At 34.9% G+C, this 72,089-nt stretch overlaps 1 long non-coding RNA gene across 1 annotated transcript; it reads right to left on the bottom strand.

Annotated features, from left to right (window-relative positions):
- Window positions 1–18,204: 18,204 nt before the first annotated feature.
- Window positions 18,205–42,932, bottom strand: LOC110211814 (uncharacterized). Its single transcript, XR_002325503.1, has 3 exons — window positions 42,885–42,932; window positions 31,554–31,625; window positions 18,205–21,050 (listed from the first exon to the last, which is right to left on the bottom strand). It is a non-coding gene; the product is annotated as an uncharacterized LOC110211814 (long non-coding RNA).
- Between the last annotated feature and the right edge of the window lie 29,157 nt (window positions 42,933–72,089).

The following is a 72,089-nucleotide window of genomic DNA, read 5'->3' as shown; positions in this document are numbered from 1 at the left end:
GCACATCTTTGTGGAAGCCCTGCAGAATGACCAGAGATTAGATTTGCATCTCTTAGACTCCCTGTGTGGTCTTTGTGAGAAGCTTGTAACTGTTAAAAATGACTTGTTAGGAAGCGTGTGGGCTCTCATCGTTCTCCTTTTGACAGAATGATTGTGAAATTCAGATTGGCCCTGTAGGATTTAGCCCGCAGATTCCACCTGAACCCTAAGCAATTACACCCTAATCTCACCGCAATCATATTTCGGTTAGGATTTGTTACACTGTGTTTACTTCAATTAAAAGTAGAGAAATATAGACGCCCTCCCTAAAAAGAAAAATTAGAAGCTTTAAAGTCAGACCTACAGGAATGAAACTTCAGAGTTTTGGTGGTGGTGGTATTTTAAAATATATTTGCTTCTTGTGTGGTTCTTTCCCCCCTCGAGACCCCTTTAAATAACTCTTTCCTTATCGGCCGTTTCTACTGGAACGGCGGGGAATTTAATTCGGGTCACTGGGAAAAAACTACATCATAGTGGTCCCAAACAGGTTTGGAGCCGGGGTTGGGAGTGGGGCATGCTTTTACAGCTTTTCCTCAATCTCACTTCTTTTCTTTCTGGGCCACTTCTCTCTATACCTACCCCCTTCCCATGCCATTCCTTCGAGAAGCGCAAGGCACCAGTCAGTTCTACAACCCAAGTATATGTTTTTCAATGTTTTTTTTCTCTTCTTTTTCCCAAACCATTGGCACATTCTTTAAACAGATGCATAGATCTGTGTGTGGGTTTTCCTCTCCGCTGACTTTAGGTTACTCAATGCTAATTCCAATCTACGAAGTGCACTTTTTGTTTTGTTTATAAAGGTGGCATTTAAAGCCGGGTTGACTCTAAGTTCTCGCATCCCTTCCCTTTGAACCAGAAGCCTAGGCGTCAGCCTTCCTCTCTCCTGATCGCAGCACGCCTGCTTTTCCAGCGCTAGTCCTAAGCTTCTTCTGCCCGAGAGCTCCCAGTGCTATCAGAAAAGGAAGCCGCCGCCTGCTCTTCTTGATACTTTCGATTACATTTTTTTTAAGCTGGGGTAGAGGGAGGCAGGAGTAAAAATGTGTATATTTGCGAGGGGGTGGGGGGAGAAGAGAAGAGGATCTTGAGAGATTGGGGAAGAAGAATTTCACATCAGAAGTTATTTGCATACTTACCTTAACTAATCTAATCTCCCATTTAGGGATTTTAAATAGCTAATTTTTAACATAAAGAATATGAGTTATAGAGATGGTAGCCACGTCTGTCTATCCACACCTCAAAATTCCGGGCCAGACCAGAAGCAGGTACTTGCAAAATTTAGTTTTCCACACTCTTGGGTATAAATCGCCACAAAGGTGGGGCAAGGAAGAAATGACTGGCGCACTCGGCTGTTTATTTTTGGGAAGTTTCTCATTTTACTTCTAACAGTGATGTTGTTTGAGCACCAGACCTTTTTAGGCCTTCGGAATTCGCAGAGCTGGCCAGAGAAAGGCAGTGCCCCTGTCCAAACTGCATTTCGTACCGGCGTTCATTGGGGGCCCCCTCAGTCTCTATATTCAGCTGCCTTCAAGACCCCTTCATGCTACTGCCCAGATTTTTGTAATGCTTAGCTGCATCCTGTCTTCCTACTTGTTCCTACTCCTCACTCACCTCGCCTGCAAGGGGTTGCAGCTCCAAGGGCCCTCCCTTACTCTCACATGCTCCGACCAGCCCCATATCCCTGTTTCAGTGCTCTGTGTTTCTCCTCCATTCACTCTTTTACCTTTCAGGTGACTACAGGACCCAGGTCAGTGTTTTGTTTGAATATGAGATACTGCCCACTGGTCCACAGAATGCTAAGTCCTGACAATAGTCCAGAAAGTGCTCTCTTCCAGACTTCTGGAGGTGGGCAAGGTGGGGAGTGAAAGGAGGGGGGACTACTCAGCCATTTTTAAAGTTTTCAAAGGTTTGAAGTCAGTCTCCTGGTTTTTTTTTTTTCAGGCTTCAAAGTCTGGATGATTGCCAAAAAGTCAGATTGTTTAATAGACTTTTCCTTAAACATACTTCTTTGTAGCTTGCTTAATTCATTAATTTTATCTCTTCAGAACCTCCCTTTTATCAGGGAGGAAAGGAAAGAATCTAGTTTCCTTCTTTCCATTGATAAACATTTTTGTTCCCAATTAGTTTTTCCCCCATCTTTGAACTACTTTAGTTACTTTTCTCAGTTAATAATATAGCAAATAATATAAATAAAAACAATACTTTGTTATTAAAAGCTCCAAAATCTATTTGGGTTGGATTTTGTGATGTTTTGTTTTGTTTTTTGGGGGGAAGAGTGGTTGTGTGCTATTGCTTTACATTTTTTGGTTTGTTTGACCTAGATTTGTGATTTCATTGCTTTAGGGAGCACATAGTGAGGAAATTCATTCTACCAATTCAAATGGACAACAGTTATTCAATTTATAGGCTCAGAATTGCATGGCAGGGAAAGTTTAACTTGCCTGCATTCATACATTCAGCATATGCCAAAAGAGGAAAGTGAGCAGAGGTCTTTCCTACTGCAGGCTGGTTTTCTGTACACTATATCATATACTAATTCATTGTTTATTTTTAAGTAAGACTTCCCCTTTTCAACTTGTCTAGTATAGTAGACTTTTCATTATTATTATATTATAGTTTGAAACCATTGTAATGAAAATTGAATCTGCCTTAACTTACAAACAATAATTATTATTAAATAATGAGAAAGAACTTGGCAAATATTAAGTCCTACACAAATCCAGAGCAGAAGTAACTCACTGAAGAGATCATGATGTTTCAATGATACTTCTAAATTAGTGGCTATACTAAGTACTACTTTTTAAATATATATATATATATATATATATATATATATATATATATATATATATATATATATATATACACACACATATATGTGTGTGTGTGTGTGTGTGTATGTGTGTGTGTGTGTATGTATGAATGTGTGTGTTTATGTGTGTATTTGGGGGAAGGGTGATAAAGTGAGCGGGAGAGGGAGCACTGTTACAGAGTTCACTCCCTTCCAAACCAGGAATCTAGGGAAAATTTGGAAAGAAGGTATGGGATGATGGAGAAGAGTCCTATTTTAGTAACATTGTAGTCCCCTATCTAGATATATTGTAGATTCCATAAGGACAGAAACTATATCTTATCTAAACATAGTATCTTTCTGAACACCTGACATTTACTTAACAAGTGTTTGTCCATCTAATGAATGAATAACAAATGACCTGTTTTTGAAATCTCTCAGTAGATCAGGATCTCCTGGCTGAGAATCACTAGTCTAAATGAATCCTAAATTTGTTAGAGTGCTTCATTTGAGTAGGAATTGTGACAAAGTCTCAATGTAACAGAGAGAACAGCAAATTTTATTTCCTAATAAGACATTTCTGGTAGTAGAAACCTTTAAAAACCACATGATTTATTCATAGCTATTGAGTAACATGAAATATTCACTTTAATATTGACAATTTATTGGTCAGATTTTACAAGTAATGGATTATAATCCTTTTAGAGTTGTCAATCATTTCAGAAATTGTAGGGACTACACTAGCTTAAAATGTGTAGAATATTTTTGTTCTTTTAATAAGTCTTTCAGTAGCATGAGCATCACTGCTTCTGTTATTGAAGAGCTGGCAGCTCTAACCTATGGCAAACAATTTAGTCATTCCTTTGGCTACTTTTCAGAGCACATGTTTTGTTGGCAGGAGCCATAGGCAGTATTGGAGAATTAATGAAAATTGAAATTAAGAAAAAGAGCTTCTAGAAATAAGAATGTGATAATACTAGTGTATTCTGCCCTGGTCAGATCACATCTGGAGAATTGTGCCCACTTCTAAATGTCATGTTTTAAGGAAGGAGATAAGCTGAAAAATGTCCAGAGGAAGGTTGCTGAGGTGAAGGGACTTGATTACACACCATATATGGATCATTCAAAGGAACTAACCATATTTAGCTTGGAGAAGGGAGAAGGTTATGAAAGCAGTGCTCTAGCAATTTTAAGGGCTACCATGTAAAAGAAGAATTAATCTTGTTCTATATGACCCCAAGAGAGTAGAAATAGGAGAAATGGGTGGAAGTTGCGACAAAGTCTTATTAGGCTTGTCACATGTTAGGAAAACTTTCCTAACAATCAGATCTATCCAAAAGTGAAATGAGCTACTTTTGGCAGAAATGGGATCCTTTAAGCAGAGGACAGGTGAACATTCACTAGGCAGATGAATTTTCAGTTACAGATTAAACTAGATGGCTACTGAGGTATCTTCCAAATACAAAATTCTATGAATGGCATGTTTAAAAATATATAGGAAGATGATTGGGAAAAAAAATAACAGCAGCACACTCTATCACACTCACTGAGCAATTTCCAGTCCTTTAGCTGCTCCACATAAAATTGAACTAGAGGGTTTGTTCTTGGTGATTTAGAGGCAGGCAAAGAATTGATAAGAAATTATTGAGGTGAAGGAAATTTCAAGTGGTTTCTTTCTTTCTTTCTTTCATTCTTTCTTTCTTTCTTTCTTTCTTTCTCTCTCTCTCTCTCTCTCTCTCTCTCTCTCTCTCTCTCTCTCTCTCTCTCTTTTTCTCTCTCTCTCTCTCTCTCTCTTTCTAGGCAATAGGGTTAAGTAACTTGCCCAGGGTCACACAGCTAATAAATGTTATGTGTCTGAGGCCAGATTTGAACTCAGGTCTGCCTGAATCCAGGGCTGGTGCTCTATTCACTGCACCACCTAGCTGCGCCCCAAGTGGTTTCTTTTCAGAATTAACTATTGGACATATCTTGTTCTTAAAATGGACATTGAGGAAATAAGATCATGCTACTAATAGGAGAAAAGTCCAAGGAAGAATAAATAGTAATGGATTCCCAAAATGAATAATAGAAAATGCAAGAAGTTTAAAGGCAACTTTGGAGCATATCCATATTAGTGAATTGAATATAATAGAGATTTAAAAGGCTTAATGCTTTTTATTTATAAGGTAATTAAGCATCTACTTCTCTGAAAATCAATAGGACTTGGGCCCTATTGACCATATGACTTTCATATACATAAGAAAAGAAGATATCACAATGTAAATGTTTCCTATCCTACCCCCACCACAAGGGGAAAAAAAGATCTTGACATACATGAACATTGGAGGTGTTGAAGTCCAAACATTACATTAATGATAAGTTACTAGTATAGTGATAGTGATGTCAAAGAATACTTGAGTTATGATTAGTTACAAATGATTACTTCTTCAGTCTCCTTTCATCAATAGAATGTAAGCCCAGAAACAGATTTTTTAGTTCATTCTGTGTTCAGAGATTGTCTCTTTATCATGTAGTCATTCATACGGTGGTTTTTAAATCTATAATTAAATATCATCAATTAAATGAAATCCATAAATTTTTCTTGTAGATATTATTAAAAGTAGACCAACTATTGATAAAGACATCTGCATTGGTTTCTTTTCATATGAGAAGGGTTTTTTTTAGCAGTTTGTGAACAGAAGGGGAAAAAATCACAATTTACAATTGTGAATAGTACATAGCAACATGGATTTTAGAAGAATGATATACTTTCTTTTTATTCTTCCAGAATGTGTCTAGACATGAGGTGGTTTAAAAGAACCCTAATTTTAAAAATTTTGGAATGATGCTATCATTACATTACCATACTTATAAAAAATGTAGATAGACATTGGTCACCTAAAGTATTAAAGGAAGAAAATATTTAAAAATTAGATGATAAATTTGTCCCTTATAGTTTAAACAATGTTGAATGGTGAATAATCTTCCAAATTCATTTAAGTAGTAAGGGAAGAGGATCTCTATAACACAGAATAGAAAAGATCTTATTTTATAAATATGCAAAAAAAAAAAAAACCCACTCCATTTTATTACCCTATATAACCCAAATCATTACTTGGCATTTTTACCAAGAGTCAGCACAGTGAACTCAGCATGAGTAGTTTGCTTTAATCCCTTGAGAAAATCAAAACCTGGGTCTTTATGATAAGTGAACAAAGAAGCAGCAAAAATCCATATATCACTTAGTAGAATTTCTAATTTTGCATTTACTTATGAAATCTCAAAGTTGTAGTGTTTGTCAATTAAAGACAGATTAAGATTGTCAGTACCTTTTCCCTCATGGTTTTGTTGGGGGGAGAGGGAAAAGAGATAAAATTCCAAAATTCTAGGTAGGTTGGAGTGATGATAGTCCCGGCTTAGATGATAAGAAAGTGGTTGATGGTAGGAATATAATTTCTATCCTTTCTCTCTATGCCTTCCTACAAAAGGATGCAAATAAAAGAGTGAGATGATGCCATAATGCCTGCATATATAGATGAATGTATGTATGCACATGCATATATTAGAGCTTAATTTCCACACAAAATATGCTCAAGGATTTACTATTTTGTAAAATACTTTGAGATTTTTCTATTACATTTTAGACTTAAAATTCCTACAAAAGTTATTTTAGCAACCATTGTACTATGGGGAAAGAAGTCTGAAATGGGGAGAAAATTACAAATCTTATCCACTGGAAATCAATTAACAAGACTTCTCCTGGGGATTTGGCAGTTTGTAATACCTCCACTTACCCAGATTCACATGTCTTCTTTCTATTAAATCTTATCTTTGGCTCTTTCCCCATTGTAAATGGGGATGCCTATTTCTTTTGGTGAATATGTCCAAGCTTCATTCTTCCTAAAAAGTCATTCAAATTGTGACATACCAGTATTAGGAAAAACCATGCCATTTTTGAGACTAAAACCCACTGTGATCTCAGTCACAGGTTTTGTAACAACCTGTACATTCCCAAGTGAGTACCCAAAAGAAACTTTGTTTCTTTTTCCAAATGACAGTTCTGAATTTACTTAAGCAAACCAGTATCCTCACTTTTTGCAGAAGAAATGGAGAACGTATTTCAGTTCTGTTGCTGATAAATCACATAATTTAGTCCATTGATCTTTCAAAGATTATGCTTGTCTTATACAAAGAGATTCAATCACTAAATAGGATATCAGGTGGTTTACTTTTGTTGTTCAGTCATATCTGACTCTTTATGACTCTATGTGGAGTTTTCTTGGCAAAGATGGAATAGTTTGCCATTTTCTTTTCAAGGCCATTTTACTGATGAGGAAACTGAGACAAACAGGGTGAAGTGACTTGCCCTGGGTCACACAGCTATAAAGTGTCTGAGGCCAGATTTGAACTCATGAAGATGAGTCTTCCTGAATCCACAAAGTGTGTCAGCCCAGATTTGGACTCAGGTCTTTCTAACTCCAGGACCAGCCCTCTATCCACTGAGCCACTTAGCTGACCTTCATTCTCTACCTGTCACCAAACCCTCACCTCCATGAAAGACTTTTCCCCTCAGACCTGAATCAGGGTTTCAGAATGGTGGGGTTTGTTTATTGTATAAGTGAAGAAGTTTGATTATTGGGCCGGATGGAGCAGTAAGTGTATATCAGGGAGGCTGGCTGGACCTGATTTATGGGATGGTATATATCATGCACAGAACAACTATTTCACAATACCCTCCCTAGTTATGTCACTGTATTTAATGTCTGTCCTCACATTTAAGTTTCATAACTCAGCATCTTTATATAACAGGACAAAAGATCTTGGAAGCCCCCGACAAATTCTCGATTTCACTCGAAGTTAAATATTTTACTTTACAGGGTCTTAAGGTAGATTTTCTTTCAAATGGAAAATGTGAGCTTGACTAACAAAGCCACTACTAGCTACAACTGCTTATGAAATACTGGAGTTACTATATCCAAAACAGTATGTGCCATAATTCTGGCAATATACATACATATATATACTTGCTCTTTGCTTTAGGCAATTGGGGTTAAATGACTTGTACGGGGTCACACAGTTAGTAAGTGTCAAATGTCTGAAGTCAGATTTGAACTCAGGTCCTCCTGACTCCAAGGCCAGTGCTCTATCCACTGCACCACCTAACCGCCCCAAAACCCTAAAAATGTTAGACAATATTATATGTAGATTACATTTCTTTTAAACTAAAAATGTGTAGCTTTAAAAATACACTAAGTACTTGAAAAGGAAAAAATAATATTGACATGAGTTTTTGTTCACCTCCAAATATAGATTTTATGTCTTTGGTGTGCTGGATAGCTTCCTTCATTTTAGTCTCTGCAAGTAGTAGGATCCTACAGAAAGGTGAGGGAGACCTCTTCACTAACATCTGAAATTGTTGTCATCCATCATTGATCTGAGGACCACTTTATTAAAATCTAATTGTGATTTTGCTACCTCTTTTCTAGATCAACTTATATGTAATTAGAAAGAGTTTCAGAAGTTAGACTCACAAAAAAAGAGTTTTAGAAATAATGATAATAAGTCTATTCAAATTACTTACTCTCCATGAGCATACAATAAAAATTGATTTTGTAGACAGAATAGAGGCACAGTCCTAAAGTTATTTAAAAATAAAGTACCAGGATGGTTCTTTAAATAAACATACAAATCCTAATTATCTTTGTTTTTCAGTAGGATCATTTCTTCACCAGAAGTTATAGCTAGGTAAAACTATACTAAGACGCAAAATACGATGGCCAAAGTTAGTCCTATACTGTCAAAGTCAAAGAACACTTTTCCCCTCCCACTTCTTTTGTTAGCAATTGGTAAAATATTTTTTTGAGAGGGAAAATTTATTTTTTAGGAAATCTGCTTTGTTTAGGTTGTTGTTTGAAACTACAGTAATAACTGACATTAAAATAGTGCTTTAAGTTTATAAAGTATTTTAGCTGCTGTTATTCAGTTGTATCTGACCCTTCACGATCACATTTGGGGTTTTCTTGGAAAAGATACTGGAGTGGCTTGCCATTTTCTTCTCCAGGTCATTTTATAGATGAGGAAACTGAGACAAATGAGGTTAAGTGACTTGCTCAGAGTCACATAGCTAGTAAGTGTCTGAGGCTGGATTTGAACTCAGCTCTTCCTGACTCCAGGCCCAGTGCTCTATTCATTGTGCCACCTAGCTGCCCTATATTACCTATATTATCTAATTTAAACCTCTCAACAACTTGCAAGGTAGGTACTACAAGCATTATTACTTGTAATATTACTTTTTTACAGATGAAGAAACTGAGGCTCAGAAGGGCTAAGTGTGTTGCCCATGATTACAGTTAGTAAGTGTCAGCAAAATTCAAACCTAGGGCTTTCTTATAGTAAATCTAGCATTGCATTTATTATACTACACTGTCTGTTGGGTCAAAATAAAATATTTTTAAAAAAGAATTATGCCAAGATAATCTATGAGAATACTTTCAGGAGTAGTTATAGATCCTGGCATGCGTGAGGTCTTAAGATGACTTACCATTGACCTAGGGAGATTGATTAGTCATGCTGGGTAAAGGTTGCTGATTTCATTTCTTTCACACTTCTCTCCCCCACCCTCTTGTACATAGTTCCCATAGAAAGGGGACACTGCACATTGTTTACTTATTTTTATGCTGTCTTCCTGAAGCCTGCCTGAGATAGTATAGAACAGAAGATGTTAGAAGCTTGGTACCTAGTTCTGGCACTTCAGACATCTAGCTCTTTACTCTTGGATAATGTCCTCATCAGTAAAATGAGGGGGTGGGCTAACTGATCTTTAAGGTTCTTTCCGCTCTGAAGTTGGAGGATGTGAATTCACTTGTTCTTCCCCCTTGTTTCTGAATATTATTATAGTATATACATTATACATTCTCATACTGGAATGCCTACATAAAAGGAGATTATTAGAAAAATGAAAAACACATAGTAAAGTGATATCTTAATTTATTATTTAGATTTAAATTTAGTTCTTAAATAATTTAAGTATGAAAATATTGACAGGAAAAATTTTGCAATCACGATATCTTCTATGATGTTGGCTTTTTTTTTTTTGGCCTCCAAGGAAGAGAGATTGAAAAGACCAAAATTAATCAGTTTGGCATGATGGTTTGGAGAAATTTATTTGCCTTTCATTTTAACAACTTTAGGTGTGTTTTCAATTATTCAGTTTTGGGGAGTACAATTGGAAGTTCAAAAATCATGCTCTCAGAAGGCAGGCTGGGTAAAAAATGTAGCCCTTGAAGTTATAGCAGCTTTACTAGGAATAACAATCTTTTTTTCTGTTTAAAAATTTGCATTAACTTTAGAAAATCACATTATTTAATGCCCCTATTTTTTTCATCACTTAAGGACCTTGTTTACATTAATTAAAAATGTGTGTGTGTGTGTGTGTGTGTGTGTGTGTGTGTGTGTGTGTGTATTTTTCAGGATTCTGTGAGTTTAGTTCACACTCACATAACATCACAATCCTGGCACACAGTGGTCCCTGTACAAATATATACATGTATGTATGTATGTATATATATATATATATATATATATACACATATATATATACACATATACACACATATATATATGTGTGTACATATGTATATGTATGTATGTATATATGTGTATGTATACATATTAAAATACATAATATGTGTGGTTGATGAAAATTTATAATTTCTCTCTGTCAATACTTCTTGAGTTTAAGCCACTAGAAAAAGGTGAGTGCATTGAATTTTATTTAATACTCTTAATTCTGGAATACTTCCAGTTCTCTCATTTTGAGTCCCACATCTCAGCCCAGAGAGCAAGAATGTACATTTTTGTCTCACATTCTTCTTGTAAAGAAGAGAGGAATTAAAAATTAACTGCATGCTCTCAATTGCTTTTCAGAATTCCCTACTTAAATCTCCTCTCTGATGTATAACTTTTAAAGAGCGATTTAAATATGGTTTGAAAATGTAATCATGAACTATAGAACATGAAAAATACATGTGAAAGGCCAGAAGAGTGCTGTTGATTTAACTGATTGCACTTTATGCTTTAAAGATATTTTCAAATTTATCTTTTAAAAAAAAGGCAAAGAAAATATTGCAGAATTTTTTTTAAATCCAAAATTATGTAGATATTGAGATCAGCTGTTCCTAAGTAAAAATCTTTTCAAACCAAAATAAAAGCCATTGTGTAGTGTGTGCCTGCTAAAACTGAGAACACAAGAGCATTGCAGTTAATTAGTATCAATCAACACAGGATGCTTTGCCACATTTCTAACATCAATGCACCATCTGATCTTCATAATACACATTTCCCACAGTCTTGATGCAGAAATAACTGAAAATAAATCTTTGAGTCATTGAAAATGTGACATTTTAATTCCTCTTCCAATAACTATTTTTGATTAATTGATATGAAAATAAGATTTTAAAAATGCCTGAATATTGTTGTTTGATTTTTATAGGATGATCTCATTGCCATTGTATGTTTACTTTGATATTTTATATGCATTTTTTACAAGAAAATAAAACAATTTTATTGATTTTTAGAAATTGATTTGAGATTTAATTTAGTTAATTATAATATTTATGTACATTATTGTATAGTACGGAAGATAACTGTCTGTTTGGACTGCCAAACCATTATATTATAAAATGCTCAATTTAATGCATTATAAATAATGAAGTGCTGCATTATAATAATTATTTTCATATTAACAGAATCCTGAACTGAGTTCACCACTTTTAGCATCCATGCCATGATAAATGCCTTTAAAGAATAAGTAGTATTTATTTTTTTTAAATTTCTATAGTTCTACTAACACCTTTGTTTAGAGGAAATATCCTTGCATTTGATTTAGTTTTATTTATTCTACAGGTAAAAAAATGTTATGCATGTGTAAGTTGTATTTCTGTGAAGATTATAGAGTTTGTTATGTATAAGCCTATTTGATTGATCTCTTCCTATATTAGTATTCTTTTTTGGAGCACATTCTTTGTTACATTGTTTCTTACATTTAACTTCACTCATCATTTCAACTTAATGTGGGGCACCAGAGGTGCTTTAAAAAGCTTCATGAGAGTATTGATCACTTAGAAATATATTTGACTTGAAGTGGGAAAAATATTTGAAAGTGTCCAGATTTTTTTTTTAAACAAACAGGAGTATTTGTAAAACTTTAGTGCAATGATTTATCTGTTTAATGTTAGAACTCCCTTCAAATCATGTGGGTATAACAGGTTTATTTATAAAATATTAGAACTTGCTCGTTCATGGGAGATAACTTACCCAACAGTGCTGTTGGGGGTGGGGGTGAAAGAAACACACTTCAGAGTAAATACAAGGTGAGTTCTGAGTTCCCTTTTTAAAAAAAAAACCCTTTAACACATAGGGAACTATTTTCTTAGAAGGGTGATTGCCAATTAATTCCTTACTTAAACATGCAATCCTTATTTCTAAGCAATATACTAAATGATTTTAAGGATACATGTGTTCTGAGGTTTATTTTTTCCCCTTTTTCTTAGAAAGATTTGCTAAGTTAGCTAAACATTCTTTTAGAAATAAAGTATTTCCACAGTTTTTCACTAAGCAAACTATAAAGCTCAATTCTTCAAAACATTTGTCTTAAGACTGGATTTTGTAGCTGCATAAAATGTTTAGGCTAAAGATATAAATTATTTTTCCTTAGGAGAATGATATCAAGGTGACATTTGCATCTCAATTTAAAATGAATTTTGAAATTGGTACCTTTGCTTGTCAGGATGGAGATATTAGTTATAAATGCTCAGTTCTCTTGTAAAATACATTTTAAATTAATAGTTGCTATTATTTTGTTTGCATCTAGTTTATTTTTAGGATATGAAATAGCAACAGTGTGACAAATGCCTATTACAATTACTATGCACATTTTTCATTGGAATAACTCTTTCTTAAAGCAAATAACTCAGAGAGAAAAGTAATGTGATAAAAAGTAATTGGTTTGTGTGAAATAGGACTCACATTCTTCTCTCAGATAATTATTCAGTTGTAGCTCTAAGTTCAGTGGCACTCCATCAGATGTAATTCTCATTCATCTTAAACTCTGAAGAAGAAAAAACCACACATACATTAAGGAAACCCTCAACATCACCACAATGATTTCAGGGAAATAAACTGGCATAGAAGACAAATATAAAACATTATCAAAATTTAAATGTTATTTTTCACTTGTTATTTTTTTTTGGCCTTAGGAGAATGTTTGGTTTCAGAACAAAGGCACCTTTTAAAATAAAGAACTTTTAAAAAAAACTGTTAAAAAAAGTTTGTTCAATACAAACATTAGTAAAGTGTAATTTAAACTGTAAAAATATCTGGATATTTGAAAAGTAAAAAATTAGAAAATTAATAAAATTATTTAAAATTTCAGAACTAGCATGATGATTATATTCAGTGAAAAAAATGTAATGAAAAAACCTGAAATCATAAGTATTTTAAAAATTCATTTCAATTCACATGTGTATTCACAGATTCTAGTGGCTTTTAAATGTTGCAATTACTAGAAGCACTTGGAAATTTTCCCCTAAAAAAGTATAGCTTCAGAATGGTGACAAATACTGATTTTGTTTGAAACCAGTGGTAAGAACTTAAAATTTTTAGAATCTAAGAATGTTATTTAAATCTATCAATTAAGGGTTTCCTTTTTGCTTACTAAACTACCAAACTATAGAAGCTAGGAATTTAGAAAATTTGGGATATCAGCAATCTTAGATTAGACACAAGTTAATAAAAAGTGCCACTTACTAGTTTGCAATTCATTTAAAATACTTTGTATATGTTGCATTAAGTTGAAAAAAAATTTTTTTTTAGATTTGATGATGTGTGTATTCAAAGTCATAGCTTTTACAGAACATTGTGGTATTTTATGGCAAAATTACAACAAATTTGATTGAATCTAAGCTTGCTGAGTTAACTTAAGAGAATACTTATAGTTTAAGGTTGCTTTCTGATATGTTGAAATAAACCTTTAAAAATCAATTAGGTATTTGTTTTCTGACTTACTATCAAAATGTTGTTCTAATGCTTCAAGTTTTCCAAATAAAAAGAATATTTCAGTGTCAGTAAAACTTTGTTAATCTCTCCATCAATATTCTGAAGAAACAAGCCAAACAACCACATTCTCAACCGTATATGTACTTTTGTGTTAGTTTTATTTCTTCAAGGATATGTAAATGTGTTTAACCAAGGTGTATAAAACAAATGTAACTAAAGAAAGATGTTTTCTAAAGTACAATAGACTAATAAATTTTCTCTTCACTTGCCTTCAAATTTTCTTTCTAGTGCATTATAGAATTAGACAAATTAGCAAAAAGAAACAAAAAACAAAAAACTAAGCCATACCAGAAACCAAACTGAAGGAATGTTCAGGAAAGAAAAAATGAGGTGTTGTAGAAAATTATATTTATCCACCACTGGATAGGCATGCATATATTAAAAGCATAAAGGACAGCAGGACTAGAAACAAAAGCTGTGCGCTGAGGTTCCTACAAGTTTGAATTAACTAAATGAAAAAAAAATGAAATCATTCTGCCTAAACTTGCTTACTAATAAAAAGCTAATCTCTTTTGTTAAATATGCTGGATGTGATTATCAAGCAAAAATTTTCTCCCAGACATCTATGAATAAAACATGTATTTGAACATTAAGTAAACAAACAACAAATGGATGAGTTCAGTTACAACATAATAACATTTTATTTAGAAAACATATATAATCATACTTGTATTGGCAATCCAAATTTAATGACTTCTTTCAGTAAAATCAAAGTGCTTCATGAGTAACATCTGATAAAGAAGCATTGTTTGTTCTTTGATGTTTTCCTCTTAAAGAAATAGATTTTCAAGGTATCTAATTAATCATACACGTGAGCTAAATGAATGATTTTAAATTCAAACAAAATAGGTATTAGAGCAAGCAATATTTAAAAAAGCTGAGCTTAGGGAGAGTAGCTATTTTGACTCAGAGCTAATTTGTCTTTTAAGTCACTTATATTCGCAAATTACAAGGTCTATAAGAAATATATAACTCTACATATATGTAGGCACATATATGTACACATATGCTTACATATGTGTACATATAAGTGTACATAAATCAAAATTTCTGAGACTGAAGAAGGATGTTAGCAAAACCTTCTCTAAATTGATCTGAATGTGAATAAGATTATATGTCCAATTATATTATATTCTGCGAATGAAAAGAAGCCATGTATAACAGGAAAAGAAAACAACAGAATGAGTGTACTCTGTTGGTGTTTCATACAGCAGTTAAACTGGCAATGGAGGGAAGAACTCTCTTTAGATATCACTTAATTAAGTAAAGCATCCTAATCAGAGTCCCCTCCAATTGTAAAGACTGTAGGGAGTCAAGTACATTTCTGTCTATATCAGCGTATCTAACCACAATGATTTATTGATATTTATTTTAGAATTACAACACAAAAGCAACAAAACAGGAAGCAAGGAGAGAGGGAGACTGTGATTGCTTTATTCTATGTCTACCAGAAGAGTTTTACCAAATGTGAAGTGTCTTTTTGGGGGAGGAACCCTTTCTAAATTCAGATAAAGCTTACAGATGGACATTTTAGCTTTCTAGATATCAGTTTCCCAAATAATTACAGTGACATCTCTTTGCCTTGTATGAATACGTAAATCATTGGTTCACTTTCTCCACTGTAAGAGTGAATGCAGCTGAGTGCATGAGCACCTGCTGCTCCTGCAGTAATGCTGAGCAGTATTCTGCCCTCATTTTATCCATAAACTCTTGCTTCTCTGAATGGGAGAGATGTTTGGGAAAGAAATGTAAATATGTCCTATAGTAAGACAAGTATTGGCTTCACTCCAGGCTGCACACAGCATTGACCTCTTTACCTGCTGTACTTCACATTAAAAAAAAAAAGCATGGATAATCAAGGGAACAAATGGGTGAATCACGCCAGGAACATAACCAATATTCCAGTAAGAGGATGTTATAATACAAGTTATTTAGAACAAAGTTGACTAGCAGTTGAAAATGCATTGGTAGAGATCCATCCATCACTGTAAACTTCATAATTTCAATGTCTTTACATGCAAATTATCTAAATAAAGGACAGCTAAAATGCACGTTAGCATAACTATCCAGATAATCTAGGTCAAAGTACATTTTATTTGTGTTTCAATTATCTGTCCAATTTGCATGTGCAGACCCAAGTCTCAACACTGGGGCTTAAAATTTAAATAAGAAAAAAAAAATCACACAGCACATGAGCACATGCATTTGATAGCATTCTTTGAGCTTATTTAGTCTGCATGAATATAATTTTCTAGATGTATCTCTGTATATAATTCAGTGTTATCTGCTTTTATAACTTTACAGAGCATTACTCTGGAATAATGAATATAAATTAGGTAAGCATGACTATAATTATTTTGCATTTACACATTCTTCAGTAGGACTGTATGATTTCTTTTAAATCTTGTTTGTTAATCTCAAAAGGTTTTCTTTTATCCCTCTACTCCATTGTTTAGCAGCATTTAAATGTGAAGCGGAAATTAAATTTTGGAAATGATATTTTTAGGTTAGATTTTGAACTGAGATCACTTGCTGCTCAGGTTTGGTCATAACCACACTGAAATGAATAATTTCTTTTCCCTGATATTTGTGACTAAATTTCAAAGTTTTGTTCACCATCTCTTCATCATTAAAGCATTTTTTTTGTAAGAATAAATCTATAATATATTGCCAGAAAAAAAAGGAAAAGAGCCTTATGGGCTCATTTAAACACTTTCTCATTACAGATTCCTACACTCTTCTATTTTGTTTCCTTCAGTTTTGTAGAAAGAAGGTGTTGGTCAATGAGGAACTAGTCCTTGAAGCCATCTCAGATATCCCCTGCCTGGTTTCAGTTTGTAGATCATGTGAAGATACTCTCTTTTTCCACATGTAGAGGACCGATGAGCTTACTTCCAGCCATAAGTGAGGAAAGGGGCTCATACTTGATATTGTGTGGTGACGAAGTCTTCTGCTTGGCAGAGTACCTGGGAAGACTAATGATTCTTTAGATCTTGAGCTGGAGAGGAGTGATCCACTCTTCCACCAGCCCTTTCATTTCCTTTCCTTCCTGGTAATGAGTAAGGCAAAAGTGCTGTGAGCTGCCAGGTGTTAGGAAGAATGGCTGCCTTATCTCTTAGCTGGATGCAATGTGTCCATACACACAAGGTGTCTGTGGTTCTTTGTGTTTATTCTTTCCCAATCTTATAAGGATAACTATTCCAAGATGCCCAGATGACCAGGTGATCCATTAGAGCCATCAGAGGTCTAAACAGTAAGTGAATTTGGTAGTGAAGTCTACCAGAGCAGTAGTATCTGACCACAGAAGAGGAAAGAAAGTCTTTGAAGGCAGGGAGAACTTTGGGGATCATGATCCCACATCAATGAGAAATGCTGATTATGAATGCTAGAAAGACACTAATCCTCAGAGTGCAGCACAGAGCCACACCTAAAGGGAACATCATAGTGCTCTACAAAGGGAGAGGAAGACTTCCAGAGCCAGGATTTTGGAGGTACTGCTTGGTCACACCTATTCTCTGTATATGTTCTTTTCTACCATCAAACCTTAAGTTTGGACATAGTTTATGTGTTTGGGAGATTGTTTTGTAACTACTGTTCTTGTTATACCTTCTAGGTAAATCCCTTTTCTAAAAACTAATAGAGTTCTAATAATTCATTGCCAACAGAGGAACACAATGGATGAGAACTCAGGAAGTATATAACTTGAAATCCCATTCCCTCAGGATTATTCCTAGTTCCCCAAGGGGAGTAATGATAAAGAGGGGAGAAGGTTGTTACAAAAGCAAGATGTTTACCAACTAATCTGCTTCTTTTAGTTTAGTAGCCACCAAGACTTGTTTGTACTGTGTGGAAAGCTTCTCTATCTTCAAATCTTGGTAATGTGGTTATATAGGTACCTGAGGAAACCCTCCAATTTCCATATAGTATATTACCTTGCTACCTTTCTTATACAGGTACAATTTTGATTTTCCCTGAGAGCCTATTCTCAGCAATTTGGAGCCTTAGAAAATGTAGGTAGCCTAACATTTCATTGCCCAAATGATATTTTGCTACAACCACAGATCATCTTGATTATAGCTTTTCCAGAAGATGAAGTATGGCTGACATTAGTCTACTGACAATTGTGACTGTTGAGTGTTTTTTTTCTTAGTTTCATTTATAAGATTTTTTTTTCGCCTCATCTGTGCTTCATATTCTCTTTCTTCTGAAAGCAATGAAGGAAATCAGGCACAAACTTTTAAATTAAGAGAAACTCAATGACTACATTTAAAAATCCAGCTTGATACTGTGAGGCAGTTTGATTTATTTTCTCACTGAGTTGATGCTTTTGAGGATACAAGACACTTGCACAAGGAAGGACATCTGTGGTGGAGAGAATCATTATAACTTTATACTTTCTTACAAGCTTCTTTCTTACTTGTACTTTCTTACTTCAAGATTCTCACAATATGGTTAGTATCTTTGAAAATTTTTAGGTGTAGATGTGTGACATTCTGTAGGTGCTATGACCAATCAAATGACCAGAGTATTTATTATAGAACTAGAAGAATAGTAACAGAATTCATATGGAGGTTCAAAAGGTCATTAATCTCAAGGGCAGTTATTGGGGGAAAGAGGGGTGAGGGAAGCAATCTATCAGTGCAGGATCTCAAGCTGTTACAAAACAATAGTCATCAAAATGATGTGGGAGACATTATTACACAACATATAAAAGTAAATGAATGCAATAGCATTGTGCCTGATAAACCAAAAGATTCTAGTTACTGGAGGAAATAGTATTTGACAAAAATTGCTGGAAAGCTGGAAAGAAATTTCACAGAAATTAGAGTAAAAAATCAAGTTAAGTTCCAAATGGATATGTAACTTAAACATAAGTGATCACATCTGAAGCAAATTAGAGAGGCCAGGAGGAAATATCTTTTACTCCATGGGTGGGGAAGAGTTCCATGACTACACAAATGACTGAGAGTATCATAGAATAAAAAAAGGATAATTCTAATTATACAAAATTATTTTTTTCCACAAACAAATCAGTGCAGTCAAGATTAGAAGGGAAATAGGTAACAGACTACATGGAGGGGGCATTTGCCCTAAGTTCTCTTTTTCAGGTCTGATATCCAAGATATAGTTGACTATAATTAGCATTTATTAAGTGCCTACTATGTGTGAGACACTGTGATGAGTCATTCTTGAGTAGATAGGCAATCAAAAGATATGAACAGAAGTCTTCAAATGAAGTAATACAAGCAACCAATAACCACATGTTTTTGTTTTAAGAGCTCTAGGTAGAGAAATATAAATTAAAGAAATGCTTGTGGTTCTACTCCATATACATCAAATTGGCAAAGGTGACAAAAGAGGGAAATGACAAATATTAAAGGGGCTATGTGAAAACCCACTAGTTTTCACCCACAATTCACTCACAGTGAATTGGTCCATCCATTCTGGAAGGCAATCTGAAATTATGACCCCTAAAGTTACTAAAATATGCATATCCTTTGATTTAGCTGTATGACTATTAGATCCATATCCCAAAGAATTCAAAGAAAGAAGGAAAGGACCTATATGTACAAAAATATAGCTGTTCTTTTCCTAGTAGCCAAAAAGTGGAAAATAAAGGAGTTCTCTCTTTTTGGAGAATGAAAAATAAATCATAGTATATGAATGTAATGGAATATTATGTGCCATAAGAAGTGATAAAATGGACAATTTCAAAGGAAACTTGGAAGACTTTTATGAACTGATGTATAGCAAAATAAGAACTAGGAGGACACTGTGTACAATGAAAACATCATAATAGAGAAAAAACAGCTTTGAAATATTTTAGAACTCTGAGCAATGCAAGCATGAGTCCAGAGGACTAAAGATGAAAAATAGAAGATTTATCCTGCCAGAAAAGTGATGGACTTAAAATGCAGAATGAAACATTTTTTAAGATGAGCAATATGGTAATTGATTTTTCTGGACTTTATTATGAAGCTTTTATTAATTTATTTTTGTTTTGAATTGTGCTAGGTCATCTATAAAATACTTTATAAAGGTTAACTCTTGGTAAGTGTGATGCCATAGGAGGTAACCTGTAACCCCATCACTTTTCATCAGTCAGTTCAGGTATCTACTTTGAGGTGCTTTCCTGTGTTGTGAGCTGTCACTACATCCCTTTGCCTGATAGACACCCTAAACTCTGGATCCTGTGAGTCTTCCCCTTCACAAAGCATTCTTGATCCTACCTTTACCCTTGCTTTCAAATAATAATAATAATACATTAATCTCAAGATAACTGAAGTACTATTGCTAGAAAGAATTCAGTGATCTACTCAGGCCTATTCCATACTTTATCAATAGCTCAGAACAGGCATAGATTATATGTTTGTCAAATTTGTGGATAAAGTTGGCTGGGATAGCCAATACCATGGGATAAAATCAGGATTCAAAAGGATGTTGACAGGCTAGTCTCATATGCCCAATCAAATAAGATTACACTTAACATGAATAAGTATAGAGCAATTTTGATGGCAGCAAAAACTCATGAAACACAAAATTTCTGTTTCATCCTCAGTCCTATGCATCCCCATTCTGCCTCCATCTTTAAAATGAAGCTTGATTATGGCTTGTATTTACTGGTTTCCCATATATGTATAACAGGATCCTTTCTTACAAAGGTAGTCAATATATTATATGAATATGGGATAACTTTTTATTTCTTCTACCTCAGAAACTGCATAAAATGTAGAGGACTTACAGGCACCCACAATCAAATACAGAACAAATAAAATAATAAAAAAACTCATTTCACTCATGACCCTCCCCCCCTCAAGAAGGTAAAACCATTTTATTTTGAACAAACATTCCCCTTTTGCCTCAAACTTGCACTGTCCAAGTAACTCACAGTAATATCAAGGAGGACTAGAAAGACCTAGCTCTCCTTGTCCTTTGTGGCATGAACTCAGTCCTCCAGCCACAAGATCCTTTTCTTGGAAGTCCTCTTCTTCTTCCCAGAAGCAAACTGTCAAGGAATTTTTCTCCTGCTGAATAGCTAATGTCCAGCTCTTTAACTCAACATTATCCAGGGGGTAACTCCAAAGCTAGGAACACTCATTCTCAAGACCAGTGAGCTCTGACTTATGCACTGAAAAGGAAACAGAAAGGCAGAAGGAAGTAAAGAATGGAAACTTTCCATTAGGACTCATACATGTATTCATCTTCTACCATTATGCTGCTTCCATAATGTCTAGAAAAGACCCTGTCCTCCTGGGCCTCAACTAATTGTTAAGAAGAAGCCATGGCCACTGGAGATCAATTAGGGTAGTTCCCCTTCATCCTCACATTAGGGGCCAGAGTGTATGTCAACCTATGGAGCTTCTGACAAAGAACCACACCTGTAATCTCATCAAGTTGATATAAGAACTCAGCAAATTGATCACGAGTTCTCCTGATCAACTCCCATTATAATTAACTTACATATTATACTCTAAATATGAGATCTTTGTCTTGTGAATAATGAGCAGACATAATACTAAATCATATAAATCTTGACCTTCTCATTATATATGGAAACAGAAGATAAAAGGAAGTTATACCCATATGTATCCAGGTCCTCTGTGGAGAGGTCAAGAGAGTAAAGAAGTAGGCAGAAACTAATTTTATCATACATTCAAGAGCAGCAAGAAACCTTCAGGTCATTTCACATTAAAATGTTCAAAATTAGCATTTGTAAAAAAAAAGTAAGAATATAGTTGTACCTTTTGTGAATTTCTCAATTGGAGAAAATAAAAATGTAAAGAAATTCTATAAAGAATCTTAGAAGGAGAACTGCAAAGAGAAGAAAAGCAAAAGATTTATGAAAACCATTTCAACAAACTTTTCTCTATGAAGGTAATTGGACTCCTTAATGTTATCCTGGCAACTGTTTAACACTCTAACAACAAAAAATGTATCCATGATACATTTTTCAGTTTAATCTGCATTACCAACATTTTCTGCACCAATTTATTAAGTCTAGACAGGCAGCAAAATAATAAATCAAGCTCTTATTTGTAGCATTTCCAGATTTCCAACATGTAAATGCTCATACTGAAGATTTAACAATTGTCTCAACACAAGCTAGCTCCAGTCCACCTCAGCTCCTGAGGTGCTTATACAGGAAGTAGAAATAGCATTGAAGAGAACAAAGCCATATTGGATCAAGAACATATGGAGGAAATCTCTACTGGAGTTGATACAATTGTGAAAGCATTGAAGAACTAACATACAATGTAACTGAAAGAGGGAAAAATATTAGTCATGGGAAAAAATTCAGCCTAATTAATATCTAAAAACATATGATTGAGAAAACATCAGTAATTAGTGAGCTATTTGGCTACTCTCCCATATCATTATGAGGAGTCATCTACATATTAATTGAGGACATCCTCAGTGAGGGCCCTAGAAGGTAAAAAGCAGGCTTTCAGAACTAGTGATATTTAACAATGGACCATATATGAACCATCTCATAGTTAACTGAAATATGTAGAGAATTTAGAATCCTATTGTGCTTATTATTTATTAACAATGAAAAAGCATTTTATTTGCTTATAACATAACAAAATGTTAACTTACAGATATTTTTTATACAGCATGGTATCTTTAAGCCACACATTAAGAATATTTAGTTTTCCTTAGGAGATATAACAATAGAAATAACCTTGTCCAATGATCTTCTTATGGAAAACATCAGGCAATATATAAACAGGGACATATATACCAGCCAAAGGCATTTGCCACTGTGATACCCGAGATCCATAGCAGAATCCAGCTTGAGGAGGGGTTTTCCATGCATGATATAGCCCCCCAGATGCTCCCTTTTTTTCAAATTAAGTCCAGAGAACTTACTGAAAGAGATCTATAGTCATGCAAGAGTTTTTTCATTTAAAATTTTATTTTCTCCCCTCCTCTCTTTTTAAATGGGGAAAATCTGTGCAAAATATATACATGATGAAGCAAAACAAATCCTTACATTGTCCATGTAAAAAAAAATGTGCGTCTCACTGCATCTTGAATTCATAACCTCTTTGTCAGTCAATGGGTATCATGGTCCATCATTGGCCCTTGATATTCATGGATCAGCATTGCATTGATAATAATTCATGAGCTTTCAGAATACATTTAAAAATGTTGCTATTATTATATAAACATTTCTCTTGGCTTGTCTCAATTCACTATTACTTTATACAAGCAATCTTAGGTTTCTCTGAATTCATATCTTTGATCATTTCTTATCCAAATTTCCACATGCATGTGAATAAGTGCCCTATGGAGCTAAGCTTCCCATGAAAACAAAGATTTATCATTTTACCAGTATTACTTTATGACAATAACTCATGGAAGACCACTTCCTCTGAAAAACTAAAGGTTACCATCATACGTCTCCCTTCACTATGACTTTAGTGGAGGGAGAAGATAATGTGACTTAAGATGGTATGAGTATGTGTTCATTATTAACTAGGATAATAATAGAAACATGCAAAAATCCTTATAAAAATTATAGGTAAAAATGAATAGAGGAGGAACTTTTGGCTCCCTATATTGATCCCCTCCCTGACCACTGCTACCTTAGCTGCCCTTGTCTCTTTTCCCCCTGAGCAATCGTTTTCTTCCATACTTCACCCAATAATGCTGTTACCACATGCTCCAATTTTAGATTCCTGATTAAGAAAGGATTGAAGACAGGTCACTTATTGTTCACTTTATTGGCATCATTACCCGCTGACTACTCTCCTGGACTTCACCATTGTCTCAAAAAAAATAACTTCTTGCAAGATCATATCAACTCTGAAATTCACATTTCCTCAGTACCTCTTCTCCCTGGAGCCCTTCCCTCCCTCTGATAAGAGTGGGTGGAGGGTGGATATGGACAGCTCTTCCCAGATCTTCCATTTAAGGAGATTGTCCATCTCATCATTAGGACAACCATTTCATCATTTTCCACCAGGTTGTGAGTCTTCATCACATCCAATCAATAGGTACTCTCCCTCCCTCCCCTTTTTTCTCCTTTCAGCTCCTTTTTATGTGTTGTCTTCTCCCAATTAGACTATAAGGTCAAGGGCTATCTTTTGCCTTTCTTTGTATCCCCAGTATTTAGCACAGTGCTTGGTATATAGCTTAATAAGTATTTATTGACTGACTGATGCAATGGTCACATTATTTCTTTCTGTTCCCAGCTGTTGAGAATATAGTCTAAGAAAATGGTTGTGCTAATTCATGAAATAACTGGAGGCAGGGTAAGAACAGATATTGGATTTATCCATATATACATATGTGCATCTTTTCTTTTTACAAGGCAATCAGGGTTAAGTGACTTGCACAGGATCACATAGCTAGTAAAGTGTCAAATATCTGAGGCCAGATTTGAACTCAGGTCCTCCTAACTCCAGGGCTGGTGCTGTATCCACTACACCACCTAGATGCCCTATTGGCATCTTGTTTTTAGGCAATTAGGGTTAAGTGACTTGCCCAGTGTCATACAGCTAGTAAGTATCAAGTGTTTGGTCTGAGGCTGGATTTGAACTCAGATCCTACTGACTTTAGGGCTCTATCTACTGTGCCACCTATCTGGCCCTGGTATCTTTTTTAAAAAAAGTATATTTTATTGGTATCATCTAAGTTTCCTCTGTGCTCCTCCCTTGCAACTAGTGAGCAGCATCCTTTACAACAAAGATTCATATTTTAAAGAAGACAAGAAAAATTCAGGAAAATCAACTGAAAAATCTGAGGTTACATGCAGTGCCCACTCCCATGGAATTCAACTTCAGTAAAGGATCACTGGGGAGTGTTTTTCCAGATTGACTGCTTTGTTTCTTGTCTTAGACATATTAATTTTGCTTGTACAAAAGCTTCTCAACTTCCTGTAATCAAAATTATAGATTTTACCTTTTGTAATTTTCTTTATCACTTATTTTGTTAGGAATTAATATCATATTGACTATAAAAAGATATATGATATGCTTCTCTTAATGTTTTATAGTATAATTTTTAATATTCAGGACATAATTCTATTTAAAATTTATTGTAGAATATGGTGCAAAATGTTGGTCTAAGCCAAATTTCTGCCAGACTCTGTTCCAGTTTTCTTATCAGTACTTAACAAATAAGGAGTTCTTTCCTAAGCCATTTATATTTTCAGGTTCATTGAACACTGGGTTATTGAGTTCAATTACTTTTGATTTTCTCTTGGCTAGTCTGGGACTAGATAGCATTAGTATGAGATCTAGCCTCCAAGACATATGACATAATGTTTGAATAATTTCTCTAATATGGACCTAGCCTTAGCTTTTAAAAAGCTAGTAGAGTCATTTTATTTTCTCAGATTTTGTATAAATATAAATACATTAAGTGAGCTATTGTTAGCAATCAGGAATGCTTTGTTACATAACATTCATTAGTTTAGGGGAACTTAGGGGAGAAAAAACCCTCTGATTATAGGTATTTAGCTCAAAAGTATATCAGTTATAACTCCTTGATTGTGTTACTCTTTGCAAATAATTGAAATATTTTGTTAGTGAAAGTCTTGACACAACAGTGACACAAATACATATATGAGATCATAAGGAAATTAAAAGGAACATCTAAATATGCATCACAACAAATTCATGGCTTAATGTGGGCTCCCTTTGTAATTTTAAAGTAAGTATTGTGGTGAGTAGTTCTTAGTATAAACCTTAGTAATAAACCTTTATTACACACAATATGAAAATACTTCAGAAGGTATATGATTAATGCTGTGGCATTAAGACACAGTTTATAGAGATTTTTCAATCAAAGACAAAAGGCCCAAGTGGATGATGAAACACATGAAAGAGAGGTATATATGTATTAAAGCAATAAATGTAAACTTGTTCATATAAGCACACCTAAGACCTCCTAGTGTGTTGGGTAGGTACAGAAATAAGACATTTTCTATGTATTTGTTACCAGAGGAGTTTTCCAAATCAACCAAAAGGGGTGCTAAAGAATAATTGCACAGAAGATTTTTTTTTTCTTTCTGTAAAGGAAGATGCTGTCTCTGCAACACAGTGATGATGTTACTGCCTTCTAGTACTTGCTGCCTCAAACAAAACTCCAATTGACTTCAAGGCCCCACAGTTTTGGATCATCTCAAACCTACTGCTATTCAGAATTTCAAGTAAACTATTTATTAAAGATCTATCGCATTGTCTATTGTATTGTTTGAATTTGTTTCTTCCAATATTTGCATTTGGGTTGCACCAAATTACTTTTGAAACTACCTATCAGTGAATATTCAAATAATATGTAAAGCAGGCCAGATTACACAAAGAGTTCCTCCTTGCTCCTATTCACTCTTGTCTGAATCTTAACTTTGTCTAATTTTTTTTCCCTTTACCATCACTTCAGTTCCATCCCTTGAAGTAGGGGGAAAACATTTTATTTTTGTAGACTCAGAAATCATTAGAGTTAGAAGGGATCTTACAGGTCATTTGGACCATCTTTCCTCACCACCCTGATTTTCAAGTGGGAAGATATGACATTTGGGGGGATTGATTCTTTGCTTTTGAAGCAGAGAAATGAAAGATTTTTTAAAAAGAAATAACCAACTTTTGCAAAACCTAGGGAGAGATAGGAAAGCTACAGTCTATTCTCTGTTACTCTCTAGACAAATCTCTAGGACTATAAGTTCCAGAGAAGGTAATTACTTGCATTGTTAAAAAGAAGTTTCTCTTTTTGAGAGTTCCCTTTACTAATGAAGTCACAGGTCTAGTATTTATCTATGAAAATATTAATTTTCAGTGTAGACTGATGATTTCATCAGTATAGGGAGCCCTCAACGAAGATATTCCTTTAGTCAATGCATTCCCTCAGGCAATTTTTCTTCAATTTAAAGTCTTAGAGCATTGCTTAAGACAATGGTCTCCAAATTTTTTAATTGCAAACACCTATCAGTAAAAATTTTTGGACATGTACTCCCAATACGTATATATTGGCTTATTTATAAATTATTTGCATGTAGTAAAATATGTCACAAAAATGAATGGGATCATAATCTAAATTTAAAAGAATTCCATAAAAATGAAATATTTTATTTATTAAAAGTACAAAAACCCTTTTTGTTTCAAAAAATGCTACTAATAATGGATTTTTTTTGGTTGGACAATGGGGATTAAGTGACTTGCCCAGGGTCACACAACTAGTAAGTGTTATGGATCTGAGTCCAAATTTGAACTCAGGTTCTCCTGAATCCAGGGCCAGTATTCTATCCACTGCACCATCTAGCTGCCCTGTAATAATGGAATTTTTATAATTGAATACTTCGTTACTTTGGTTTAATACTTTGTAGTGTGATTGAAGGTCTAGTTGTAAGTTCAGGTTTTGTTTTGTTTTTTTTTTTGAGGGGGGATGCTTGGTTTTAATGGATGTCAAATTTTAAAAAAAGATATCTCAGAAAGATATTTAGATCCCAATGGGAAAATGCTTTATTAACTCTACTTACTGTCATGATATTCATTTTTCAATACATACTCATACTTCAATCTATTCTATGCAAAGGTTTTTTTTTAAATTAAGCTAAAACTTAACTAGTTAACTTATACTTTTCCTTATGTCAATTATTCTAAACAGTTTAAAAAAATTTAACAAATAGATTCAAAACACATGAACTCTTATTTTTGATGATTTTGAAATAGATTAGAAAATTCTACTTCTTAGTCTTTTTAAGATGTGCAGATAGGAGAATTGTTATAGCTGGCATTGTTTTTAGCAAGATCAAACTATATAGATGGAAATGGTAGTGAACAATATCAAATGCTACAGAGGTAAAGAATGATGAGGATTAATAAAAGCATCAGATTCAGCGAGTAAAACCTCATTAATAACTTTGAAGAGAGCAATTTCAGATAAACGAGGTGTCAAGGGTAATGAAGAGACTGAAGACTATAAAGATTATAGTGTCCTCTATGGAAATAAAAAAGTTTGGAAAAGGAATGAGTTTTAAAGAAAAGTTAAGTTATAAGATCTGCCATACTATCATGCCATCCATACCTGCTCATTCTCTTCTACTCATTCTTTTTCACTGGGACAAAAAAGGGAAATGACAGCTGTTACTCAATGGCCATTGTGCTGAAAAAACAGAGCTTGCTTAGTTAGGGGAACCTTTGGCAGCTATGAAATGACCTGGGGAGTAGAGTAATCATAAGTTGCTAAGGTTGGAAAATTTGCCTGCACTACTGCTGTGGGTGCCTGGGTCATGATTAGGTTATAACCATTATAAGGAACCAATACTCAGGCCAGGAAAACTAGATAATCTGTAAGGATACTTTCAGTGTTGACATTTCAGGATCCTATGAAAAGGGCCTGGAGTATGTCCAGAAGCTACAAGCATTGGTAAAAGTGGTAGTTTGAAAGAACAAGAAATTTGGAAGATAGCCATTAAGGATGTGAAATGTGGGTGATCTGATACAAAAAGAGCTTAACTTATAGATAGAGGAAGATCAAAATTTGGGCCTACACTTCCTTTTGGGTCACTTTATTTATCTTGATTATCCTAAGCCCCTTTTTGACTCAGGCTTCATTTATGCTGGGTCCTTTCAGCACTTGTCTGCTCAACTCTCTTCTGTATTATTGTACTCATATATTGCCTTATAATGTTCTCAGATTTCTTCATTTCTTTGTTTTATTCAGTTTTTCAACTGCTGTTAACTATTTTAGGACAAGAATTTATTTTCTCTTGTTTTCATATAACACCCAGTATACAGGATGGCATGTAGTTGTTGCCTTAGTGTTAAAAGTGTTCTTTTTATTGACTCAAATTAATAATGACTTCTGTGACCTGCTCCATTATTTGAGGGTGCTGGTGACTTGAGAATTTCTCTTTGTAGCTGCAAGTCTAAATGATGAACCCTTGAGTGAGATTGGATACATTTATTTGTCATTTTATACTGAAGGTGCCAACGCAACCCCCACTTTGGGAGACTCCTTTTCATAGTAGAAGAAATATTTGTCTTCAGTGTAATGTATTGTGAGCCTTTTTTACTTTCATATTCAATGTAAGCAATTTTTCTTTGAAGTAAATCATAATTACTAGTAACATCTTAGTTTAACCATGTCACCCTTTGTAAATTTCACAACAAGTCTTGCTACAAAATAATGGCAGCTTCTTCCAAAATCATTCTTAGGAAAATCATTAGCACTGGACAGATGCTGACATTACATAATCACACTGAAATTATTAGACAGGTCTTCCATTGAGATAATAAATAGCTACCTTTGTAGCTAAGGCTGCTGAGCAGGTTGCTCAAAGGCCAAGTTAACTGCAAAACAAACCATGAGTTCTGAAAGATTATCATAAGCTCAGCCATGAGATCAGCCACTTATCAACCAGTGCTTACAAACACCTTCAAGGTCAAAGGTAAGAATTTGCCAAAAGAGACATGGAAGTAAGGCTTTTTTTTAAAGGTAATTGGGGTTAAGTGACTTGCCCGGGGTCACACAGCTAGTAAGTGTCAAGTGTTTGGTCTGAGGCCAGATTTGAACTCAGGGCTTCCTGACCTTAGGGCCGGTACTTCATGCACTGCACCATCTAGATGGCCCATGGCTTTTTCTTTATATCAGAAAGAGCAATTTACACTCAAATGAAGAGCCACTGTGGTCAAAAGAGCCCTGCTGCTGAGTGTCTCAACTGCAAAATATTCTCTGATACCCGCTAGTCACATATACAGGAACTCATGAGATAGGAAGACACTTAACACCCTGGGAGACATCAGGGGCAGATGAATTCCAGCATCCTATTCCATCATTTGGGGCCACCTACCTATGATATTTTCTTCAATAAATACCATTTCGGATTTGCCTTTTTAGTGGCATGAAAGTGATACTACATAACTATACAGTAAAAAATGTATTCATTACAACTATTCATTATACTACTATAAATTGGGAGTGAACAAAGGATTACCTACTTTGAGACTGATCACTTCCCTAGCTTTCAAAATTATGCCTAACAACTTAGTACAACTAGATTTGCTTTACAACTAAAATTTTAGATTCTACAGACATTATAGTTATAAGATTTTAAGTCCTGTATGACAAAATGCAGATTTATTTAAACCTTTTGCTTAAGATGAACATGTGAAGGGTAACACACTAGTTTAACTCTTCCATTATCACTCCAACAATGATCTAGAAAAAGCAATCAGATTGAACAATTACTAAGAAATGAAAAGGGAAATGAAATAAACTGCTCAATCAGACCTAGAGCTACACAAAAAGATAGTTGGAAGTTGTATACTCTGTAAGAGGGTTCCTGACAGAGACACCAGCAGAAGAGCAGGTAAAGAGATTTGAAGCTCACTGAAGTACCCTGACAGGGGAAGCCCCAGTGGAGGATAAAGTGGCAAAGAGGTCAGCTTAACAAGGGGTGCTCTAACAGGGATATTGCTTTGATAAAGGAAACCTCAATATATACAGGAAACCAACCAGTGTCCTGAGTAAGGAAATTCTTCAGGGTGAGAGAAGAGGACAGAATATCACACAGAACTTTTGCTGGGAAAGCCCCAGGAAGGAAAGAATGACGACACAACAACAAGAAAAGTCTTAAATGGAATGAAAGTGGCTGTGGCCTGACCAGATAAATCTCGGTGGGACTGAAGACCACCAAATGTCTTGATCCAGTAAGCCTAATGGGGGACAGATGGCCATGGTAATGTTTTGATCAGGGGTAGCCAGTTTCACTTTTGATCTGGAACATTGAAGACTTCCAGAATTCTGAGTGTAAGCATACCAAGGGAAGTAGAAGCCAGTGGTAGGAAACACATAAAGAAAAGTCAGTATCAAGCAGCCAAATCACCTCTATCCAAGATGTAGGACGCTGGAGCATGGTCCAAAATCAGGAACTGAGGCTGGATATGCATAAACATACATAGCAGACATTAAACAGTGTAAAGAGATAGTATGCATTAAGAATCACCAAGAGAAAAATCCAGATGAGGTTCTAAGCAGAAGGGAAAAAATGCGGGGTGGCCCATAAGAGTACCTAGAAAACAGTAAGCAAAACATAAAAATTAAATAAAGAGTTCTAGAGGAAAAAATGGAATGAAAAGAAATAGGTTAGAACAAAAAATAGAAAATTTTACCTAAGGATCAGTCTCTGAAAATGAGATTAGATCAAATAAAACTCAATGATTCCAGGAGACAACAACAACAAAATATGAGAACAATATGAGGAGATTGAAAAAAATAGAAGACAATGTCAGGTATCAAAAATAACTGACTGGAACATGGTTCGAGGGGAAGCAATTTAAAAATAATTTGACTCTCTAAAAACCATGGCCAAAAAAATCTAGATACCATATTTTAAGAAACCATGTATTAAATCTTCCCAGATTAGAAAAACAGCACAAAATAAAACATATGGAATATGACAGTCACCTCCTCAAAGAAATCCCAAATTGAAAACTACAAGAAATGTCATAATAAAAATCCAAAACTTACCCCCAAAATACTGCAAGAATACAGAAAGAATTCAAGTACCCAGGAACTATATTCAGTATCACACAAGATAAGGCAGCTACTACAATAAAGGATAGAAAATTATGGAATACTAAATGGCAAAAATGAAAAAGATAAAGGTTTACAACCAACTTACCTTGAAGAGCTGGTTATAATCTTATGGGGTGGGGAATGGGTCTTGTATGGAATAGAGAACTTTCAGTCATTCCTGATGAAAAGACAAAAGCAGAATAGAAACCTTAAATGCAAATTCAGGAATCAAGAGAAACCTAGAAAGGTAAATACATTAGAGTAATTTGAGTGAGATAAATGATAATGAAGTGCCTATATTCTAATCAGCAGAGAAGAAATAATTGTACCTTCAGAATCTTAATTACTTCAAAGGTCACACAGGAAATTAAAATGAAATGAATAGTGTGATTTGGAGTGACTGTTATATCTTCATGATTTTAAGAAGGAAAAAATAAAGGAAGAAAAAGAGTCTACTAAAGATGAAATTTTACAGAAGGATACAATATGCTGTTAATAAGGGGGGGAGGCTGTTTAAACCCCTACAAGGGAATATGAGACTTGCAACCCTTCAGAACTGTATTTTTATTACACCTTGCTAAAGGAGTATACATAAAGAGGGTGGATATTAGTTGACTTTGATGTAATGATAAAAAGAAAATCTAATCAAGTTAAATGGATTCAAATAAGTGGATCAATCTAATCTTAGAAAAGGTACTGAAAAAGGAGGAGGCAGACAAGGGTAAATTACATTATAGGAAAAGACACAAAATCCTGTTACAGCAGAGGGAAAGGGGAGGAGCATTGTTTGAACCTCACTCTCATCAGATTAGGCTCAAGAAGGGCATAATATAATCAGTTAAGTATAGAAATCTAACTTGCCCTATAGGCAGTAGGAGGGAAAAGGGGAAAGAAAAGGTAGGAAGGAAAGAAAAAGGAGGGGGGGGAAAGAAGGGAGGGAAGCAGCAGTAAGAATAAAGGGGAAGAAAAGGGAAAGGGATAATAAAAGGGGGAAGGGACTGAAGGAGGCAGTGGTCAAAAGCAAAACATTAGTGAAGCGGAGAAAGGAAAAAGGAGAAAGAAAAGCATAAATGGGGGGAAAGGATGGAGAAAAAGACACAGATAGTAATCATAACTGTGAATGTGAATGGGATGAACTCTCCCATAAAACAGAAATGGATTGCAGAATGGATTAAAAACCATAATCCTACAATATGTTGTTTACAGGAAACACATTTGAAAAAGAGTGACACATACAGGGTAAAGGTAAAAGGCTGGAGCAGAATATATTATGTGTCAGCTGAAGTAAAAAAAGCAGGGGTAGCAATCCTGATCTCAGACAAAGCAAAAGCAAAAATAGATCTAATCAAAGGAGATAAGGAAGGAAACTACATCCTGCTAAAAGGCACCATAGACAATGAAGTAATATCATTACTAAATATATGCACCAAATGGTATAGCATCCAAATTCTTACAGGAGAAGTTCAGGGAGTTACAGGAAGAAATAGACAGCAAAACTATACTAGTGGGGGACCTGAACCTCCCCCTCTCAGCACTAGATAAGTCTAACCACAAAATAAACAAGAAAGAAGTTAAGGAGGTGAATAGAACATTAGAAAAGTTAGGTATGATAGACCTCTGGAGAAAACTGAATGGGGATAGAAAGGAATATACTTTTTTCTCATCAGTACATGGCACATACACAAAAATTGACCATGTACTAGGGCATAAAAACCTCACAATCCAATGCAGAAAGGCAGAAATATTAAATGCATCCTTTTCAGATCATGATGCAATAAAAATTATATGTAATAAAGGGCCATGGAAAGATAGACTAAAAAATAATTGGAAACTAAATAATCTAATCCTAAAAAATGATTGGGTCAAACAACAAATCATAGAAACAATCAATAATTTCATTCAAGAGAATGACAAATAATGAGACAACATACCAAAACCTATGGGATGCAGCGAAAGCAGTTCTTAGGGGAAGTTTTATATCTCTAAATGCTTACATAAATAAAATAGAAAAAGAGGAGATTAATGAATTGGGCATACAACTAAAAAAACTAGAAAAAGAACAAATTAAAAATCCTCAACTAAACACCAAATTAGAAATATTGAAAACCAAAGGAAAAATTAATAAAATTGAAATTAAGAAAACTATTGAACTAATAAATAAAACTAAGAGCTGGTTTTATGGGGGAAAAAAACAATAAAATAGATAAGCCTTTGGTTAATTTAATTAAAAAAAGAAAGAAGAAAACCAAATTACTAGTATCAAGAATGAAAAGGGAAGCTACCACCAAGGAAGAGGAAATTAAAACAATAATTAGGAATTATTTTGCCCAACTATATGCCAACAAATTTGACAATCTTAGTGAAATGGATACATATTTACAAAAATATAAATTGCCCAGATTAACGAAGAGGAAGTAAAATACTTAAATAACCCCATCTCAGAAAAAGAAATTGAACAAGCCATTGATGAACTCCCTAGGAAAAAATCTCCAGGGCCAGATGAATATACATGCGAATTCTATCAAACATTTAAAGAACAATTAATTCCAATACTATATAGACTATTTGGGAAAATAGGTGAAGAAGGAGTCTTACCAAATTCTTTTTATGATACAAATATGGTGTTGATACCTAAACCAGGAAGAGTCAAAATAGAGAAAGAAAATTATAGACCAATTTCTCTAATGAATATAGATGCAAAAATTTTAAACAAAATTAGCAAGTAGATTGCAGCAACTTATCACAAGAATAATACACTATGACCAGGTAGGATTTATACCAGGAATGCAGGGTTGGTTCAATATTAGGAAAACTATCAGCATCATTGAGCATATCAACACAAAACCAACAGAAACCACATGATCATCTCAATAGATGCAGAAAAAGCTTTTGATAAAATACAACACCCATTCCTATTAAAAACACTAGAAAGCATAGTTATAAATGGAGTCTTCCTGAAAATAATAAGTAGCATATATCTAAAATCTTCAGCAAGCATCATATGTAATGGGGACAGGCTAGAAGCATTTCCAATAAGATGGGGTGAAACAAGGATGTCCATTATCACCACTGTTATTCAATATTGTACTGGAAACTTAGCTTTAGCAATAAGAGAAGAAAAAGAAATTGAAGGCATTAGAATAGGCAAAGAAGAAACAAAGCTATCACTCTTTGCAGATGACATGATGATATACTTAGAGAATCCTAGAGAATCAAGTAAAAAACTACTTGAAATAATAAACAACTTTAGCAAAGTTGCAGGCTATAAAATAAACCCACAGAAATCATTAGCATTTCTATATATTACCAACAAAGCCCAGCAAGAGATAGAAAGAGAAATCCCATTTAAACTTACTGTAGACATTATAAAATATTTAGGAGTCTACCTCCAAAACAAACCCAGGAACTCTATGAACACAATTACAAAACACTTTTCACACAAATAAAATCAGATCTAAATAATTGGAAAAACATCAGTTGCTCATGGGTAGGCCGAGCTAATATAATAAAAATGACAATCCTACCTAAGCTAATTTACTTATTCAGTGCCAAACCAATCAAACTACCAAAAATTATTTTATAGAGTTAGAAAAAATAATAACAAGATTCATTTGAAGAAACAAAAGGTCCAGAATATCAAAGGAACTAATGAAAAGAAATGCAGGGGAAGGTGGCCTAGCAATTCCAGATCTTAAATTGTATTGTAAAGCAGCCATCATCAAAACTGCTTGGTACTGGCTAAGAAATAGGGAGGTGGATCAGTGGAATAGGTTAAATATGCAAGACACAGTAGTCAATGACTATAGTAATCTATTATTTGATAAACCCAAAGACCCCAGCTTCTGGGATAAGAACCCACTCTTTGAAAAAAACTTCTGGGAAAACTGGAAAAGAGTATGGCAGAAGCTAGGCATAGACCCAAATCTCACACCATATACCAAAATAAAGTCAAAATGAGTTCAGGACTTAGATATAAAGGCTGATACCATAAGTAAACTGGGAGAACAAGGAATAGTTTACCTATCAGATCTATGGAGAACAGAAGAATTCATGACCAAACAGGAGATAGAGAACATTATGAAAAGCAAAATGGATAATTTTGATTACATTAAATTGAAAAGTTTTTGCACAAACAAAGCCAATGCAACTAAGATTAGAAGGAAGGTAGAAAATTGGGAAAGAATTTTTACAACCAGTCTTCTGATAAAGGCCTCATTTCTAAAATATATAGAGAATTAAGACAAATTTATAAGAACACAAGCCATTCCCCAATTGATAAATGGTCAAAGGATATGAACAGACAGTTCTCAGATGAAGAAATTAAAGCCATCTATAGTCATATGAAAAAATGCTCTAAATCATTATTGATTAGAGAAATGCAAATCAAAACAACTCTGAGGTACCACATCACACCTATCAGATTGGCCAACATGACAAAACAGGAAAATGATAAATGTTGGAGAGATGTGGGAAAATTGGAACTAATACATTGTTGGTGGAGTTGTGAAATGATCCAACCATTTTGGAGAACAATTTGGAACTATGCCCAAAGGGCTACAAAAATGTGCATACCCTTTGATCCAGCAATAGCACTTCTAGGGCTATATCCCAAAGAGATCAAACAAATGGGAAAAGGACCCACATGTACAAAAATATTCATAGCAGCTCTTTTTGTGGTGGCAAAGAATTGGAAATTGAGAGGATGCCCATCAATTGGGGAATGGCTGAGCAAGTTGTGGTATATGAATGTAATGGAATACTATTGTGCTATAAGAAATGATGAACAGGCTGACTTCAGAAAAACCTGGAAAGACTTATATGGTCTGATGCTGAGTGAAGTGAGCAGAACCAAGAGGACTTTGTATACAATAGCAGTCACATTATGCAATGACTAAGAATGTTGTACTGAACCCTTCTGAGCCTTATGAGGATCTAAGACATCTCCAGAGGCCTCGGGATGGAAAATGCTGTCCACACCCAAAGAAAGAACTATAGAAGTCGAATTGCTCTCACTTATTTTTACCTTCAGTTGTTTTGTTTCATCTTTCTGATGGTTCCTCCTATTGGTTTTAATTTTTACTTACAACTTCACTAATGTGAAAATATGTTTAATATATGTAAATGTAAAGCCTATGTCAGATTGTGCTGCCTTGGGGAAGGGGGGGGGAGAAAAAGGGAGAAAAAATTGTCAACTCAAAAGCATATGAAAAAAATTAAAATAAAAATAAAAATAAATTAAAAAAATAAAGAAGAAATTTTAAAAGATGGGGAAAATCCTGTTTCTTCTAAGTAGGATACTTGATGATAATTATAAAAATAATCTGGCACTGGCTAAGAAATAGACTGGTGGTTCAGTGGAATAGATTAGGTACATATTACATTAAATGACCCTTGTAAGTCATATAATAGTTAAGTAACATGATAAACACAAAGATCTAAGCTTTTGGAACAGAAATTCTTTATTTGAAAAAAACTGCCAGGAAAACTGGAAAAAAGTATGGCAGAAACTAGGTTTAGATCAATATCTCACACCATATACCAAGATAAGGTCAAAACGGATACATAATTTGCACATAAAGGGTGATACCATAAGCAAATTAAGAGAGCAAGGTATAGTTTATTTGTCAGATTTATGGATAAGGGAAGACTTTAGAAACAAAGAAAATACAAAGAGCATTGAAAAATGTGAAATAGATAATTATGATTATATGAAGTTGAAAAGTTTTTGCATAAATAAAATCAATATAACCAAGATTAGGAGGAAACCAGAAATCTGGGAAACAATTTTTATAGCAAGTGTCTCTGATAAAGGCCTCACTTCTCAGATATGTAGACAACTGAGTCAAATTTATCAGAATACAAGTCATTCCCCAGTTGATACATGGTCAAAGGATATGAACAGGCAGTTTTCAGACAAAGAAATCAAAGCTATCTATAGTCATATAAAAAAAAATTCTCTAAATCACTATTGATTGGATAAATGCTCATTAAAACAGCTCTGTGGTACCACTTCACATTTATTGGTTTGGATAATATGACAAAAAAAGGAAAACGATGGATGTTGGAGGGGATGTGGGAAAACTGACACACTAAGGCACTGTTGGTGGAGTTGCAAATTGATCCAACCATTCTGGAGATTAATTTGCAACTATGCTTAAAGGACTATAAAACTGTGCATACCCTTTGATCTAGGAAAACCACTGCTAGATCTGTATTCCAAAGACATAAAAAAGAAGAAAAGGAGCCATTTGTACAAAAATATTTATAGCAGCTCTTTTTATGGTTGCTAAGATTTGGAAATTGAAGGGATGCCCATCAATTGGGGAATGATTGAAGAAGTTGTGGTATATAATTGTGATGGGATATAATTTTGCTTTGAGAAATGACAAGCAGGATGATTTCAGAAAAAAATCTGGACAGACTTACATGAACTGATGCAGAATAAGGAGAATGTTGTGTATGGTAACAGAAATATTGTATGATGAATTGTGAATGACTTAGTTATTCTCAGTAATATGATGATCCAAGACAATCACAAAGAACTAATGATTAAGCATACTATCTATCTCCATAGAAACAACTTACACTGCTTGAATACAGAGTGAGACACGTTATTTTTCACTTTCTTTCTTTCTTTCATCTTTTTCTTCTATTTTAGTCTCCTTGTACAAAATGACTAATATGGAAATGTTTCACATGATTGAGTATGTATAGCCTGTATCCAATTGCTTACCATCTGAGAGAGGGGGGAGGAGAGAGAAGGAAGGATAAAATTTGGAACTCAAAGCTAAAAGAAAACAAATAATAAAAAAAATTTTAAACATGTAATTGGGGAAACAGGGTGCTTGAGAAGAATATACAAAAATAGAGATATTAGCTGGGGGATCAGGCCTTTCATAAATGCCATTCTCATTTGAACTGGATAAAGGAGTACATAGAATACAACCACACAGAGTTTGGTGTAGTAATATATTAAACACAAGAGAGACAAGGAAAGAGAACAAAAAAGGTTTAAAAAAGACAGCAGAATCAGGGAAGGTATATTCTTAAACAAACCAAACTTCAACTTCAGAGAGTATATCGTAAAGGTAAGTTAAAAGGGAAAAAAAGAAAATGTAGATTGAGATTTAGGTAAGAGGAAGAGGGAGAGTGGAATGGAAACAGTTTGCTTTAATTAAAGATTATTTGTATTGATCATACTTCCTGCATTGTGCTCTCTTCTTCATTGTAAAAAGGGAGAGATGGGGACCAAAAAAGAAGTTATGATATAGGGAAAAACACAAATAATAATCATACCTGTGTGAGAGGTACCTAGGTGGTACAGTGGATAGAGCTACGGCCTTGGAGCCAGGAAGACCTGAGTTCAAATTCGACCTCAGACACTTGACACTTACTAGCTGTGTGACCCTGGGCAAGTCACTTAACCACAATTGCCTCACAAAAAAAATAATACTATCTGTGAACATGAATGGTATTAACTCACCCATGAAACAGAAGACAGTAGTAAAAGAGAGTAGAAAGTAGTACCCAATAAAACAAGTCTTATATTTTACAAGAAACACATATGAAAAATTAATCAGGGAGAAATATACAGTAAAACTGCAATAGCTGGGGACCTCTATGTGCTCCATTCATAAGTCTAACAAAAGGATAAACAAGAAAGAATTTAAGGACTAGGATAGCACATTAGAGAAATTCTAAATGATTCAGTTAGTCATTCAACAGCATTTATTAAGCACTAACTTGAATCCAGTTACTCTGCTAAGTGCTAGGAATACAAATAAAAGCAGAAAGAAAGTCCTTGCCTTTCTTAAGAAGTTTATATTCTAATTGGGAATGACACTATATAGAAAGCTGAAAAATAGTGAGACAGGAGGGACCAAGTATGGTGGAGATGGTAGTTCTCTGGTGATTGCTTTAATGAGAAAACAAAGAAGCACTTCTAATAAAGTGACCATGTGTTTATGCAGAAAAAAAACCCTTCATAAATAAATGGAGAAAAGCAGAAATATTAGACACAATCTTTACTGATCATAGAGTGATAAAAATTAGAATAAAGGACTTTTTTAAAAATAAGGATTCAAACTTCTTTATAAACTAAATAATTTTCACTTAAAGAATTAGATTAATGGATAAGTTATAGGAAAAATAATTTCATTAGAAAAATGACAACAATGAGATAGCATATAAAAAGTTTTAAGATAAAAACAAAATTGTACTAAGGGGAAAATTATGTCTATGAAAATTTCTATTAAAAAAAGAAAGAACAGATAAGTAAATTGAGAATGAAACTGAAAAATCTAGAAAATACAAAAAAAATCAAACTAAACACAAAAATAGAAATTCTGAAAATTTTTTTAAAAAACGTTTTTAAAAATTAAGTTGACTTAGAGCTATTTTTGAAAAACAGTGAAATGCTTAAAAGGTTTGCTAATCTGTTTATAAAAAGAGAGATGAAAACCAAATAACCAATATGAAACATGAAAAAGAAAAATTCACAAAAAATGAGTAGAGTTATTAGAAATTTTTTTGCTCAAATATATGATAAAAATGATAACTTAAATTGATGACTCTTTGCAAAAATATGAAGTATTCAGATGAGCAACTTAAAAAAAGAGTTAAATATACTACTCTCAGAAGAAAAAGGAAATTGAACAAGCCATAAATAAGCTCCCAAAGGGGAAAAAAAAACAGGACCAAGATGAGCTTATAAGTGAAATCTATCAAACTTTCAGCAAACAATTCCAACATTACCTACATGATAGCAAGAACACAAAATAAGGGATAACACCAAACTTATTCTATCATGCAAAATATGATTTTAATATGTAAACTAGGAGAAAAAGGCACAAGGCATAAGGGTGACAGCACTAGGCCCTGGAGTCAAGAAGAGTTGGGTTCAAATCCTGCCTCAGAATTGCCACCCTGGGCAGTTCACCTAACCTCTCTGTACCTAAATTTCCTTATGTATAAAATGGATCTGATGGCTTATAAGGTCTTTTACAGCTCTAAATTTAAAATCATGTGATTCCAGAGAAAGAATACTAAAGACCAATATTCCTAATACATATTGATGTAAAATATTAAGCTATTATCAGAAGCTATAACCATGTATTCCAAAGATTAAATACTCGGATGAAATTGAATCTATACAAGACATATATGATTATTTCTGTATTAGGAAAACTATAAATATAGTAGACATATTAACCAGAAATAAAATCATGATAACATTTGTGGACAAGGCTCTGGGACTACTATCACAACTCCAATTTGTACCAGCTATCTAGGTTTCCAGAGGGTACCTGGCTACTTCTCCCTTCCAGGTTCTAGGGGTAAACCTTTGATGTTGGTGTTGTTTTCTACTACTGTTGCTCAAGAGCCCCTCACCCATTGATTATCAGTTGATATTAGAATTAATTAGCTTTTATTTAAGGGTTACTTACTTAAGCTTTTACTAAGGTGTTATAGTAGGAGTGTTTGGTGCAAACATTTACCAAAGCGTGAGGCATACTCTCCTACAAGTATATGCAGAATATAGAGGAAAGTGGTCTTAACTTTAGAGCATGTCTGGCAAAGCGCATAGGTGACTCAGCTTCTGTAAGTCCTTTTCCTGGAAATTCTTTTGTGCCTTTTTTAATGTCTTCAAAACATTTTTCTTAAGCACAGTGTGGCTTGCTGCTGGTCTCCTTGAAGAGTCCTGAAGCTGTTTTTTCTCATTATGTATAGTCTGACTCCAGCTTTTCATATAGACACTACTGTGAGTTACTGTTGATCTAGGGGTACTTTTAAGATACCCATAGGAAAGCTAAAACCATCTGACTTTTCAAAATTTACAAGATTATCCTCTGTTCCATGTTGAAGGGTGGGGTGGTAAAGAAAAAATGTATGTTATCACAACTACTGTTTTATATAGTTCTAGAAATGCCAGCCTTAGAAATAAGAAAAAAAACAATTGAAGAAATAAACATAAACAAAGGAGGAATAAAATTACAGCTTTTTTTTTTTGCAAATGTTGTGATGGTATACTTAGAGATTCACAGAGATTCAATTAAAAATTAATTGAAATAACTTAAACAAAGATATGGGATATAAAAAAATCCACACAAACTATCAGCTTTTCTGTGCATTAACAGCTAAACCAATCAGGAAATGACAGAGAAATTTTATTCAAAATAACTATGGAATATAAGAATTATAAAATGTTTGGAGTCCAATTGCCAACCCATACATAGGCACTATTATATATATTATAACTACAAAATGCTCTTTACAGAAATAAGGATATATTTAAATAAATGGAAAGACATTAATTTTTCATGGTTAGGCAATACCAATATAATAAAATGATCATATTACCTATATTAATTTATAATAAACTGCCAAAGATTTTCTTTAGAGAATTAGAAAAGCAGTAATATAATTCAACTAGAAAAACAACAGTTTAAAAATCTTAAGATAAATAATACAAAGCAGCACCAGATGCCAAATTATACTACAATAGATGATGATGATGATGATAGATAAATGGATAGCTAGATAGATAGATAGATGATAAGGATATAGCATTTAGTAAGTACCTATGATGTGCCAGGTATTACGCAAAGCAATGAATAAACACACACCACCAAAAAATATTATCTTTACTCTCAAAGAGCTTGCATTCTAATGCAGGAACACAACACATGAAGGGGGAGCTAGAGAGCAAGGTATCTGTGTGGGGTCAAGGAAAAGGGAGAGAATTCATTGCCCTTGAGAAGCTGGTGAATTCAGTCGATTGAGGAGTAGAGCTGGCAGTGAAATGAACGTGTCTTATGCACCTCATGAAATGATTATCTGAGCCAAGGACTCCTCAATCAGGAAAGAAAGCCTTAGGATAGAGATATCTCCAGGGTAAGAGGACTTCTGGGGGAGGAAGGGAGATGGAAAAGATTAGAGAGCAAAGCATGAAGCCAGGAGTAATTATGAAGCTGTAATCATGAAAACTATTTGATATTGCTTAAAAAATAGAAAAGCTGATCAGTGGAAGACATTAGTTAACACAAGCAAATTCAGAAGTAAATGAACATAGTGGCATAGTGCTAGATAAACCCAAATACCCCAACTACAGGAGTAGGAACTCATTATTTGGTACTACAAAAATTGGAAAGTAGTCTAACAGAAATTAGGTTTATTTATTTTTTATTTTTTTATTTTTTGGGGCTAGGCAATGGGATTAAGTGACTTGCCCAGGGTCACACAGCTAGTAAGTGTTATGTGTCTGAGGCCGGATTTGAACTCAGGTCCTCCTGAATACAGGGCCAGTGCTCTATCCACTGTGCCACCTAGCTGTCCCAGAAATTAGGTTTAGACCAACATTCCACAATCACTTCCAAATGAATATTTTACCTTGATTTAAAAATCACATTATAACGTATAGGAGCAGAGAAGGACATACCTTTCACAAGCATAGATGTGGGAATGCTTTTTGATCAAGTTGGCATCTAGAGAATCAAAGGTGATAAAATGAGTAATTTTGATTACATGTAATTAAAAAGTTTTTGCACAAACAAAATCATTGCAGTTAAAATTATAAGGGAAACACTTATATGGGCAAAAAAATAAATCTTTATAAGCAAGCCTCTGATAAGGAAAACTCCCTTTTGGGTTTGACATATTTGACACCAAACTCTGTATGTCCAGCCCTGTTTGTCCATTTCAGAAAAGAATGTTGTTAATTTGATTCTCACCCCTTCCAACCTTTCCTTTGCATTGTAGTCTTTTATCTATCTGTCTATCCATCCATCTATCATTTTAGGAGACTAGGTCACCCTATCTTACCCAGGCTTGAAGTGCAAAGATCACTCATAAGCCTGATCCTTATATTGATTCTCCTTCTGTTTCCCTTTTCAAACTCTTAGAACAGAATCAGTGCACCCCTTGTTTCTTTTTTTAACTCTCTGAATACCCTTTGAAAACATTAAGGTTCTGACAGATTCTAAATGTGTTTCTTCTCCTCCATTAAAATATTAGCACTGCATCATCATACAACTCTTTCCAATTTCTCAAATAAATTTAGCTCCCTAGATTTTTCTCGACTCTTGTGTTTATACTTTAAAGTTCCTACATAAATTTTTTTCATCAGAAATGTGTGAAAGTTTACTCTGTTAAAGCTACATGTTTTCATCTGTAGGATTATGCTCAATTTTGCAGAGTAAGTCAGCTTTTTGGAATATTATATTCCAATATTTTCTTTGTAGTTGTTGTTGTTGTCATTTTTCAGTCATATCTGACTCTTTATGACTCCATTTGGAGGTTTTTTGGTAAAGATATTGGAATGGTTTTTGTCATTTCCTTCTGCAGTTAATTTTTACAAATGAGAAAAATGAGACAAACAGGGTTAGTTGACTTTCCCAGGGTCAGATAGCTATTAAGTCTGAAGCAAGATTTGAACTCAGGAAGATAAGTCTTCCTGACTCCAAGCCTGACATTCCATCCAATGTATCACCTAGCTGTCCCAATATCTCCTTTGTCTCTTCACATTTTGCTGACAGGTCATTCACTGGTACTTAAACTACTTCTTTTTGGCAGTTTGCAGTATTTTTCCTTTGACCTAGATGCTTTGGATTTTGGCTGTAATATTCTTATTATTTTTGTTTATGCTCCTCCTTTTGGGGGTGATGGGTAGACTCTATCTTTGCTTTGACTGGTTCTAATGCATGTAGGCAGTTTTCATTCATGATTTCTTGAAATGTAGTGTCTGAAGTTTGTTTTTTTACCATGGTTTTCAGGGAGTCTAATAATTGCTAAATTATTTTTCCTTCGTTTTCCAGATTAATTGTTTTTGATAATAGATATCTTAAATTTTCTTCTATTTTTTCAATCTTTAATTTTGTGTTGAAACCTATGATTCCTCAAGGTCTTTCAACCTTTCAGAGTTCACAGGGTTGTAAACTGGATAATCCATCAAATATTTGATCTCTTTGGGTGAAGTCCTAATAGTGGTATCATTGGGTCAAGGGATAAGCCCAGTTAAATGATCTTTTAGGCTTAGTTTCAAATTGCTTTCCAGAATGGGTGGAACAATTTTACAAATAGTGCATGAATGTACATGTTTACCCACAGCTTCTCCAACAACTGTTATTTTCCATCTTTGCCAATTAGTGAGTATGAAGTAGAACCTCAAATTTCCTTTAATTTACATTTCTTCCATTTGGAGCATTTTTTCATATTGCTTCTAATACCTTGGATTTCTTCCTTTAAAAATTGCCTATATCAAAAATGGCTGTCATTATTATATATTTGAAAAAAATGTAAAGAACAAATCCATTCATATTTTTTTAATAAGGAAGAAAAGCAGAAGGGTGGAGTGTAAGGCTTATGGAATCTGGGATTCTGTGGGCATCAAGACACCTGGGTTCTAGTCTGGGTTTGCCACTAATTGTGTGATACTGAGCAAATTCCATGGCCTCTCTGGGATTGTTTCCTGTACTTTAAAATATCAAGGTCCCGTTTTTAGGTCTTTTCTAAATGCAAAATTCTATTGGTTCATGTTACCAGAGCATGAAGCTACTGGGACCCTAGGGATAGAGGTTAGTAAAGGGAGAATATTACCATAGATATGAAAGGTGCTAGTTTGGAAGGATGGGACATGCACATACAATTTTTTCCTACTTTTAAATTCTCATGCTTTCTTGAGCCGTTTTATATCCTCCTCTTGGAAACAAGCCATTCCTTTATTTCAGCACTTTTCATCATCAAAGCAATTCAAGACTAATCTTGTTACTGTTATTGCTGTTTAGTTGTTTCAGTTATGTCCAACTCTTTGTGACCCCATTTGGGAGATTTTCTTGGCAAAGATGTTGGAGTGGTTTGTCATTTCATTCTACAGCTCATTTTATAGATGAGGAACTGAGGGAAACAGAGTTAAGCAACTTGCCCATAGCTACTTGTCTGAAGCTGGGTTTGAACTTGTGAAGATGAATCTTCCTGATTCCAAGCTCTATCCATTGCACTACCTAGCTGCCCCCAAGACTAAACTTACTAATTAATTATATCAATACCCCTTTTTAAAATTAACCCAATAGACTCTTGAATTGTTATTTTAAACAACAACAATAACAACAATAAACAATAAACTTCTCTTTCTCTTGACTCCTTCCTCACAATAGCTTGTTTTCTTTCTATTCTAATCAGGACACTGGCCAGTGAAGGCCAAGTCCTTGGAGTATGCTCAAATATGACCTTCCAGATAATGTGTATGCACAATATTCTATGACTCCTTCTAATACAATCCATGAAGGCTTGGTGAGTCTAATTCTGGCCATGAGTGATTTAGAGGATAATGCTGTATAATGATGAAGTCATCGGGATGGCTAACAAGGATTGATGATTCAGGAGGCCCAGAGACAGAACTAAGTTTGAATTCAAAAGGTGGCTATTTACATCCCTTTCCCTTTTATCTTTTTTTTTTCCTAGCAGCAAGAAAGGAAAGAACTACTATAAGTCACCAGATAGAGGGAGGAAAGTAATCATCTTATCCAGCTCCCCAATGATTGTGAATTCATAACACTTTTGTTTCTTTTGTGTTTATTTTTCTTCATCTTAGAATATGTTGAGAGGGGAGTGCCACAGGTGAGAGGAGGAGATCCAGCAAACTCAAAAAAGATCCAGCTGACAACTAGATTTGGTAGTAGCAGCAACCAAGTATGATGAGGCGCCATCACAACAGCTTAGTGAGTTGTTTGGCCCATCCTTGCAGTGGATTGACCTGCCTGACAAGATGCCTCAAATACAAAGGATCCAGACTCACTGAGCAAAGGAACAACTTATCATGATTCAATGAAGCCTCCTGAATTGGACTTGGGAAGAGATTGCTTAAAGAAAGAAAAAGACCACTAGAGTTAAGATTCATTATATATACCTCAAGCTCCATGTGTTCTTTATATGCCTGATAACCTTTGTCCTGTAGGTATGAACCCACTCCCCTTAGGAATAAATGGAGAGCTCTCCTACCTCTCAATTTTTGGGGAATATTTTCATACCTTCGATCCCGGATATATCTTCACAGTAACTATTCCCTTGTAAAAGTGAATTGATGTCAATTGGGATTGATACTGGGTGGAAGGAGCATACCAGATGGGGGCCTGTAACAATATTAGAAACTCCACACTCAGGGTTACCACTAGAATTTTGAGGGGAGACAACTGTCATTGTCCTCTGGGAACCTAATCTATCAATCTAATTCAGATTAGAAGAGTGAGCCCATGCTACATTATTTAATTATAAAGGAAGAACTAAATAAAAAAAGGAAATGGAGAGAAATGGCTAAGTATTTTAGTGTAAAACCCCTCATACCGTTCCTTGGACAATATTGAAATTATTTATAACCTGGTTCTTTTTATCAATCAAATCAATCAATAAACATTTCCAGACTCTATGCTGGATGCTAGAAATATAAAGACAAAAAAGAAACAATTCCTTCTCCCAAACAGTTCAATTGTGGCAAAAAACATGTTCATACATCAAGTATATACAGAATAATTAAACAGAAATTTTTTTGGGGGGGCACTAGTAGCTGGAAAGATGAACATTAAATACTATTTAATGTTGGGATACCATTCAGCTCCATATTTCCTAAAAGAGAAAATGTTTTGGGGCCACCATTACTTGAGATGGTAGCAGGACCTATTCAAAGTTTTACAATTGCAAATATGCTTTCTACCATAAATTAAATCAATGAAATAATACTGGTATCCTGTACAATCTACAACATATTTCTTTTTTGACTATGACAACTCATAAAGACCAGCACATAGAGGAGGTTGAGGTCTGTGCTTCTGGAGAGAGAGACAACTTCAACAACATAGCTAACATTGATATAGCACTTGAAAGTTTGCAAAGCATTTTTTATGTATTGTCCCATTTGATCCTCTCAACAATTCTGTGAGATTGGTGTTATTATTATTCCCGTTTTAGAGATAAGGAAGCAGAATACCCACACAAATTAAATTATAGAATGCTGAATGTAGAATGCTAACCTTTGAATCGCAGATGTGCCACTTAGTAATAGTGGCACTCTTAGCCCTAGTTTCTTTACGTATAAAATGTTGTTCTTTTTCAGTGGTTTTGGTCTTGTCTGACTTTTTGTGACCCCATTTGGGGTTTTCTTGGCAAAGATACTGGAGTGATTTTGCCATTTCCTCCAGCTCATTTTACAGATGAGGAAACTGAGGCAAACGGGGTTTAATGACTTGCCCAGAGTCATACAGCTAATACATGTCTGAGGTCAGATTCAAACTCACAAAGATGAATTTTCCTGTATAAAATGAAGGAGTTGAATTGGAACATCTCTAATACCTCTTCTATTAGAAGGGGGTTGAGTTAGAGGGCTGAATTAGAATACCTCTAAGTTCAAGATCTATGAGCCCATGATTCTGTGATCCATGATCCAATAAAAGCTAGTATACAAACTACTATGCCCAGCTAATTTTTTTTTTATGAATTGTTTAGGACTTGGACTGGATGTAGAAGTTGATAGGAGCTTTCTGGGATCTTAGGCGTGAAGAGAGAGTTGAGAAATGCATTCTCATTAGATTGGGAGAGAAGGAAAGATGATACTTCGTTGAGGACTACTAAAATATTGCATATATCTGAAGACTCCTGTAGCCATCCAGTTCTGCCTGAGGTCAATCTGTGGGACAATAAAACAAGACAAGTCTGACTCTGAGGCTTTGGGTTGGCCACATTTGAAACCAGAAACAGGGAAGGTTTACATGTATATTTTCATTTATTTTCTCATTTCATCCTTTTAGAATGTTGGAATTTAACTTGCCAGACATCATTCTAACATATATCATCCTCATTTTAATAAAAAAAAGATCTTTCTACTCTTTTTAGTCGGTAAAAGAAGTTTCTAAGTACAAGATGTTAATTTTTTGTCTTGTACCTCTCCCCCCATCTCCACCAGTGTGAACAATCTATGTACTATGCAAATTAAATGTGTGCTATCCTCATTTACCCAGTGGACTTCAAAATAAGCCCCACCTTGTGAGCATATTAAAGTAAATTGAAATGAATGTAAGCAGGATTTGTAAGAAGATACACTCCAGCCAGTCCAGCCTGCTCTGTACTAGTTCTTGCTGTTCTACCACCAATAATTACCTATAAGCAGTAACCTTGGTATGAGAGTTCATGCAGGCTCCATTATTTAAATATTATGATAGGAGTCACGCCTACGAGGATCCTTGCTAGCAATATAGCTATGTCCATTTTATTTCACAATTATCTATTTCTTATCTCAATGAGAAGCAATGTGTTTGAACTGTGTGAGCTACAGAACACCAATACCACACTCCCTCTTTCCTCACCAAATGCAAGGTTTTTCAATCTATCCGTCACAGATGTCAGCAGACATCAGAGTTACTGAAAAGCAGCACTTCATGCTTTACATGAATATTCATCTGACCCTAGAAACTTGTCACTGGGGACAAAGCAAACAATCCCCAGTTACAACTAACGAAAAGGTGCTTTAAAGTGGATGGACCAGTTTATGTGGTCATAATAGGCAGCTAGTGCCTGCGTATCTTCCAGCCTCACAGAGAACTTCCTCTTTCTCTGCTTCCCCCCTTTCTACTTTTTTTTTCTCATACTGAACTTCTAATTAAATTTAACAGTTTCAAGAGTTTAAACTGTATACCTTTTTAATTGTGCCCTACTTTGTATTGGCGGATGCACAAGTCTGAAAATGGATATTACAGCATTTTATGATATAATATCACTCTAATTGGTGCTTCATAGGCCGTGGCTGAATTCTTTTCAATTAAGCTCTAAAATACAGTAACTGTTTCTCTCTGCAAATGCTGGAAAGCCATTCATAAGAGAAGGACTGGTATTGCACAATTCCAAAGTACCTTAATGTGTCAAAAATGTTTTGTGAAGAAAGCAACACTGTAAATGCAATCACCTACATTGGTGTTCCCATTGTTAACTGGTAGTGAAAGTATTGCTAATTGTCCTGCATTTTAGCTGGGTTTTTAAAGCATTATGTAGTAAGTACACCGAAGGGTCAATTTGTGAAGTGAAATACTTAGCATGCAAAGCGTAATACAAGATGCTGTGTAATACTTGACCTCTCAGCATAATAAATGTAGCAGGGAAATGCTGTGCATTCAGTATTGACTGAATAGAGCCTTCGCAGTGGAACAAAACCAGAAAATGTTCTCTTCATTCCTTTTTTTTTCTACTAAGCGAAAATTATTCTTTATAATGGCCATTGCAGCAATTAGCTGGCATTTGGTAGAATAAATGTGCAGAAATAGCAATTTCTTATTTTAAATGAGATTTTGTATGGAGCCTGCAAATTACTTGAGGTATATGAATAATTGTGCCTTCACTTTATCATACAGAATAGGGTGTGGGTGGGTATAAAGATTTCCTATTTGCAGTTAAATGTTTAGACATTTTATTATTTTAATTTCACTCACAGTCTGCCTAGATTGACCCTGCTTTTCCATTGATCATTTCATGTATGCCAGGAAGCAAGTGTGCAGATGATGGGAGACTTCCAATTAGGGCACTCTGTTTTTTATGAATGTGCCATGTAATCAGGTTTCCTCAGGAGACTACTACAGTGTTTAGAGTTTGAGTTTCAAAATCATTACAATTTAACAGTCTGCATAGGGTTATCAATATTCATTTTAGGTAAATATAACTGGAAAACTATTTAGGTTTTTATCTATAGTTTTTAGTCTTATCAGAATGCACCTTCATGTCTTCCTAGTTTATTTCACTAGTCTGAATTAGGGTAGTTTTTTCTGCAAATACTTCATTTGATGACAACAATTATAAAGTGGATGAGTTGGATGAAACTGAAATTATGAAATCTGTGGAGTAATTTTCAGATTTAGAACATGCCATTAACATGCTTAGTCACTGAGAATCTAAGTAGCAATTTAGGATTGGAAGTAAAATCCAGCAGAGTGAATTAAGAAATACAAATATTTTTATAAAGAAAGAAGACTTGATGTTTTGGCCAAACTAAGAGAAATATTTGTTGTGCAATGCTTATTTTACTTTTCTGAGTCAGAGTGTAAGGGCACAAAACCCACACATGCATTAAGAGAAATATTGCTCTGACATAGAGGAACTTAAGATTTGTCTTTCTGCATCATGTCACAAAAATAAAACAATCCCCACAGAGCAAATACTTCTCTTCATTTGGCCAAGACATGAACCATTTCTAGATCTTATTCTTTTTTTTTAATAAAACCATTTGTATTTATTAATTCTTATCTGGAATTTTTCAGAGTTTTTTTGTTTTCCTTTTTCCTTTCTCTAGGAAATTGGCTCAAGAATGACTTGTCTTTGAAATGATGGGTGTATTTTCTTTTCAGTAATTGAGCAACATGATCCATCTTATTCCTAATTTTCCCTAAGATCTGAAAGTACTTCAAAATAAATTATCTTTCCTCAAATTAATTTTTACTATTATTACATGATTCTTTATTTGTTATACTTAATGTGGATAAAGATACCTTATTAACAAATAGAACGTCTTTTCCATCAAATAAAAACTTGCTACTTTTAAATCAGCAAAACCTTACTATGACCAAATTAAGTCATGATAAGACCTGTTGTCACCTAACCAACTCCTCCTCTCTTCTGCTGTATGCTTGCCTCAAGCCAATCCAACCCCTGAAAAAAAATACAACAGAAAGCTGGCACTGTCTATTACATAGATAAAACGTATGTTTAGCATATCCTGTGTGTTAGGATGGACAGCTAGGTAGCATGGTGGATAGGATGCTGAACTTGTAGTCAGGAAGTACAACTTAGACACTTACTAGCTGTTGTGACACTGGGCAAGCCCCTTATCCTTATTCAACTTCAGTTTCCCTCAGCAGTAAAATGTAAGTAATAACAGCCTATATCTTACAGGGCTGTTGTGAGGATCAAATAGTATAACATATAGAAAGAATTTTTTAAGCCTTGAAGTACTATATAAGTACAACAATTATGATGATATCATAGGTAGAAATGTCCCTGAGTAGAAATGTCCTGAGTAGGACTTTGGAACACTGCTTTTTGGTCCTTAGCTATTGGTCTTGCCATAGAAACCCAGCAAATTGTTGACTAGTGGTCAGGGTACAAAGTTTTTCTTCATTGGCATTCATAAACACTTTCTGTTCTATATAAAGTTCAAGTCAATTTAACGAACTTTTATTGAGTATTTACTGTGCGCAAAATAATGTGCTGGGCAGAATATTACAGTGAGAATTAAGTAATCATAACTTTAATTTCCTTTCTTCCTCCCTTCCCTTCTCTCCCTCCTTTCCTTCCTTCCTTCCTTCCTTCCTTCTTTCCTTCCTTCCTTCCTTCCTTCCTTCCTTCCTTCCTTCCTTCCTTCCTTCCTTCCTTCCTTCCTTCCTTCCTTCCTATTTGCTGTTCTGCCTTTTTCTTGCTCTTTCTTCTCTCTTTTCCTCCATACCTCACCACCCCCCTGCAGCACACACATTTGTTTGCAGAAACCAACTTTTTCCTGAAACCAAACATAAGGAATAATTTATCCTATAATTATTTTGGGTAACCTATTGGACAATCCATAAAACTACAATTTTGAAAGACAGTAATGATGTTTAAAAGGACAATTGTTAAATAAACTCCCTACAAAAGCATCTCAAATCATAGTATCCAGGTACTTTTGCTTTTAAATGCTCTAACTTAATATGGGATTAGAACTTAGGGAAACCAGATGAAAAGGCAATTAATATACCCTTGTGATTATCTTTTTCAAATAAAAGTTTTATTATGAAAGTCTTGATCAGGTTCAGTATAAAATGAATTAATAATTTGATTTTTTAAATAAATGTATGAACTACTAAGCATATATGTTGTTAACATGAAAACTTTACAATGGAAGGGAGAAAATGTTCTAACCCTTCCTTCTGTTACTCTACCTCTACTCAGTTTTTTTTCTACAATTTTAACACCTACCTATAGGAAACTGTTGAGTCAGGAGTATCTACTGCCAAGGCCCCAACTTCCCAAACTATACAGAGCGGAGTTTATAGCTTGATCTGTGGCTAAATACAGAGCAGATAGAGAATATAGAAGACATTCTTACTCTATGTCAACCTCTGGAAGGAGATTTAACTGCAGTCTCATATAGTTGTCGCACATGAAGGTAAGTTAGGTTCAGTGCATCATGAAAATTCCCCAGTAATATGAAATTATCATTGGCTTGAAATTTTTTTCTTCTATTTGCTTACATATCATAGAGCTGTATATACTTTTCCTGATTCATGCCTTATAGCATAGGAAAGTGCATGAATAGAATTTGGGAAGAATTTTAATGGAAATGTTTCTATTTTATAGAAAGGTGAAGTAACATGATCACAGGCTTTTTCTAGCAACAATGTTATTCAAGTGTTGGACTTTTTTTTAAAAATAATTCTTTATAAAGAGGTAGCCTACTGTAGTGGAAAGATAATGAGATTTGCAATTATGGAATAATAGGATTTAGAACTATGAATGACCTTAGATATGATCTAGGCCAACACTATCATTTTACAGAATAGGAAACTAAGACCCAGAAACCTGAACTGATTTGCCCAAAGTCATACAGGTAATAAATATACGAGTTGAGATTTGAATACCAACCCTACACAGGGTCAGAAGACCAGAATGTGAGCCCTGGTTCTGCCACTTATTGGCCATGTAAACTTGAGCAAGTCACAACCTCTCTGAGACTCAATTTCATCACTATAAAATGGGAGTGATAATAGTTGCAGTTCTACTTCGAGTGATTGTTACAGTACTGTGTAAATGGCAAGGCAACATACAAGTGTGAATTATTATTTTTTCATATTAAAAATTTAAAAGTATGAAATTACATATAGAATGAGTATAACAGGATGTGACATCTCTGAAAGTTACTGTGAAAGCAAATGAGACTGGGAAAAGCAGGTACTAAAAACCATTCCCAAATTAATGCATATATATAATAAAGAAAGTAAGCAACCTGGTGTCATTCTAGGAAATCATAACTACACTTACTCCCCACCTTTCCCCATGCCTTTATTGCCTTAATTATCAGAATAAAGTGAAATAATGACAAAATGCATCCTCAAAGAGCCAATAAACAGCAAAGTACAGTGAATGAGGCAAACAGCTTCCATACCTCTTACATACCACAGCAAGTTCCTATGGAAAGAGTACAGTACAAGTAAGAGGCTTTTCCTGTTCAGTGATTTGGAATTAAACATGCTAATTTGAGGTCTTTTCAAGTATTTTATTTAACTACTTTGGCCTTTAATTCCTTTATATTGCATCATTTAATGTAATGTTATTTATATATGAAGCATGTTATACTTATTAACCAATGCGCAAAAATCTAAAGTACAGATTTTATGTAATGGGCTAATTACAGGACTTTAAAGCCACCTACTGAGTTTTGCTAAGCTTAACAACAGGTTCACTGAACTGGATAAATTTATTCAAACTTGTGGAAATGAACCCCATTCTATGTACAACCGTACTGGGAAAACACACAAATTATACCTCAATACCAGTTTAATGGGTCAAACAGTGAACCTGAATACTGAACTTATCTACATCTCGAAATAGTAGGGAAATGAGAGGGCCTGTGGTAAGAAGGGAAAGTGCCCATTCAGGGGAGTTTCTCCTTTTGTAAATAAGGGCAAAAATAATAATAAATAGGCAATAAGGAGAAAGTTTCACACACTTAGGAAATAAAGGTGATCTGCTAACTTTTCATAATTGAATACAAGTGATGAAAGCTGGGCAAACAGATTTCAGGCACCATCATTTCATCTTTCCTATTGAGAATGAATCTCTTTTCTTATGTCAGTTTAGGAAGTGGAGGAGGGAGGAAAAGGAAGTGGCATAGAGTGATGAGACCTAGAAGTACAAACTATGTATCAATATGTAGTTGAATTAATTAGTTTCTAAATTAGTTTTTTGTTTAAATTATTGCTTGATAGTAACAGAGGAATGTGTTCCTCTTAAATTATTTTGAACATCTCTGAGGACTTCATACTTAAGTGAACTTGTTGAAGGTTATAGTGGATCAGCTGAAAGAAAAGAGCCTATCCTCTAGTGAGGTCTCTATCAATGGAATTGATAATTCCTAGTAAATATGGCTTTCTATTTAAAATTAATTAATAAAAACATATTCCCCCAAATGGGTTAAGTGTTCATATATATGTCTCAAATCAAAACACCTTTTTTAATCCTTGATAAATTTACAACAGGTGATCCTTTTGTCATGCATGGTAAAAAATACCGTTGTTGAGCCTTCAAGATTCTTATTTTCAGAATGCTTAACATTAACTATCCACAATCTATCTAGTGGCTGACACTGAAGTATTTATACTCATCTCTTTGGGGTAATGCTAATGTGAGGTGTAGGACTAAAATGAAAATGTGGGTGAGCTTCACAATGCTCACAGCAAGTGTCACTTAAGTAATAATAATGATTGTAAGATTTCTCTAGGAATCAAGGAATGATACAAACCAATCTTACCAAGACTCTTGGACCAAGTAATAAAAATTTAAATATGAAACACCAAAATTTAACACATGATTGAAACAAACTAAATGGTGTACCATTGAAAACATTTGAGATAATTAATCAATGCTGTGTTTGTACATATCATTAAATATATTATGCTCAGTTTAGATTTGATTTCTATACTCCTTTTATAAAAAGTTAAAAGAAAATACATTTGAATTCATGCTGATACTGAAAACATGCTACTAGCTCCTAGTTTCTTAGATTTCAAATCATTTCCATTAACAAACAGCTATTTGCCCTCTAATAAAATATGTCATTATGCTTTATTCACTTTGCACAAAAGAATCACTGAAAAATCGCCCCAATGATGGCCAATAATTATACATTTTGCTCCTGTGCTAGCAATGAAGAAATCTGTTCATTGGAGAAAGCAGGTGCTGGGGCATCGTGCTAATAGTCAATGTGTGCCACGGTAATTAGCCATTGCGATTGCTAAAATTAACAATTAGCTAACATGCAATTCTCTTGTTGCAGGCTGCAGTTTACTTTGTATAATCCTTGCATGTTCTTAGTAATTATTCTGACAGCTTATTATTTTTATTTTTTCTGGTTTGAACACAGCTTTAACATTTGAATTGGGCTACCCAAATGTTCAACAGGCAGGAGTAAAACAACTGCTTGACTAGGCATTTTTCTGAGCTGCACATTTGGTTTGATTTCTCAACTTTTCATTGTTCAGGGTGATATGATTCCTTCATAGCCTGAGAACTGCAATTGTCTTCTAAGTCAGCATCTTTTCTCCACGTCTGTAAGTGCACATGAAAGCATTCTGAAGCATTCCCTGCCAGCCTACTAACAATCGAGGCCCTGAATGTTCTGAGAATCATCTTCATGGATATTCTCCATGTTATCTCCATGAAGAATCACAGTCCATTTGGGGAAAGCATTCCCTTTTTCTTCCTTCCGTATTTTCTACTCTAAAGACCATATGCTACTTTCAGCAATGCATGGACAATTCCTTTTCTCTTGGAAGGATTTAAATTCCCCCCCCCACACACCCCAGAGCTAATTAAGAGAATGTAGCTTCCTATATGGATTATGTTTTTCATGGAACAGAGTGTATGTGAGTGTCTGTGGGTGTACATGTGTATATGTGCGCACACGTGCGTGTGTGTGTGTGTGTGTGTATGTGTGTGTGTATGTGCATGTGTTTATAAACTGGGGTAATACTGTTAGGATTTTTCTGGTTATGGCTATTGTGCTTGTTCTACAGATAGGGAGGTAGGGGGAAGAAGACAAGGAAACAATTTGTTTCTTGGTGGAGGTGAATATAAAGAAAACACTCAAAGCAGCCAATTGACATAAATTATGACAATAAAATTACCAAAGCAGTATGACAAAACCAACAAAAATACATATTTCATTAGGCTAAGGGAATTATGCCTTTCCCTAGTTGGGAAATTATTACATATTTAGATTCAGGAAAATGGATCATTAAGAGGCAGGAAGGAAAAGTTTCCTGGTTTCTATGTACAATAGATTGCTGTGACTTTCCAGTGCTAGGGACCTTAACTGATATAGAACCTGTGTGGACTAGGCTTTGTCTTTCTCACTCTCATGGTATGAGAGGTAATTTATTCTCTGTGGTACCTATGAGATGCTGAGTTTGTCCTCTATAAAAGCTATTATCATGTGTACTTGGATTATTATAATGTTGGATTATATCATACTGTTTGAATGTTGAATATCATAATGTTTGAATGAATCATAGGGATTGCTGTCCACTAAAACCTCGAACCACCTCCAAGAAACATCAACCATTAAAGCTTTTACTTCTTAAATGCAGCAAGCACTTAAGCGAAAAGCTCTGCATTCTTGAGGAGATGTGTAGTTTCTTTCCATTTCTTTTGATGTGGCTATGATAGTATGTGTGCTCATAAAGTTAAAACTGGCTTCATAGAAACACCTTTGAAACTGGTAGGAAGATTCTGGAAAACCTGTATTCTGGAAATGGGTGATAACTGCTAAAAACTGTATGGGACCTACTTCTTAAGAAGAAGCAGGTAAGGTTGGGGGTCACACCTGAGAGTTAACAGACCATAATGGCATGCTATAGTTCTTTTATTTGGGAGCCAAGAAAGGAGAAGGCAGAGTATGCTAGGCAGACAGGAGAAAAATATTTAAATAGCTAAAATTCCAGAATTTGGGGTCATATAGACTAGTGATCATAAAGAAAAGGGTCCTGAGAATGGATTATTTACTAGCAGGAGAAAGTAGAATCAGACAAATTATTGTGCTTATTATTATTTACAAAATTATCAGGAGACATATTGAAAGAATAATTTGTTTTACAAAAAATAGTTCCTTAAGTGGTAAATTAGCTAATGGATTTAAAATGTGATTACATTTACCAAAATTTGATTTAAATATAACTTTTTGGGAACTTATTTGCTGTATGAGACACACAGTAAATTTTTAGTCCTTGTGAGAAATGTTAGACTGAGGAAACTTTGGGGAATTTAAAATATAAAAATTTAGACTTTAAAAATGACTAGTATTTTGTTAAAATCTATCAAATCAAGGTTCAGGAAGTTAGAGAAGTGGACAGAGAAGATGAACAGTTTGGGACCCCAAAAGGGTCACCTAAGTTCATACAGATGGTCATAGTGCCTGAGGAAATTTAAGGTAATGGTTTTAATCTGGGCAACAGATAATGACACAGATTCTGGTACAGCAAGCTAAAAAAAAATCTAAGAGAACATATCCTAGTTTAGGGAAAATTCTTCATAGTATTTCAATCTCTCAGAAAAAAAAAAGAAAGCAGGTTTTTCATTTTCTCTTTGTCGTTATTTTAACATTTACATAAGAAATCTTCATTCCCAAAGCATTTTATAATTTTAAAAAAATATTGCTCCCACCCAATGTGTCAGGCCACTAATCATCATTGTTTCTGTTTTATAGATGAAGAATCTAAAACATTGACTGAGTGAACAGTTAATTGGTTTGGGGTCACAGATTCAGTTCTGGCAAATCTGGCATTTGAAACCTTAACTGTGATGCTTGGCACTCTGAGTCACCTCATTCCTTACCCTGGAGCAACAATGAACAGTATTAGGGGTTCAAATTCATTGCAGGACATTGCACTTGTTCCCGTGATATTTGGGAACTCAGGGTACAGACATATGATGGAAGATTCTAGAATGTAGGCTCTGAGACTCAAAGGTTCATAAAAAGAACCAACAGGTTCTTGTTGAGGTGGTATGAGGTGAAGAAAGATGAACAACAAAAAATGAATTTGAAAAGAAAATGTATGGTAGCAAAGGTGTTAACCAAGGGAAGATAGATGTAAAAACCTTTATTTTTGAAGATAGGTACATTGAAATAGAAATATGCTTATTCTTGCAGAAACATTCAACGTGCCTAGCTTTAACATGAAACAAGGTTATAAGGTGGATGTTTCTTTTTAAAGTCCATAAGCAGAAAAGAGCTTTGTAGAGAACTTAAAATAATTTGCTGGTGAACACCAAGCCAGAACACCAATTCTTGCTCTGCTTCTATTATTTCCTCTAGAATTACATTATCTCATGCTCCAAGTTGTAATTATTAACCTTACACATGTAGTAGAATTTCTACTCTAAAAATATTCCAAGTGTGTAATAAGCATATGTTTAAGATTTTTCAAAGATAGCATCATAGATAGGTCCAATTCCAGATAAATGATAACTAGAACATTATATGTGGTCAATCAGGAAGCAGTTATGAAGAAGGGTTGCAGAGCCGGGGGTGAGGGGAAGTATTAAAGCACTTTTACCAAAAAAAAAAAATGGAAATTAACCTGATATTTTCTCCAGCCTATACCCTAATAACAATAGCTCACATTTATAAAGTTCATTCCTTACAACCACTCAGGGAATTAATACAAGTATTGTTATTCCCTTTTAAAATTCTAATTAATTAATCAATTAATTTGCCAATGAAGGAATTGAAGTTTATAGAGGTTAAGACACTTGCTTATGACCACAGACTTAAAACTATAGTCTAAGACGTCTCGATCCAACTCTAGGACTCTTCTCATTGTATCATGTTTCTTCTCATATAATAAGCTGTCTGTACAGCTTCTAGGTTCTCCAGAAACTCCCTCTTATTTGAGGTCATTACTACAGAACAACCCAGGAACCTGCTATCTAAGGCTGGGTCAGGTCTCTATTCAGAAGATTCTTTTCAGTTTCTGCATTAGCTCAGTGACCATTTATTCTTACTACATTATCCACATTTTCATGGTAGTTGCCTTTTCAGAAAACTGGCATCCACAAGAGGGGAAGCTAAAAAGGTAGTCTAACTCCCTCAGAGATTTTGTGGACATCTCTAGGGCCTGAAGTAGATCTACCATTTCTCCATTCCATGCCTACTATAAAGACAGCTTCTACCGCAGCAAGACCTTTGGTCCCAATCAACAGCCCTACAAGACCCTTCATGTCCCTAGGCCCACCCTGGATGTGGCATTTAGAGACATCAAGCCCCTGTCTTTTTGGCATGAAAATTATTGGCTTATGTTATGACACAAAATTATAAGCAATGTTGGTCACAGAGTCTACCAGGATAACATCAGCTATACAAATGAGGACACCAAGAGGTCAGCATTGCCTGATATGTTTCCAGGGCAAATAAGGTATGTTATTTACACTAGGTAGTGAGAATAAGATTTCAACCTTAAAAACTTGGTTTTGACAGCAAAAACTCAATATAGCCATAGTTTCTTTCTATCTATTCACATAATCACCATGACCTCACCCAGACTAACCTCCTTTCTCAAAACTCTTCCCACTGTAATACACTTACTACAGAATTGCTAAGGTGATGTTCCTAAAGTACAAGTCTGACCACATCAAAGAGTTCTCTATTGCTCCTAGAATATAATACACATCCATGTACTTGACATTTAAAGCCCTTCAGGCGGCTTCTAGATAACATAGTGGATAGAGCTCTGGGCCCCTTGTCAGGAAGACTTGAATTCAAATTCAGCCTCAGATGCCACTAGCTGTGTGACTCTGGATATGTCGCATCTTACCCTTTCTTTGCCTCAGTTTCCTCAACTGTAAAAATGGGATAATAATAATATCTACCTCACAAGGTTGTCATAAGGATCAAACGAAATAACAATTGCAAAGCACTTAGAATTGTGCCTGACACATATATACTTAATAGAAGGGGCTTAATAACACACACACACACACACACACACACACACACACACAGAGATATTTGCTCTCTTCCCTTCCCTTTCCAACTCTAACTCCATATGATCTTTTCAGATTTATTATAAATTCCTCCCCTTTGAACATTCTAAGGTCTGCCCACCCTCACAAAGTATATTTTTCTCCTCACCATGCTTTTACATAGACTACCATACTTAAAAGGTATTCATTCAGCTTTTACTTTGTTTTAGAATTTCTTCTTTCTTCCAGTACTCAAATCAAGTGTCACTTCTGACACAAAGCCTTTACTGATCTCCCTAGCTATTAGTGCCTCCCCCCCTCGTCTGACATGGACTTATTTTTCCTTAGTGTATTTGTATTTAGTTTTTTTGTGTGAAGATTTTGTTTTCTCCCAATAGAATATAAGCTACTTGAAGGCAGTAACTATTCATTTTTGTCTTTGTTTCCTCAGGATCTAACATAATGCTTAACATAGTCATTTGCAGGATCATAGATTTAGAGTAGAGTAAAAGTTATGGAAGCTAGCCAATCCAATCATTTTTTATATGAGGAAACTGAGGCCCAGAGAGGTTAAGTGATTTGCTAAGGATCACACAGCTAGTAAGTGTCTGACTGGGATTCAAACCTAGGTTTTCCTGAATCTAAGTTCAACCTTCTATCTACTACCATCTCTCACTTAAAAAAATACACAAGTACTTGTTGATTTGTTGAACACGTGTGTGTCTACACATATATCTATGTGATTCCAATGTTAATCTGTATGTCATGGAACTTCTATTGTCTTTCTCAGGTAATGCTCAGTGAAAAGTATTCAAGCTCTGAGCAGAACTATAACTATGGTGAGACAACTGGCACTTCTTCCCAGAGTGATGACATGGGGTAGGTGAGAACATATGGCCTCTTCTCATTGGTCATCTAGCCCACTGTCCTTGTACCTCATAATTGTCCACCAGGCTACTTTGACAAGACTGGCATGGACCACCACTGCTAGGGTCTCAGAACTACCTTCTACCACCACTACCATTCTTCTTCTTCTTCTCCTTCTCCTCCTCCTCCTTCTTCTTCTTCTTCTTCTTCTCCTTCTCCTCCTCCTCCTCCTCCTCTTCCTCCTCCTCCTCCTCCTCCTCCTCCTCCTCCTCCTCCTTCTTCTTCTTCTTCTTCTTCTCCTCCTCTCCTCCTCCTCCTCCTCCTCTCCTCCTCCTCCTCCTCCTCCTCCTCCTCCTCCTTCTTCTTCTTCTTCTTCTTCTTCTTCTTCTTCTTCTTCTTCTTCTTCTTCTTCTTCTTCTTCTTCTTCTTCTTCTCATCTCCCTTTTACCTTTTTGTGGTGTTTCAGGGTTTCTGAAGCTGCCCCTTCAATTGGGGCTATTACACCTTAGGTGGATTATATTCTATGGTTCCTTGCCCCTCCTCCAAGTCCATGCTTCTCTCTCTATTCAACTGAATTTGCTTCCCACAAGAATTTCTACTTATGGTCCTGAGAAAACCATTTTTTCAATCTGAGTAGAATCTGATTTATACCAAATTCCTATTTCTTTCACGACTTCTTTAAAACATTAGGCAAATGGAACATTTTATTAAGATGTTCTAACAGTTTTATATGCATCTAATTTAAAATCTTATTAATGTTTCTATACTGGTACATCAGCTGATATAGAATCATTTGTGACACAAGTTATAATTTGAATTTATGAACTATTATTAAATGTATATATGCTGACTAATGATCTTAATGAGGAGAAATAGCTAAAGCATAAAATATGGAATGCTTATAAAAGGATCTCAGACAATAGCAAAGTAGAGCAATTTAGAAGTACTTATCAGTACTACTGCTGTGATATGAACAGTGATCCAGTTTTTATCAGTTAAAAGCAAAGCATTTCATATGTAAGAGTAATTTCTCTATTTTCTTAACTGAAATTAAATACCTCACTACAATCCTCTTTCCAGTAGAGTTCAAAACATAAATAACCTACTGATGCCATTTGTTATAAATCAAGAGAAAATACTTTTGCAGAGGAAATAATTCTGAGTTATCTGTCAGCTGTGCTTAGGAGGATTTGCAGAATACTTGACAATTCAGACTTCACTTGGATAAAACTTCTACTGTGGAGCAGAGTTTAATGAGAATACTGCTTGAGGAAAACTATGGCTGGGCTGGCTTGGCATCATCATTTCAAATTCCAAATGGGAAGCCTGGGCTACTAAAGAGAATGTGGAAGTTTGAATTTGTTGTTGATCTGTGGCATGGAGAGAAGTAATAAAATAGCAACACTTTCATTTTATATAAAGGGCTCTTAATCTAAGGGGCCTTTAGAATGTAGTACTCCAGACATCCCTATGTGGTACAGAGCAAACATTATATAGATCAGAGATCTCAGCATAGATAGATTACATAACTGGCCTAAGGTCACACAGGAAGCTATGGGATCAGAATCTACAATACTGCAGTCTCCAAAATCCTGGATCCAAGTTCAAGTGCCAGCCAACATCTACACAAAAACAAGGCTGTAATGCACGGAGGGAGAGACTACTGTCTGCAAATGGCTGGCTTGGATGTTTGCTTTCTTAACAACAGAGCCAGCTTGCCCTATCAAGACATTTCAGGGAATAAACTGAATTTGTCTATTCATCCCCAGAGAAGGAAGGTTTCTAGCTGATTTATTTGATTGCTGTCCTGTAGACTGCTGAGAGAAAAATTCCGGTAGTTTCTAACATGTAACCAAAACCTGCCAACTGACACCAAAGGTACTTTCAGTTCTCTATAAAGGAAAACTGAGGGAGGTAAAAAACAAAAGGAACAAAAAGAGGAATATTTCAGAACAGTGACTGAAAGAAGTCAGAAAAATGTCAGAGACACAGTGATGATATTGGTAATAGTGATAATGACAATGATGACAGCAGCTAAAGCATCCTTTGTGTTTTGCATACATGAGAACCTTATAATCCTAAGAGGTAGGTGCCACATCCCCATCTTGCTGATGAAGAAACAGATTGGTTAAGGCTAACTGACTTCTCCCACAGCCACACAACTAGAAAGCACTGGAGACAGATTGAAAATTCAAGTGTACTAAGGTTCAAAGTCTGGAGAGAGAGGAGAGACATTGTCACCAAATATAAAGCTGGCTTGTTTAGGAACTTCGGGCAAACTTTAGTAGTCATGATGCTTTTCATGAGCTAAGTGACTTGCAAAAAGTAAGGTAGCAAAACTAGGATTCAAATCCAGATCTTTGGACACTAAATTCAGAGCTTTGGTTACTCTCTGTCTTTCCTCTTACTTTATTCTATTACTGTCTCTTATTCTCCTTAAAATCGGACTGATTTTAAAGGCACTGATTTAAATTGATTGCTACTTGATATCCCTTAGATCTAGTCCACATAGTTTGATCAGTAAGACAAATGGTCTCTTACTTCATTTAATTATAGGCCTTGTCTGGATATGTTTCCTTATATACACATGTTATTTATGTGCGTGTAAATATTTACATATGTATTACATGTATTTTAAGTTCTCCTTAGTTGCTGTTAGGCCAGTCCCCTTTTGTTGATAATGCCTCCACCCATTGTTATTTTTTTTTAATATTGAAGTATATCTTTCTTTGCTGCTTATCACTTTAAAATGAAAAAAATTACCAAATATTTGCCTTAAAAAGCTAACTTCTCTGTGTGTACCTCCATATTAGTCTAAGAGGGTATAAAATTATGATACTTGCAGACAGGATGGATATATTCTAAGGGAGCAAAGAGTTATGTGGAAAATATGCACAGAAAAAACCATCTATGTGTGTGCAAATGTTATAGTGAAATCAAATAGTCTCAAAAAGCATTGTCTTTGGGATTGCACAAATCCTGATTGCCCTCCCAGTTTCCCTTCTGAATTTAGCTACATCTTCACATTTCTAAAGCCATCACTACCAATAATCTAGAATATATTGAATATAATAATCCAAGTATTTAACATTGTTAAATGTAGTATGACACAGTATATCAATTATTTTCTGTGTCAAAGATTCAACAAAAACTATTCAGAATAGAACTGGGTTTTTTTTTTAACCATCTGTTAATCTGAATACTGGAACCCAAGAATGTGTAGGTAATGTCTTAAAACTTCTTACCCTATGATATATCACTTTGATACTAAAGAAAGGGAAGTTCTCACTAGAGTTAGAGTCAGGAAGTCCATAATAATACAAATAGTTAGGGGACATATAAATATAACTGTGGGAGAGAACTTCTAGATATGATCCTAGACATTCCTAAATGGGATGATGATCCATTATAATATCTCAGTTTCATTAGAGTCCTGGCTTATGCTGAGAAAGAGTTCACTAATGTAAGGAAATGGAAGGTTGTGATACCCAGGTAGCTTTATTATTAGTAATCACTGAGAAGTTCTAGTGTGGCTTTATGGAAGAAATGAAGGGTGTAAAAGTGATTACTAAGTGATTACTTACTAGCTTGGGAGTGCATGGGCTATATATGTGTGTGTGCCATAGCTGACACTTGCTACCTGTGTGTAAGTTCCAGGTCTCAAGGATGATCTGAAAGAACACCTGGAGGTTGGATTGGGAGAGGAAAACAGTGATGCAGTCCTTTGCAAGTTGTAAAGGGAATGGCTCATTAAAAAAAATTTATTTTCCATTTTTAGCAGTTTGATACATTAACAAGCAGAGTTGTGAAAGGATTAGATCTGCTCAATGACTACCTGTTCTGTGCACTACTGCAGAGTACATTTCAGAAAGCAGTGCATGTATCTTAAATGAGTATCTGCTGGGGGAGCAAAGTCCTAGGAAAACAAAGGGGCACAAGAGGATAAGCTAATAATTCCTGCTGTGCTTTGAGGGCAATGAAATGAATGCAATCCTGAGAACTTTTTTTTCCCTTCCCTGCAGCTGGTATAAACATAACAACCATTCTGATGATCATATTGATACTGTGGCAAGTGTTTCCTAGACACCAACAAAATATCTTTTTCTAAAGGGTTAAATGAGCCAGAAGACCTCAATATCAAATATTCTTTCTTCTTCATCCATTTATTATGTATACCTATTAAACAAAACAATAGGCATAAATTCATATTGTGACTACAAACAATCAAATGATACAAGAACAAATCTACCACCAACTGCTTCATCCCATGCTATGCTTTGACTGTGTGAGGAAAGCCAAGTTTTAAGCCCAGGTCTAGCCTGACTCAGGCCATAACTTGTGAGTCCTGCTATTCTAACCCTTTCTCTTGATCTGCTTTTCAGGGATTCTTAAAACTACACAGCTTAAAGCAGCAGGGAAGTTTCTTAGCAAAGGGCCACCCACTTGCCTATTATTCCTTCCTTGCCTGTGACATGACATAAGAACAAAGTAGACATTAACCGCTACATTAAACCCAGAAGGAAAGTAATCAGTAACCTGTTATTCCCTTAATAAAGAGAAACACATGCAGTGTGAAATCCAGAAGACTAATCAATAGCCCCAGACAATGCAATGTGCCAAACAAATTGCAAATCAATTAGAATCCTTGTTTTCTTTGAAATGGTTCACTATATCTAAAGCAATTACTCCTTCATTAGACCTAATTTAACAGCATGACTGCCCTAGCAACAACTGGCAGCGTCTGGCTATCAAATGGAAGAATGGCAGCTTATTTCTGTCTGTCTATGAGTCTAGCACTTTTAAAAAAAACCCACCAAAACTGAATTCCTTTATAGGAGAAAAACTTTTAATGAATGGGAGCAAAATTTTCTTTACACAAAGTATCAATAAAGGAATAAAGGCATTTGGGGAGATTAAAACAGACAAGAATGACAATGTAAATTATTCAATAAAAATCCTGTCATTAAAACAAAAGAAGCCTTCTAGTTTTCAATAATCATAAGCAAAATGTTGAGAAATAGAATTTAAGATTTAGAAATCCTTTTAATCCCTTAAGAAAACCCAGTAGATTTTTTTTTAATTTTTGAAAATATTTTACTTATTACAGGATAGCTCACATAGTTCATTTAACAATGTTTTAGGTGTGCAAAGTTCACCTTAAAGAATATATCCTTGTAAATAACAACAACAAAAGAACACAATTTACTAGTCTGGATTTTTTTCCTTTTTTGTTATTTTAAACCAGACTACCCACCTAGTGGAAATAATATGGATGAAACACGTGGGAGAAATTGTTAGTGTTCTTGGTCAGATAGGTAAATACAGCTGTTTCCAATAGTTTACAATGCAGATGGAGGTTGTTTTCTGGAAGCTGACAAAAATATTAGTAAATTAAGTAAAAGATTATTGGGTACAAGTTGCTACTGGATCCCCAACAGTGTTGTTTGATTTCTTTCCATTTCCTCTTTTATAGGTATATTCATAGCTTTAAGAATTTTTCTTGGGTCCAGTCACACACGTTCTTCCTTTCTCTTTTTACTTCCCCAATAGCAGCCAGTTCTCTTTCCTCTTCCCTCCCCCAACCCTCCTTTTTTGCCTCACATCAATGGCATCTCATTCCCTGTGAGTCTCTTGCCTTTTCTCTTGGCCTTAATTTAGTAAAACCCCTTCTTGCTCTGCAGTGAGGATGTTTCTGTTTTTTTCAAGTCTACTTCACTCACCACTCATCTACTCCCCAATACATACTTCTCTTTCAAAAATTAAGACTTCCTTATTTTTAATGTGCCCAGACAAAATAAACATCATCTCATCCTTTTTAACTTTTCACAATTAAGAGTCACTAAACTTATGTGATTTAGCGGAAAGAGTGCTGGATTTGAAGTGAGAGGAACAGAACTTCAAACCCCACATTGGCACTTACTAGCTATATGACATTGAAAAGTCACTAGATCTCTCTGAGTTTCAGTGTTTTCAACTACAAATTGAGGGAGTTGAACTAGATGACTTCTAAAGTCCTTTCTGTCTCCAGATCTATTATCCTATGATTCTGTGAAATTTTCCTGTAGTTATTTCTGGTTGTGCTAACTCACCCATAATTTCCCTTTATTTAATCAATTTATATTGAGTTCTTACTCTGCAGTAAAGTTTGATTTGTTGGATCTATGAATGAACTGTAATGCATCCAAATCCGCAAGGCAGAATTGAAAGGCTGGAAAGGCTACCAATATGAAATGAAAAAATCTGAGTTACAGACCCAACTACCCTAATTAGTGGTTCCATGATGTTGAGCAAGTCAGTTCATCTCTTGAAGCCTCTGTTTCTTCATCTGTAAAATGAGAAAGTTGAACTAGGATACATTTTCCAGCTCTAAAGGTCCATTTAATTGTTAGGTGTGTGGGATATGTGTATATCAGTAGGAGGAGTGGGGGGATGGAAAGGTGCAGAGGTGATACTTTAAGGAGGAGCTTAGCATAATATTCCAAAAGTTGATTTGGTTTGAAGTTTAGGCAAAAATTGAAGTGATAGAAGATAATACATCTTGCTGAATGCTTGGATGCATATTGCTTGAGCCTGTTTGAATTTTAACCCATCTCTAAGAACTAGAATATTGTTGAGCCAGGCTCAGGGCAAAGGGACTGACTATATGTGGCCCCTTGGGTCATCTCTGGGCCCCTTCCACCTTTGCCTAGTTGTAGTCTAGATAAAAACATTAATCTTTACTCTAGTACTATTTCAATTTATTGTGGCTAGTAGACAGACTGGCCTTTGAGTAGGAAAATAAACAATAACTTCAGACTATTCATCTAGAGAAATCATTTTCACTGTTATCCTTCTGAGTCTGGGTTAGTCTTTTTCTGAACTGTCTATTTGTTCATTTCCAAATATGTTGCTGTATAATTTATGCTCATTAAGAAGGTTGGCATGAGGAAGCTCTTCTTGCAAATGTGTTTTTTTCACTTTTTCCTCAATTCTGAATTTTCTTCCACATGCTTTGAGATTTTTGCACAAGCCTAACAGATTGCTTTTATCATTAGTGTTCTCCATCAACAATAATAGTAAAATAATAACAGCTTGCACTGAAATAGGATTTTAGATTTTACAAAGTACTTTCAAATGCATTATCTTATTTGGTCCTCATGACAACCCTGTGGGGATCCATAATTATGATGATAATAATAACTCACATTTATATAGTGATTTTCAGTTGCATAATACTTTACATACATTGTCTCATTTGATCCTCACAACAAATCGATACAGAGAGGTAGCCTTGTTGTAAGTGGCAGAATACTAGATTTTAAGTCAATGTGCATTCAAATTCTGATTCTGCAACTTACAACCTGTGTAACTTAAGACAAATCTATTAGCTGTGATAAGCCTCAATTTCTCCATTTGTAAAATGAAGGCATTGGACTAGATTTCTTTAGATTCTCTCAGGTCTTCAAATTAACTTAAGAAAGAATGGTACAGTAATGAATGATATCCTCTTTATGAATGGAAAAAGTGAAAAAGATTAAGTGACTTGCCCAACGTCAGAAAGTAAGTGGCAAAACCTTAACTCCAATCCAGGTCTTCTGGCTACAAGTACAGGGCATTCTCCACTACACCATCTTAATCATTTACCCAATATTCCTATTATTTGCTAAGTAATATGTTCCATGCTGTTGAGGTATAAGAAGTTTAAATGTGATAAAGAGTTTCAGTCCTGAAAGAATTTACTACCCAGTTGAAGAAACAAGGTGAACACATATATAATAACTGTCAACAGTATAAACAAGTATTAAACAAATCGTCAATATATTTTTTCTCAAGTGAGAAATATCAAGTTTAGTCCTTCACAATAGGTTGGGAAAGAAAGATATTATCAGCTTCTTCATTTTTAGGCAGTTATTTGAAAAAGAACCAGAAAAATAATCTTATAAGTAGCTTCTATTGTGGGACAGCATTAAGTGAACCTTTATTCATAAAGTGAAATCCTGTCATGATAACTATTTAATACAGCTTAATAGGAGAGACAGAGAGTCAGCATGCATGTGTGGTAGATAAAGAGACTGACTCTGAAACCTTTAAGGCCTGGGTTCAAGTCCTGCCTCTGACACATGCTAGTTGTGTAAACCCCTTAAACTTTCTGTCCTCCCAGATAACACTCTAAAGACTATAAAGGAAGAACAAATGCTGGTTTGGTATTTGTCAATATTTGGTTATGCCAATTAATTATAGGTTTGATTAAAATAATAGGTGAGAGAGTACTAGATAGTCAGAGGACTGGAGTTGAGTCTTAGTGCTGCCACACGTATACCTTGGGCAAACTGCTGAGTCTTTCTTCCCTTTCCTCATCTGTAAAATGGGAATAGTAGTATTTGCTCTACTTACCTGGAAATATTGTATTAAAGACTAAATTAGACAACACATGCTCTCTATATTAGACAATATGTTCCTCTATATATAACCACATAAATTATTATGGTCATAATCATGTATTATTCATAAGTATTTAAACATTTGACATGGGAATGTCTCACAAATAAAAATGACAGTCTGATTACTCTGTGCTATCTACATCACCTCATTACTGCCCATGGCTCAGAGATTTGATTACTGGTAATGCACAGATAAAAGCCAAAACAGAATAGTGGAGGAACAAATGGGGCCCACAGAGAAAACGCTACTCTTTTGTTTGTTCTTCTATACAAAAAGTGAATAGACAAGTCCTTTTGCAAACTTTCAGAGGACCAACTTTTCCCCCTACCCCCACTCCTGGGAATAAGACATTTTGATTAATAAGGGTTTTTTCCCCCTTTAATCTTGTATTGACAATTAATATGAGCATTTTTATCCACCACTGATGAATGCTTAACTAATACAGTTCTTCATACAAATGCAAACTTCCTATTTACTGGCCTCTGGTGACTATGCGTCTAGCCCCAGAGTGGTATCATTCAGCTCCAGTTGCTATAGCATTTTCAAGAACCTCTCTGTTCTTGTCATAAATTATCTTTAAGTGAAAAAAGCTCAAAGGAGGTCTGCGGCAAACTGTATCAAATAATGAATTTGTAAGCGGTGGAAGAAAGCACTTATCTTACTTATGTTCTCCTATTATTGATTGTTTAGTGGTCCTTCTTTGGGATACAGATGAGTATAACCCTGAAAAATGTTTGTGGTGGGTGTGTGTATGTGTGTGTGTGTGTGTGTGTGTGTGTGTGTGTGTGTGTGTGTGCTGGCAGCCTGCATGATCTAACAAATATTGGCAGGGCCAAATGAAATAATATAGAAGAGCTTCCCTTCTTTAAAGTCCATAGACCAAGAGACTCTTGTCACTTGTTAATATCTCCATCAAACACTGAAGTGTTACCACATGTGATACGACCACGCAATCAAGTAAGGACCGATTTGTTGACTAATTAAACCAACACAACAAGCTCTTTAGCACCTACAAGTGACAAGTTTAGAGCAGGCAAGTGGAAACTCTCAATTGAGCCCCTTTTTATGAGACTATCATGCCAAATTCAATTCTGACTGAGTAGTATTTGAATGTACTTGACTTCCACTATGTGCTGACATGCTTACAATAATTCATCATGGGTGACAATTGCCCAATATTAGAGATTTATGATATATCCAAACAGTGACAAATATAATATAGTTTTAACATGTGTCTGCCTCCTCTACCCACAGTCTATTGATATTATAATTAATGGTCAATTATTTGGGGGGGGGATTGAAAATAGTCATTACCAGCTTCAGTCATCATCCTTTTTTTGTTGTTGTTCTTGTGCATGCATGCGTATGTGTGTGTGTGTGTGTGTGTGTGTGTGTGTGTGTATAAATGCATGTGCATGTTTTATGAATTCTAGAGGTAAAATGAAACTACTTCTATCATTGGGTGGTTGCTGAAAACTAAAATACAGATACCAAAGCCTAGTACAAGATTCATTTTTAACAATACATATGAGTTTAGGAAAATATTTGGAGAATGGCTGAATGAAGATTAATTGGCTAAGGGAGTGAAAAAACATTTTGAGTGTCATGTGTATATTTTTAATTTATATATAGTATGTACATATATAGTATGTGCATATATACATATGTATATTGTATAAAGAGAAGAGAGAGAGAGAATTTATATACACACGTATATTCACACACATACACACACAATGTACATATGTGCATATTTCCTTTAACATGAGGAAACTGGATTAAATAATCCATCATGTTGCAATTAACTTTAAAATTGTAAGATTCCAACTCTCCAAATTCATACTAGGAACAGGAACAAGTGTGGATAATCCAAAAGCTATAGAATGATACTAAGCATGTTCAGGCAGATGTACACATACATTTACCCATTCTCAAGAAACTCACAAAGTCACTCTTTCTATGTCTAGCCACAAACCTTTCTGTACAATAGAGAGGAGGAGGTTACTTTGCTGCAGAACAAAGAATCAAGAGTAATGGGTTTCATAGAACCAGATTTCACTTCAATGTAGGCAGCAACTTCTTAATAATCAGAGCCAAACTAACTCTTCCAAGCACAGCCATCCCCTGGAGGAGGCCCAGTCAGTACTAACAATTCAAGAGAATTGTTTTTCAAGCTCTAGTTCAAGCTCAAGCTACCCATTTCCTCACAGCAATGTTTTAGTGCATTGGGAGTAGAGCGATCTCCTTTCACAAGAGGTCTTCAAACAAAGGTTGGATGACTGCTTGACAGGGATGTAATAAAGGGGCTTCATGTTCAGGTAAAAGCTATGTCAAATAAGTTTTGAGGTCCTTTCCCATTCAGAGATCTTATGGATAATCCTCATAAGTTGATGATGTCATTTATAGTTAATCAATAATTAACTAAATATTCATAAGTCTTGACAAGAAAATACTATAGCATAAGAAGAAATTATTTTTTAAAATCTTTGAACTTACTGAAAAGTTGCCTTTACAAACTGCTTCAGGACAAAAAAAGTAAAAATTACTATGCAGTATTTATTGTGCCAGGGGCAGTTTTTCTTAACAGAGGAAGTAAAGTCATAAACACTAGATGATCATTCAG

This window comes from Phascolarctos cinereus, unplaced genomic scaffold (genome assembly GCF_003287225.1).
Source record: "Phascolarctos cinereus isolate Bilbo 61053 unplaced genomic scaffold, phaCin_HiC Scaffold_2;HRSCAF=192, whole genome shotgun sequence".
Lineage (NCBI taxonomy): Eukaryota > Metazoa > Chordata > Mammalia > Diprotodontia > Phascolarctidae > Phascolarctos > Phascolarctos cinereus.
Note: the sequence above shows the minus strand (reverse complement) of the source record. Positions and strands in the feature narration are given on the sequence as shown.